At 37.4% G+C, this 72,089-nt stretch overlaps 2 protein-coding genes across 2 annotated transcripts in view; both read left to right on the top strand.

Annotated features, from left to right (window-relative positions):
- The window catches only part of SPATS1 (spermatogenesis associated serine rich 1), a 25,581-nt gene extending 21,470 nt beyond the window's left edge, over positions 1-4,111 (top strand). The window contains exons 6-7 of the mRNA XM_027838270.1: positions 768-830; positions 3,853-4,111. Of these exons, the coding sequence (XP_027694071.1) occupies positions 768-830; positions 3,853-4,006 (217 nt within the window). The 3' untranslated portion in view covers positions 4,007-4,111. The remainder of the gene's footprint in view (positions 1-767; positions 831-3,852) is intronic.
- Positions 4,112-11,567: 7,456 nt separating this feature from the next.
- On the top strand, positions 11,568-63,334 carry CDC5L (cell division cycle 5 like). The gene is made up of 16 exons (XM_027838447.1): positions 11,568-11,762; positions 17,781-17,884; positions 19,602-19,763; positions 25,785-25,912; positions 26,913-27,012; positions 28,362-28,580; positions 31,679-31,823; positions 33,615-33,803; positions 36,335-36,483; positions 37,888-38,050; positions 41,852-42,016; positions 42,741-42,821; positions 44,012-44,257; positions 49,213-49,410; positions 61,969-62,181; positions 62,929-63,334. The coding sequence occupies exons 1-16, from the start codon at positions 11,718-11,720 to the stop codon at positions 63,031-63,033; spliced, it is 2,412 nt and encodes an 803-aa protein (XP_027694248.1). The 5' UTR covers positions 11,568-11,717; the 3' UTR covers positions 63,034-63,334.
- The last annotated feature ends 8,755 nt before the right edge of the window (positions 63,335-72,089 follow it).

Below are 72,089 nucleotides of genomic sequence, written 5' to 3'. Positions count from 1 at the left end.
TGCTCTCCTCAAAGTGGGGACATCAGACTAGAATTATACCTTTCTACTCCCTTAAATATGGTTAGTCTAGGGGGAATTGATTTAAGTTTAAGTTGTTTTTCTGGTCGCTATCCCTTAATGGGGAGAGGACTGTACAAAGGCTTGGCTGTCTTTATGCCAAATGGTAGTTACAAGAAGACCATCACAAATGGTGAGTAGTGAATTTATACAAGTAGACTGCAAACAGCAATCAGAGAAGTTATACAGATTAGAATATATCAGACAGTGTAGAGTGAATGAGGAGTAAGATGTGTGTGTGTGTGTGTGTGTGTGTGTGTGTGTGTGTGTGTGTGTGTATGAGAGAGAGAGAGAAGGGGGGGGGGGAGAGAATATCCTACTTCATCCAAGGGGAAATTTTCAGCAATTTTTAGTCTAGCAAGCTGGAAATCAGGGACATATTGAGATCCAGGCTCCTCTACATATCTCCTTCCCAAAGTCTCTCCACCTCCTTGAAGACAGCCTAGAACCACCTTGTGTGCTAGAAGCAAGAAGAAATCTCTTTTCTCCCAAGCCCCTCAAGAAACACTGAGCACCAAACAATTAGTCTCTCCATCAAGATTGTCTTACGTAAATGTACCAGGCTGGAACCCTGGGTTACATTTATAAAAATACAACAAAGTAACACCTATAACAGAATAAAAGGAATTTCTATTTCAGTGAAAACAAATGTTGATCTGGGTGCAGTGCCAATCTTTGCTAATTTTATGGCTGCCTTTCATTGTTTTCAGAGTCCCATATGTAAAGGAAGTAGATACATTTATTCCTCTGGAACCTCTGTCAAAACAATATCAGTGAGTATTGTTACATTATTTTATATTATTTATGTAGGTAGATCAGGATGCATGCCCAGAATCTGCCCAATGGATTTTTATTTTTTCAATCTTTGTTGCGAAGGCAGAGGGGTATAATGAAAGAAGTGTTAAATTTTAAGTTAGATGATCTGTTTTTTATTTTTTAAATTCTAGTTCTTCCATTCTGTGTGACCTTAAGTAAATCATTTCACTTCTCAAGGATTCAATTTTCTCATCTGTAAAATATGGGGAATGGACCAAATGATCTATAAGATCTCTTTCAGCTCATATTTAATGCTCCTGTGATTCATCAAGCTTTGGTTGGGTAAAACATAATATTATTAGTAAGGCTTTATCATCAATTCCACATTCACCTGCTAAATCTTCAGTTAAACTTTGGGGATGATACTTTTCCAAATGACTGAATCTTAGTGATGAGATATAGTTTGGTAGATTAAAAACTGATTTTAAAGATTGATAAGATTACGTTATAACACTTTATCAATTAGGATCCTAGATTTAAAACTGGGAAGGACCATAAAGGTCATCTAGTCCTGGTATAAATGAGAAAACCAAGGCCCAGAAAGGTTGTGATTTTCTCGAGGTCCCACAAGGTGACAGCTGTGACAACTGTGACAGCTAGTGACACGTAGGTGGCCCGGTGGATAGAGGGCTAGCCCTGGAGTCAGGACTGAGTACAAATCTGGCCTCAGAAACTTACTAGCTGTGTCACCCTGGACAACTCACTTCACTTGGTTTGCCTCAGTTTCCTCAGCTGTAAAATGAGATGGAGGGGGGCAGCTAGGTGGCGCAGTGGATCGAGCACCAACCCTGGATTCAGGAGGACCTGGGTTCAAATCCAGACTGAGACACATAACACTTACTAGCTGTGTGACCCTGGGCAAGTCACTTAACCCCATTGCCTAGCCCCCCCCCCCAAAATAAAAAGAACAAAATGAAATGGAGGAGGAATAACAAACCACATCAGTAGCTTTGCCAAGAAAACCCCAAATGGGGACACAAAGAGTTGGGCATGACTGAACAACAACAAGGTGACATGAATCCAACTCCAAACATAATATTCTTTCCATTGTACTACACTGCCTAGAGAGGAAGAACAGTCAAAGATGCTTCAGAGGTTTTGATTCTAGGTCACTAGAAGTGTCTTTAATTAAAAATATAAAATTCAGGAGAAGTAGTATTTTTGAAGACAAGTGGAAGCTAGGTGATACAATGGATAAACTGCTGAACCTAGAATCAGGAAGACCTGAATTCAACTCCTGCCTTCTTAGACAATTATTAGTTGTGTGACTGTAGACGAGTCCCTTAATCACTGCCTGCCTCAGTTTCTTCATCTGTAAAGTGGGGATCATAATAGCACTTATCTCCCAGGATAGTTGTGAGCATCAAGTGAGATATTATTTGTAAAGTGCTTTGCAAGCCTTAAAGTGCTATATAAATAATAGCTGTTGTTATTATTACATGAATTATTATTGCATGAATTACATTATTACACAGCATCATAGCTGTAGAGATGGAAAGGATCTTAAAGGTTATTTAATCCAACCACTCCCCCATTTGACAGATGAGGAAACTGAGGATGGGAGAGGTTTAATGACTTCTTGAAGGTCACACAGCTGGCTGAGTTGCGATGTGATCCTCTGACCCTAAGGTCAGTGTTCTTTAGAACTGAGATTAGAACTCAGATCCCATGAGAGGATAGGAGATGGTGGGCAAGATGCTGCTAAGTTCAGTTTTGGACATGTTGAGTAGGAATTCTTGTGTAATGTATGTGTGGGGATTTACAGAAGATAGTTGGAAATTCTGGCTTGGTGCTTTCAGAGAGAGTTTGGATACTGAGGATAAAGACTCAATTCAATTTAGCAAACATCTATCAATTGTATGTTATATGTGAGGCATATGCTGAAGGTACAGAGGTAAAAAGGAGTTAGTCCCTGCCCTTAAAGAGCTGACTTTTTTTTTCCCCTCGGTAATTGGGGTTAAGTGACTTGCCCAGGGTCACACAGCTAATAAGTGCCTGAGGTCACATTAAACTTAAGTCCTTCTGAGTCCAGGCATGGTGCTCTATCCACTACACCACCTAGTTGCTTTTTTTTTTTTTTACATTCTTTTATGGTGACTCTATGAAAAATACAATTTAGATGATTGTACAGTTACATGAATTCAGAACTGCTTGAATGTTGACTTAATGAGATATTCCTAAATGCAGATTTCTGTCACAAAAAAATAGGAAAAAACAAGAGGAGGAGCTTTTTTTGGGGGGAGGGAAGGAGGTAGAAATGGAGGAAGGGAAAAATGGGTCAGTTTTTAAGACACAGGTATCTTTTTTTTAAGGTTGCGGTGTCAGCATGACACCCAAGAAGAAGTGACTGGCAGGCAGTCTGGAAATATGGTGATTTGGGGGCTTACAGATTTGAGATTCATCTATTCAGTATTCATTAAGCAAGCATGGTATGCAAGGCCATGTACTAGTCACTGGGAACATAAAGCTTTGAAAAAAAAAACCCAGTCCTTGCCCTCTGAGTACTTACATTCTATTGGGGGTGGTGGTGGTGCAGAATGTGAAGTGTACACAGAAGTGTAATATAGGGCTGGGTCTGATAAGGAACAGAGTTGACATCTAGAAGCTGACTCCATGAAACTGTATGTATGGGATGGTGAGGGTACCTATTCAAAGAGGACCCAAGCAGTAGCAGCCAGCCCTGCTCCAATAGTGCGAATTCAAGTTCATGGGACCACTTTAGGGGGTTGATCATTTGCACTGATCAGCAACCTGACTGTAGTCCAAGTATTACCAGCCCCATTTCATAGGTGTGGAAACTGAGGTTCTAAGAGGTGAAAATGACTTGCTCAGAGTCACAATCACTAGTAAGTAGCAAAGCTGGAACTCAGACTCAAGTCTTCTGATTTCCAGGGCTCTCTCCCCATCATCATGATGCCTCCCTGTAGTTGTACAGGTAAATTGTGCTGTCATACAACATGCGACCTGTTCTTCCTGCAGCTTGCCTTTTTCTGAAAAGGACAAGAAAAAGCAACAAATGAATGAAATAATGGAAGTGAAAGAACTTGATGATTGGAAGCCAGCAGTTCCTCTAATGGTTTGGTTGTTCCCTGCTGTGCCACTGACAAAACCTTTAAAAGTGGTAACAATTTGAGAAGCATTGGACCCCGTAAGGATAAAGCTTGTTGGGTGGTTATGTAAATAAAATGGCAGACTATACTCTTGTTGCTTGCTTGTTATGGCCAGGTTGTCTTTTTTTAATAACATGAATTTTATTTTTAAAAATCATTAAAGTATTCTTGATAATCTTTGGTTTCTACTCCACAGTCATTTATCATTTATTCTCTCCTTTTCCTCTTTTTCCCCACCCCTTTCCACTCCACCACAGTTGATCATCTGCTCCATTCCAAAGTCCCCTACCTCTTTACCAAGAGGAGGAAAGTATTTTTAATCACCTGTTTTGGAGATTGGTTATTACAAGGAATCAGAGCTCAGCCACATTTTAGTGTTGTTTTTATTTACGTTACTGTAGACATTATTATATATTTTTCTCTGTTCTGCCAATTTCATTTTCACTTTCCTGGTTTGCCAAGAGGAGAATCCATGGTGGACAAAGGGAGGGAGCTAGAGGTATCAGGGAAGTGTGGTATCCTCTAGAGGAGCAGAGTATTTGAGACAGAGCCAATCCACATCTACCTTCCTCTCTCTGTCTCTGTCTCTGTCTTTGTCTCTTTCTCTCATCCATTTTTCTGTGTTAGGATTTTAATAGTAAGGCAGTACTACTTTTTTGGACTTGAGTGAGAAACCAGGAGTAGGTGGTGAACTAGGCAGTGAGCCAAGTTGATGAGTTAGCCAATTTGGGAGGCAGAAGCTTCAGTACAATAAAAATTATCTAAGGGTCAATTGATTAGGGGTACTGCTGTCAGTCAAATCAACCAAATCAACTACACAGAGATAGTTCAGTTCTATAGTTGTGGTCTGCTCAGAGTACAGAGTAGTCTATGCTACTTCAGAGTAGGGACTGTTTCATTCTTCATATTTGTATCCTTGGGGCCTAGCACAGTACTTAGCACTTTTCAGATGCTTAATTAATGTTTGTGGATTGATTGATGGGTTCCTGAATTTGTTCTACCTAGACACATTGGCTCTCCTGTTGCAGTGATGTTAAAGGTTAAAACATACAAGCCTCAGACTGAAAAATTCTTGTAACAAAGTAAAGTGACCTCCACACCATATAGAGGCAATATTTCCTGTAAAGATGGGGCAACTACATCTCCGTGGTTCTGATTGTAGTCACGCCCTGCTATCTCTGTTGTAAATTGTATTGGTCACTCCCTTTTGTGTTGGCAGAGAAAAGTTTGTGGTTGGTTGAGTAGGTAAATGAAAGTGAATGTCTTTTACCTTTCTTTGTATCTCCAGGGCTTAGCACAGTGCCCCAAACATAGTAGGCACTTAACAAATGTTTACTGACTAAATGACTTGAATTTTGTTTTACTCTACTTTTATAAATCAGATTAAATGTTCCTTCTAACTCTGTATGGGAGGCTTGAGTAATTAGGAAAAGGACATTGTCCAGAAAAGAAGAGGACTGGTCAGTTGTTGAGGGCAGAGGCAAGACAGTGATTGACTTATATACCTTTCAATGTCATAAGGATCTAGGAGACATAATGTAGGTAGCAGAGCCAGTGGGTGAATGGCAATCCACAGGGCAGGATTGCTGATATCTTTAGAGGACCAGGTCAGTCTGTATGTTCCTAGTGTGCCACCTAGTGGTCACAGAAAATGTTTTTCTCTTAAAGTTGTAGTTCTTGTGAATCTATTTAGTTTAAAGAGTTTCTTTTTTGCTGAACATTTTCATCTTCACCATCATCCCCATCCCCATCACCACCACCACCACCTTCACTTTCTTCTTCTTCTCCTTCTCCTCCTCCTCCTCCTCCTTTTCTTCCTCTTTCTTTTCCTCATCTTCCTCCTCTTCCTCCTCCTCCTTCCTCTCTTCTTCAACATTTTTCAGGCAGGGGCTGACCTAGACCCTGAAGATCCACACCAACAAATATCATCACTGTCTCTATTCTTTTCTCATTACTCACCATCATCTTAATTCAGACGCTCATCACCTCTTGTCTGGACTACTGCCATGACTTCTTAATTTCTAGTCTCTCTCCACCTCAATCCATCTACCACACGGCTGACGTGATTTTCCTTATGTAAAGATCTGGCCATGTCAGTCCCCTTCTCAAGATATTCAAGTGGCTCCCCAGGATCACATACATATAGGATCACATACAAACTGCCTACTTTGGCTTTTAAAGCACTTCACGACCTGGTCCTAACCTATCTTTCCAGTCTCATTTTACATGACTGAACTTTCTAAATTCTACAATACAGCCAAAATGGTCTTCCCTTTGTTACTCATATATAGTACGTCATCTCCCATTTTTAAGACTTTGTACTGGCTGCCTTCTATGCCTGGCCTTCTTTACCTTCAGTTCATAGGATTTTTCATTTCCTTCAAAACTCAGCTCAGGTACCATCTTCTATATGAAGCCTTGCCTGATTTCCCCTAGAAGGTCATAGTGCCCTTTCATTTTGTACTTATTGACTCTACTTAGACATGTACATATTTTCTACCTTACTAGAATGCAAACTCCTTCTGAGCAAAGGCTTTTATTTTTATGTTCTTATATCCCTAGGATGTAGCATAATGCCTGGAACATAATAGGTGCTTAATAAATACTTGTTGATTGGTTCCTGGATTTGTTCTACCTGGACACATAGGTGCTCAAATAGAAGTGATTATAAAGGTTAAAGGTATAGAATGTCTTGCTATGCTGGAAAATTTGCCATAAAAGGAAAAAGAGGGACATAGTTATGGTAAGGGGAACATGCTCCCCTACCTTGATGACAATTCCAGGCAAGAGTCATATAGGCAGCCAATTGAATGGACAGAATGTCACAGCCAGGCTTAGAATTTTAGCCAGGTGGGAAAATTTTTCATTCAAGAGAAAATGTCATACTGAGGAAATTAAGTCAGGAGAGTCCTACCTCTGGGACAGCTAAGTGGTGTAGTAGATAAAGTACTGGGCCTGAAGTCAGGAAGAGCTGAGTTCAAATCTGGCTTTATACACTTACTAGCTGTGTGAGTCTGGACAAGTCACTTAACTCTGTTTGCCTCAGTTTCCTCATCTGAAAAATGAGCTGGAGAAGGAAATGCCAAACCCCTCCAGTATCTTTGCCAAGAGAACCCCAAGTGGGATCTGAAGTGTCAGACACAACTGAACAACAAACCTCTGCCCATGCCAAAAGTCACTCTCTCCACTTTTCCCTGAGACAAAGCTCCACCTTAGCTCAGATATGTCAACCCTATAGGGCTGCTGGCATTATGGATCTTTGGTTTAATGGCATTCCCCAACAATTATACCTGGAATAATATTGAAATAATATCAATTACAGTCCCATAAGATTTGATTTTAAACACCAAGTTTAGGGCTGGATTCAGTTATTATCATTCATATTGCTGAGAATAAGTATTGTAGACGGACCTCTTTTTTTTTTTTTTTTTGGAGGCAATTGGGGTTAAGTGATTTGCCCAGGGTCACACAGCTTAGGAAGTTGTCTGAAGCTTGATTTGAGCTTGGGTGATACTTACTTCAAGGCCTGTGCTCTATCCTCTGCGCCACCTACCTGCCTGTAGATTGACCTCTTCATTAAGTCTCTAAGACCGGAGCCTTCTAAGATTGGTTGACTCAAGATGTAACTTCAAAATATAGCATCTCAGGTATAACTATAAATTTCATAATAATAAATCACCCATAAACCACTACTATAATATAAACTTAGTAAAGAAGTATTAGGCATCCCATTCTCTCAGTAACCACATTCTGGAGTTTTCCAAGATAAGGGGCCTGGTAGCAGCAGTCATCCCAGGCAAGAGCAGTAAATTATGGGATGGGTTAAAATGCTGGGTTAAAATCCCTGAGGTCACCCTTCCCCTCTATTCTTATAATGAAAACCTTGTTAATGCCAGTATAGCTGAAAGGCACATTTAAAATTCACGTAGTGGACATACCCATAATTCTAGAAGATGAAAGAATTTGCTACCAAATTAAGATGTAGCTTTAATACAGCTAAACAAATTTAGGTGGAACTTAAGTGCTTCATGAAAGCTGATTTGTAAACTTTCCCATTCTAGGTAGGTGTGAAACTAGCCCTTTCACCTCTTTCACCTCTGAATCTCAAAGCTTTCAGATTTCAGCATTATAGAACTTATACCATATCACCAGCAGAGCTGAAATAAATTTATAACAGTGTCAAATAATAAGTGTCAAATATATCATCCCATAAAACAAGGAAGAAAAGTTTTGAAACCATTATTATAATCCTACTGAAATAAAACACTCAACAAAAATGGTAGTTTTTAGGCAACTCTTTAACAACTCAGTTTATAAAATAACAACCTAACAGTATGCAAATTACAAGAGAAGTAATTTTTCTAACTATGTTGGTATTACCAAATTTCACAACATAAGCATGCACTTAATTTTATGTTAACAGTACTAGGAAATACATATATAGCTCTACCAGCTTCGATTCACAACTGTTATTATTAAGTTAGCTCAAAGTATGCTGGGCCAAATATTGTAAGTCATCGCTGTTAACATTTTTCACCCTAAGATTCTGGGTAGAGGGCTGATTTTTGGTCCAGGCAAAAAGCCCTAAGGAGTTTGATCTGATGCTGGCAGGCATGACCCACTGAAGTCCTAGACAGTTCTCACAGAACACAAAGAGAATTAATACAATGATTTTACAATAATACAACAATAATGAAAAAAGTTTGGAATATTGCAAGAATTACAACAATGTGACAAAGTGAGCATGTACTATTGGAAAAATGGCACAGACAGACTTGCTTGACACAGGGTTGCCACAAATCTCCAGTTTGTAAAAAATGCAGTATCTTTGAAGCACAATAAAATTAGGGATGCCTATATAAGGTAGAGGATGGAGCTAGGGGATGACAGACACCAATATATACCTGGGTCCTCCTTACTGCTTCTATGGATCAGGTAATTAGTTGTATACTCCCATAGAGCTCCCTACTTGACTACTTTATACTTACACTCTTTGTATCAGTTCATACAACTTTTCTCATACTTTTCTGAATTCCTCCTATTTATATCTTCTTACAGTTCAATAGCATTCCATTGCATTCATATTCCATGACCAGTTCAGTTTTTCTTTAGTCAATGGGCATCCATTTTCTAGTTACTGATTTTTTTGCTACCACAAAAAGAGCTGCCATGAATATTTTGGTATATATGGGACCTTTCTTTCTGTCTTTGACTCCTTGGGGGTAAGTACCTAACCACAGTGGGATTCCTGGGGCAAAAGTAGAAACCCTGGGGCAAAAGTAGAAACAGTTTCATGACTTTTTTGTTGTTGTTGTTGTTGTTGTTGTTATATTAGTGTGACAGTGTTCCTGCATTGCCTCCAGCATTGACTATTTCCATCTTATGTACTTTTTGTCACTTTGAGGGGGTGTAAAGGAAGGTTCAGAGTTATTTAATTTGTGTTTCTCATTATTAGTTACTTGGATCATTTTTTCATGATTCTTGACAGTTTGCATTTCTTCTTTTGTTTTTATCCTTTGCCCCCTCATCTCTTGGGTAATAGCTCTTGGTAGTATATTTTGGGTTCATTCTCTACATATCTTGGGTTTAACAATTTTTTTTTTGCCTTTTTTTTTTAGTGAGGCAATTGGGGTTAAGTGACTTGCCCAAGGTCACACAGCTAATACATGTCAAGTGTTTGGTCTGAGGCTGGATTTGAACTCAGGTCCTCCTGACTTCAGGGCCGGTGCTCTATCCACTGCACCACCTAGCTGCCCCTTTTTTTGCTTTTTTGATGAGCAATTGGGGTTAAGTGACTTGCCTAAGGTCACACAGCTAGTAAGTGTCAAGTGTCTTGAGGCCTGATTTGAACTCAGGTCCTCTTGACTCCAAGGCTGGAGCTCTATCCACTTTGCCACCTAGCTGCCCCTTAACAACTTTATTGTAAATATTTGATGCAGAATTTTTTCTCCCTCTTGATAATTTTTCATCTTATTCCACCTGTATTAATTTTGTTTCTGCAAAAGCTTTTTAATTTTAAATAATTTAAATGATCTGCTTTATGATCACTTCTATTCCTTGTTTGGTTAAGACAAAGGTATTTCCTTCCATTCTCCTCTAATGTTTAATAATGGCACTTGGGATGTATCATATCTGGACCAGCTACTATTCCCAGCTTTTTATTTTGAAGTTCCACTTAGCTTCTTCAAGTGGCATTTCGAGGACTGAAGACATAGGGTTGGAATTCATCAGTGCCTTTGTCAATGATGATGAAAATAGATTTGTAGAGAAATGCTGACAAATTTGTCCTCTTTTTTGGCTGTTTTCCTCCAGCCAGTTGTATTTATGGATGCCCTTGGCATGACATAGCTCAGTTCCATTTCATGCTAAGCTTTCTGTATAGTTAGCATCTGGCCTCCATGTCACCTTGAAAGATCCTCATGCAAGGTTAAAAGAACTATGTTCTTGGAAACCAGCCCCAATCCAGTGCGGATTTTTATCTTTTACAGAAAGCCTTTCCTAACTCCTCTTAGTTTTTGTGTCTTCTCTCTTTTAATTATTTCCTACTTTCCCTGTATATAGTTTGTTTGTACATATTTGCTTCCTTGTCTTCATTAGATTGTGAGCTCCTTGAGGGGCAGAAACTGCCTTTTGCCTCTTTTTTTGTATTTTATAAATACTAAATATTCTATAATAATATTTATTAAAATAAGTAACATACAACAATAAATAATTATCCTATACAGTCATAAGAATAAATATTTGTATTCTATAAACAAGCAATGTTTTTGACTGACAGATTCCACTCATGGACCAGGCAAAACATCAGAAATAAAATAATAAAGCAGTTAATTGAGACATATGAACAAAATGTAACAGGGGAAAAAAAAACTTGCAACAAAATTCTTAGCGTCTCGTAAAGCAACAGAAAATAGTTCTGCCCCACCCCACACTCCCTATACTCAATGCCAACTTGGTCAAGACAATGAATCCTTTAGTGGGGGGTGTTGTGGATGGGAGGAGAGGGATGTGTGGGAATCAGGGCTTGGACTAGATGGCCTCTAAAGTCCCTTCCAGTTCTCAGTCTACGGTCCTATGAGCCATACCTGGCTGTCTACACCTGCTTTATAATATCTACTTATTAGCTGCGTTTCCCCAAGAGACTATACAAGGTCCTTGAGGGCAGGGATGATGCCTTCATTTTTCTTTTCTTTTAGTTTCTTTTCTTTTTGTCTTTGAATTTCTAGCCTTGCCCAGTCATTCACATAACCAGGAGCCTAATAAATATTTATTGAATTGAATGGAATCGAATCTTCCAAAGCTTTAACCTAGGAATATTCGTCCATGCGTCGGGCAAGAAAACACACCGCAGTACAGCTAATGTTCCCTCGTGTGACGCACCTCCTGCGTCAGGTGGCGCTATGGACCCCATTCCTGTCTATCCCCGCCCCCCCCAATCGACGCAACTGCAGATCGACCAGGAACGAAGATGCTTCTTCCAGCTTTTTATGCGCCTGCGTGCTAACAAGCGCCGGCGGGCGCTTTGACCGGGAATCTGTCTACCTTGTTTGGGTTACTCCCCGCGACCCGGTAATCTCGCGTGTCTAACCTCGTCTTTGCGCCTGCGCAGAGCATTCTGAAGCCGAAGGTCGTTCTGGGAAGAAGGGTCGGCTTTGGGTTCGGGGGCCGCTACGCCATTTCAGTGTTTGCCCGGTCGCCTCGGCTAATTGCCGAATCGCTCACCCTTCCGCCAAGATGCCTCGGATTATGATCAAGGGGGGCGTATGGAGGAATACGGAGGTGAGTGTCGTCTTCCTGTCACTCTCCCAGGCCCCTTGCGGTGGTGTGTGCGCATGCGCCGTCTGATGTTAGAGCAGTGATGGGGGCGGGGAGTAGGTGGTTAGAATCTTAAGAGTATGTAAAGTTGGAAAAGACCTTGGGGGTCACACAGTCCAGCCCCATCTGAAAGGACCCCCATGTGCTTTTCCTCTGCTTCCACCTACCTTTTATATTTTGGCGCCACCCCACCTTTCCAGGATTGTCTCATTATTTCCACGCACTCAGTGATCCAGGCAAGACTGGACAAGTGGACAGCGCTCCATGCAGAACATCTTGCATCCATACTCCCACCCCAGTGCCATTGCTCCTACTGTCCCTTGCCCCTGGAATGCCCTCCCTACCCACCCTATAATGTTAAATTTCTCTTTATCCTCTAAAGCCCAATTTAGATGACACCTTCTCTTTACAGAATCATAGCATCTCAAGAGTTGGAAGGGGATCTCAGTGCCACTCTTTCTCTACGAATGACCTGAAAAAAAGAATTCCCACAGCAACCTAGGCCATAGATTTTAGAGCTGGAAGGGATTCTAGAGGTCTTGGAATCCAGCTCTTTGTCATCTTACAGATGAGAAAACCATGTCTTAGACTTGAAAAGTGCCCATCCAGCCTTTGCTCAGATAGAACTCGTTGCTTCCCCGGCTCTAATTTCTACGGAGTTTTTCCTTGTATCAAACTGAAATTTGTCTTCTGCCAACTCAATAATAATAATAATAATAATATTAATAATAGCTAGCATTTATATACTTTTGTAGGGTTTGCAAAATGCTGTATGTATCTCATTTGATCCTCACTACCATCCTGGGAGGAAGGTACTGTTATTATTTCCGTTTAACAGATGAGGAAACTTGAGGCAGACAGAGTGATTTGCCCAGGGTCTCACTGGTATTAAATGTCCCAGGCAGGTTTTGAATTTAGGTCTTCCTGACTTTAAGTGCAGCATTCTATGTGTTGTACTACCTACCTGCTTCTTGTACTTCCACTAATTGTACTTGATTCTGTTTTCTGAACAAATCTAATCCTTCCAAATGATGGCTTTTCTTTTAGTGCTTTAGTAATTTTTATTTTTTCATTACTCTGAACTTTACAAATACCAATAAATATGACCATTTCTGTGCTCAACAAATAGAATAAAGATTATGTATAAAAATGCAAATATTACTTATAGCTTGTATTTAAAAGAATATAATAAATTCAGTTTGTTAGTTTCAAAGCTGTCGTGCTTTGTGTTTATGTCTAGCCTCTAAACCTTCTGGAGAGGGTTCTCTGTACTTTTTTAGTTCTTTGATGACTTCCCTCCTTCCTTCCTTCTTTCCTTTCTTTTTTTCTTTCCTTTGTTCCTCTCTTCTTTCCTTTCTTCCTTCCTTTATTGCTATCACCCTCCCTTGTAGCAGATAAACATAGTCAAGCAAAACAGATCTACATGTTGGCCATGACAGAAAATGGCTCACTTTGTGCACCTCTTGTCCATTACTTCTCTGCAAGTGGCAGCCTTTCAGTTTCAAATAGATTGAGGACCAGGGTTCACATTTGAAGCTTACTATCTTTATGACATTGGGCCCAGTCACTTAATATTTCTGGGTTTCAGTTTTCTCATCTCTAAAACAAAGGGTTGTATTATACTGCCCTTGATGTCTCCCCATGCTACAGTAGATCTGTGTTCTTGTGCAGTATTTGTAGACAGCTTTCATGCCCTGATGAACTTTTTCTTCTTCAGGCTGACTATTCCCAATCCTTCAGTGTCTCTTTTCTGGTGCCCCAGTTGGTAATAGGAGTGAAATTTCAAGCACATTTTCAGCTGGAGTGATTAGGGAATAGTGTAGAGGAAAGTGTGCCTGAGCTGAGCCCTGAAGAAAAGTAAAGATTCTGAAAGGTTGGTTGTAGGAGGGAGTTCCTCCAGGTATTCCAGGTATGGAGGATAGCCTGAGCAAATACAGATGGAGGTGAGTATTATTCTGAGTAGTCCAGATTTCTGGAAAACAGAGTGTATGAAGGGATATGTGAGATAATATTGAAAAAGTGTTGTTCATTTATACCCCAATGTTGAAGCCAGGTTGTGGGAGGTTGTTCAAGATTAAGGAGTTTGCATTTATAAGCATTTGGCAAGGTTGTTTGAGCAGGGAGTGATTTGGTTAGATCTTTGCCTTGGGAAGATCATCTTGGTAGTTTTCTGCAGAATTGTACAGAGGAGAAACTATAGGAGGAAGTCTAGGTTGAAGGCTGTTATCATAGTCCACACAAGACATGTGTACTTGGCTTATTAGGGTAGAAATGGTTACATCTTGGAGAGCTGAAGTTCAGAACATCTGGGTTCATTTCGGAGAGTTGGGATTCTGGAGTGAGAGCCAGTGGGTAGGGTGGGTGGGATAGCATAGGAAAGCTGCCCATTCAACAGTTCTTGTGTGTTAACTCTGTGTAAAACTTTGTTAGATGTTGGGGATGATAAAAGAAGTTGAAATAAAAAAGCGTCCCTGTCAGAGAGCTTATAGTCTCTAGGGGTAGAATGGTGGAGGAGAGTTTAATATATTTTTTCTTTTTTTTTTCATTAATTAATTTATTTTGATTTATCAACAATCACTTCCATATGCTTTTGAGTTTAAAATTTTTCTCCATCTTCTTCCCCACTAACCTCCCCAAGATGGCGCACAATCTGATTTAGGCTATACGTATACATTCCTACTAAACATATTTTCACATTAGTGATGTTGTAAGTAAGAGTTAGAACCAATAGGAGGACCCACTAGAAAGAGGAAACAAAACTCAACAGAAGAAAAAAAAATAGCCAATAGTATGCTTTGATCTGCATTCAAACTCCATAGTTCTTTCTTTGAATGTGGATAGCATTTTCCATCACGAGGCCTTTGGAGATGTTTTAGATCCTTGTATTGCTTGGAAGGGTTAAGTTTATCAATATTAGTCATCATCGCACAACATGGCTGTTATTGTGTACAATGTTCTCCTGGTTCTGTTCACTTCACTCAGCATCAGACCATACAAGTCTTTCCAGGTTTTTCTGAAGTCAGCCTGTTCATCATTTCTTATAGCACAATAGTATTCCATTACATTTATGTATCACAACTTGTTCAGCCATTCCCCAATTGATGAGCATCCTCTCAATTTCCAGTTCTTTGCCACCACAAAAAGAGCTGCTATGAATATTTTTGTACATGTGGGTCCTTTTCCCATTTGTATGATCTCTTTGGGATATAGCCCTAGAAGTGCTATTGCTGGGTCAAAGGGAGTTTAATACACTTTTGAGCAATTTCTGGCATTTGTTGAATTCTTTTAAATCTAACTTTTGTTTGTCATTAGTGCAGAATGATACTGCACTAGAGAAGCAGGGTGGCATAATGGATAAGAGAGCTGGCTTCAGAGTCAGGAAAACTTGTGTGCAAGTTGCCTCTGACACATATTTATGTTATCCTGTGCAAGCCATTTAACTTTTCAGTGCTCTAGGTAACTTCTGACACTATAAGTTGTATAAACTGCAAAGCAAGTGCTGATTTGCATTAGCCATCTCCTAAGTGTGTGAGAGAGATCCTTCACTAAGTCCTTTGTCTCTCAGTTAGGAGTTGGGCAGCATGTTTCATCATCAGTCTTTTGGAATTACGATTAGTTATTATGCTGATCAGAGTTCCTAATTCTTTCAGAGATGTTTGTCTTTACTATATTGTTGTCATTGTATAAATTGTTTTGGTTCTGTTCATTTCACTGTGCATCAGTTCATCTCAATCTTCCCAGATTTCTATGAAATGATCCCTTTCATCATTTCTTACAGCACAGTAGTGTTCCATTGCATTCATAGACCAAAGCTTGTTCATTCATACCCCAATTTATGGCCACACTCTCAGATTCCCATTCTTTGCCACCTAAAAAGAGCTAGAAATATTTTGTACATCCTTAAAGTTTGTTTGCTTAGGACTAATCCCCCGCCTTTGCCCCAATCTACCTTTCCTCTAATTTCCTCTCTCTGCTTCTCCCCTTTCCCTCCTATTTCCCTGTCGAATAAAAGATATTTTTGTACCCAAGGGGTGTGTGTGTGTGTGTGTGTGTGTGTGTGTGTGTGTGTGTGTGTGTGTTCCTCCCTCTTTTGACAAAATCAAATGACAGCAAGGTTCAAGTATCAGTTGCTCCCCCCAGAAGGAGGAGGCTTCTCCTTGTTAATTTAAATGTCTGCTTGTCCATCCTTATTAAGTGAGAGAACCCCCCCCCCCAAATTCTTCTTTCCTTTTTTTTCTGTTCTTTTCTTAAGATCATCAAGACATAACAGAACCACTCCCATATCTTGTCTAATTGGGCTCCCTCTATGACTCCTGATAATGATTGGGCTCAGAGGGGACACATATTATCTCCAAATAATAGTATGTAAGCAGTGTATCCTTATTTAGTCCCTTATGGTTATTCATTTGTGTTTACCCTTTTATGTTTCTCTTAACTCCTGTGTTTGAACTGAAAAATTTCTATACAACTCTGGTCTTTTCATCAAGGAAGACAAGTTATAAGGGGACAGGAAGGATAGGAAGGATCCAAGTTACCAAAAACTTTAAATACCAAACAAATGAGTTAATATTTGATCATGGAGGTAATGGAGAGCTACTGGAACTTATTGAGCAGGGGTGTGACAAGATCCTAATATACTTTAGAAAAATTACCTCAGCTGCTTAGTAGGTTATGATTTGGAGTGAGGAAAGAGTAGCAGCTGGAAGACCAATTAGAAGGCTATGCAATAGTCCAGTTGAGATATAATGAGGGCCTGACCTAAGTTTGTGTTTGTGTGAATGGAAAGAATGGGTTCTCTACAAGAGATGGGAAGGTAGAAGCAACAAGACTTGGTGATGGATTCCTTTGTGGGCTGAGAGTGAGGAGTCCAGACTGATACTGAAGTTGCCCGCTGGGGTGACTGGTGGATCCCTTGACAGTAATAGGGTGGCTGGGAAGAGGGAGGGACTTGAGGAGTAAAGATAATGAGTTCTGTTTTGGATGTGTTGAGTTTGAGGTACTTATGGGACATCGAGTTTGATCTATCCAAAAGGGTGGGTCTGGCATGTCATTTCCCTACTTTGGTACACATAAGTGACTCCCTATTTACTCTAGAATCAGGTATTATTAAATCTTTATCTTCCTTCTGAAATGTCTATTTTTCTGTAAATTTTATAAAGCATGTGAGTATTAGCATAGTAGTACACATACATAACTTAAAAATAAATTTGCATTTTAGGGGTGCTTATTTAAACATTTTTGACAATTAATGTACTGTCAACACTGTTTGGAGATATACCAGTGCCCTAGATCTACCCGTGAAGTTCCAGGTTCAGGACTGCTATAGAGATATTAAGCCACTGTAATGATAGCAATATGTAAACTTTATGTGATGTTTTAAAGTTTGCAAAGTGGTTTACATATATATTTGCTCATCTGTGAGGTGGGTACTATATTAGTTATCCCTGTTTTGCTGATGAAGAACATGAAGTGTAGAGAGGTCAAGTTTTTTGTCGACATTTAACACAATGAGTGAATGTCAGTGGTAGAATTCAAACCTAAACCTTCTGGACTACACGTCCAGCTTTCTGTACACAGTGGTATAGTGGAAAAGGACTAGATGGAAGAGTCAGACGAGTTAGTACCAGATCTGCCAGGTGTCAGCCAGGTGACTTTGGGAATCACCTTACTTCTGTTGTCTTCATTTTCCTCATTGGTAGAATGAAACCATTGAATCACACGATTGTTTTTTTTTTTAATTTTTAATTTTTAGACAGTTGGGGTAAAGTGACTTGCACAGGGTCACACAGCTAGACATGATTGTTTTAAGGTCTCTTCCAGCTCCGCAATTCCCCATCTTCCTTTTTTGCAGGGAGAGGGGAAGGGGTGTTCCCTAACCTTGCTTGGAAGACTACAGAAACCTTGTCAGAACTAAGTTAAATTGATTCTTTCTAGTGAAAAATAATTATAATTGTTTAATCCTTTTCTTGTTCATTTCTTTAGGATGAAATTCTCAAAGCGGCGGTAATGAAATATGGGAAGAACCAATGGTCTCGGATTGCTTCACTGTTGCATAGGAAATCAGCAAAGCAGTGCAAGGCCAGATGGTATGTGCAAGTCACTGAGGGGAATCTTGGAAAAACTTAATGTGTACTTAATGGTAATGGAGGAAACATAGCTGTTCTTTGAATTTAATTAAGGGAAGAGCAGGGATTAAGAGTGAAAGAGTAAAGATCTGAGAGTCAGAAAAACTAGATCCTAGTCCTGGTTCTCTCACGAACTTGTTTGACTTTGGGCCAGTCACTTCACACATTTGGGTCTCGGTTTCCCAGCAAATTGGAATAAGCATACTTGCCCTATGTCACAGAACTGTGAGGGTGGAAGGAATGCATCAAGACTTGGAAAACTCTAAAGCTTATGCTTTATGGAAGTTAACAAGTTGCTTAGGAATATGTTTTGAACTAAAAGTTTATGTTTGACATTTTGGAAAATACCCTCTTCATTCCCACTATTCCAGTGAAAAATAGGGTGTTTAGTGGAAAGAACGGGGGATTTCGAGTCAAGTAAGACCTGAATTTGAAATACAAGCTCTGTGACTATGGTCAAGTCCCTTAACCTTTGTGAGCTTCAGTTTCCTCATCCATAAAATAGGGATGATAATATTTGTTGTGCCTATGGTTGACGAATATTGAATTACATGTATATATAGAGAGCGCTTTGCATGCCTTGAAATAAATGATCAGAAATAAATATTTACAATTATTATCATTATCATCATTACTAAAGTTAGAGAGGTAGTATGGTGTAGTGGATAAAGTGTTGGATGTGGTTCTTGAAAATAGGTGTGGTTTCATTCATTGTATTTGTATCCCCAGCACCTAGTACAGTGCCTGATGTGTAGTACATGCTTAATAATAACAATTATAATAGCAATAATAATAATTATTATAGATTAGTAATGTATAACGCCTTAAGGTTGACAGAGTCTTTCACATATATTATCTTGTGATCCTCACAACAACCCTGTGAAATAGGTTATATTATCCTCATTTTACAGATGAGGAAACTAATGATAAGAGAGATTATGTGGTTTGCCATGAGTCATGTAACTAGTAAGAGACTGAGATAGGATTCTGTCTCAGGTCTTAATAAACATTTGATTGATGCAAATCTTGTTTCTTATACTTGTAAGCTATATGATTATGGGTAATTTACCCAGCGTTTCTAGTCTTCAGGCAACTTTCTGAGAGGATAAGTTATTGATAGAGTATTTTAAAGGAAGTTGCCTTCCAGGCCCTTGATATATTTGATGTATTATGGTTATACTCCCAGACCACAAAAATTGATTTTACCTAGTTTTTAATAGAAGTACCTCTTGTTTGTATTAGGAAATAGCAAAAAATTAAAAAAAAAAACGCAAACTGTGGAGTTACCTTTATCTATTTAATGTCATATAATATGTTTAAATACATAAAATGAATTTTAAACCAGAATAGCCCATAATATCATCCTAAACACATCTGGGAGTGTTTATGAATGGGGAAACCTGACCCTAAATGGAGATGGATCTTATGGGCAGAGTGGCTTCAGTAGTGATAGTGGGAAGGGGAGAGGAAAACTTACTCGGGATACTAGGCAGATAGGGAGTGATCAGAGGCACTATCATGACATTAAGAAAGAGGATGAAGGTAACCTTGAAAGAAAGGAACAAGATAGTCTGCAGCATGCTTTTAGGACAAAAAACTTAGAAAGGGTTCATGAAGGATACAAAAGAATCAATTCATGTTACCACTTATGGGATAAAACACTGTTTCTTTGTTACAGGTATGAATGGCTGGACCCAAGCATTAAAAAAACAGAATGGTCTAGGGAGGAGGAAGAAAAGCTTTTGCACCTGGCCAAATTGATGCCAACCCAGTGGAGAACCATTGCCCCAATCATCGGGCGGACAGCTGCACAGTGCTTGGAGCACTATGAATTTCTCCTGTGAGTGAGTCTTTGGGAAAAACAAAAAAAACAAAAAACATTCAAATTGTACACAGTTAATGTTGAAGAAAACTTTGGATTACTTCTTTTGATTTTAAATGATTGTAGATCTGAATAAAAGTAAAGGAGCTAATTTAAAAGAAAATTCTTTAATGGTTAAAATCAATGTTACTAGCCTTATGTTGTTTAGGTTTAAACCTGCCATCTACTAACATGAATTGATCAGGAGTGTGAATTTTCTCAAATTTCAATTAAATTGAAGAAAGATTTAACAGGAAAAAATAGCATGTAAAATAAAGTGTGTTTTCCATTAGTTCTTAGACTAATAGGCACAGTTCTTTGAAATTCTTTGTTATTTGCTTTATTAGTTGAACTCCAACTTGATTTCTGTAGTAGCATACACAGTCTGTTCAAATCTCTTAACTCCTCTCCAAGTGACATCTCAAAGATCTACTAAATTTTCTTAGGATGAGGTTTTAAAAGCTATGGTTACTCTTAACATGAAGTATTTTTTAAGCACGTGAACAGAAATCAGTTTCTCCTCAAAATTTCTTGGGGATAGTAGGATTCTATACATTAAATAAATTTTTTTTGATGTCTACATTCTACTCTAATTCTTATTTTAAGAGTCTTTTAACTGTGTATGAACACCTTGGAGTCACAGTGATAGGCTTTGTTTAGGGAAGAAGAAACGATATGTAACAAAATCATTAACTTTGCAGCTAAACTTTAGGCTATGACAGTGTTCTGGGTCTCCATTCACAATCCTTTTTTTCTACTGCTTTTTAAAAATGTGACCTTGGCTAAGTTAACTCATTTCTTCATGATTTATCTATCTGTGGAACGGGGCTAAGTGGCCTTTTAAATGATTTGAAGCGTCTGACAGTATATCCTTGATCTTCTTGAAAGAGGGTTACCGTTTCTACAGAAGGATTTTACTTTAAAAACTAATGGCACAGAGAAAGAAAACTATAGACTAATCTCACCAATGAGTATTGATGCAAACATTTTAAATAAAATCCTTATAAGGAGACTAAAGAAATATGTCCAGAAAGTAATTCATTGTGAACAGTTTGGATTCATACTGAGGATGCAAGAATGATTCAACATTAGGAAAACAGTGAGCATAATTCATTATCTAAACAATAAAGATAACAGAAGCCATGTGGTTATTTTAGTAGATGCAGAGAAAGCCTTTGACGAAATATGGCATTCATCTTAAAAACCCTAAAAGACATAGCTGTGAAAAAGCATTTTTTAAATATGAAAAAAATGTATATTTTTAGGATTTCTAAGGTAGTAGATGAGGGGAATGCTTTGGATATGGGTTATCTAGACTTCAGCAAAGATTTGATAAAACATCTCATGCTATTCTTATAGGAAAGATGGAGAGATATGGATTAGATGTTCATATAATTAGATCTAGGATTCAGAACTAGTTGAATGGCTGGACTTAAAGAATAATTGTTAATGATTCATTATCAGCATGGCAGGAGGAGTGAAGTATTCTTGGGATGTGTTTTTGACTCTGTCCTGTTCAGTCATTATCACTGATTTGGAAAAAAGGATAGATGTATGGTCATCAAATTTGTAGTTGACACAAAGTTGTTGGGGAATAGCTCACACACAAGATGATAAAATCAGATTTCAATGAATCTAGTAAAATAAAATTTATTAGGAACAAATGTAAAGTCTTCCATTTGGGTACACAAAAGTCAGCTTTGCAAGTCCAAGGTGGTAAAGGCATGGCTAAACAGCAGTTCTGAAAAAGATCTGGACATTTTAAGGGACTGAAAGCTCAATGTGAGTCAGCAGAGTAATGTGGCAGCCAGAAAAGATTGTGTGATCTTGGCTTCATAGAGAAAGACAAAGCTTCCAAGAAATAGAAGTGATAGTTCCAGTGTACTCTGCCTTTGTTAAACCTCATCTGGAGTATTGTAACCAGTTGTGGATGCCTAGAGAAGATGAGACTTGGGGATGTGATTGCTAAAGGGCCATTACATGGAAGAGGGTTAGATTTGTTCTATTTGGCCATGGAAGGCAGAACTTGGAGTAGAAGGTGGAAGTTGCAAAGAAGACATTTTTAAACTTGATCTCGAGTAAAATTGCCTCATAATTAGAGCTGTCCCTAAATAGAATGGTCTCCCTTAAGAGGTGGTGGTTTCCCTCCTTTGGAAGTCTTCAGGATGGGTGAGATGACCAATCATCATTTGTATTATAGGTTGGGCTAGGTGGCTGTTGATATCCTTTCCAACATTCACATTCTCCGATTCTGTGATTTCATCTTTCTCAGAACTAGAAGGTTTCCAGATACCAGCAGGAGTAAAGCAAGTATGCTCCACTTTCTCCACTCTTATTCAACATAATTCTAGAAGGGCTAGCTATACAACGAGATAAGACAATAAAGTCAAAGGCATAAAGGCATTGGCAAAGAAGAGTCACGCTGTCTCTTTGTAGATGACATCATGGTTATGTAGAAAACCTCAGAGAATCAGTGAAAAAACTATCAGGATAAAAAAGTTCACAAACTCAATAACATTTCTATACAGTATTAAGAAAAACCAAGAAATGATAATCCTATCTAAAAGCTAATAAGAGCTAATAGCTAACCTAGTGCTTTAAGGTTTACAGAATGCTTTACATAGAAATTTGTTCAAAATTACTACAAACAACAGTATGGAGTAGTCGTTAGTGAGCTGTCCTTGGAGTGCAGGAAAACCTGGGTTCAAGTCCTGTCTCACACAGTCTGTCCATGCTTGTCCATTCTTGTCCTTGTTCTTCCAAAAGTTTACCTTAAGGGATCTACCTAACATGCTAGAAACCTTCCTCGTTTTGTCCTGACATTGCCAAGGTACCAGTGGGGCCCTCTGGCTGCCCACCTCTAATCCCTCTTTCTTGCTATGTGACCAACTCATCTTCATTTTCTGTCATACTTTGTCTTTTTTCTCCAGAGTTCGTAATTGATTATGGGCAGTAGCCTGCTCACATGCACCCTGTGCCTTTCCATTGACCTCTGTGATTTTTTTAGTTCTCATTTTTAATGCTTCAAATGCAGTTGTAATCTGTCCTGCTATTAAATAGCAACACCAGTTGAATACTAATATTGAAAAGATTGGCCTTTGCTTTCATAAAACTCCTTGGTCAGTAAAAGAACTTTGCCACTTTTTGAAAGCAATCCAGCCTGCTCTCCTTTTCCTGTTTAACTCTGGGCCTAACTAGTTCATCTGTATTGTCTGTCCAAGATATACATACCATTGGACCACTTCTCTGGCGTGCCCATCCTGATGTTTGTTGAAATCTTGTTGAAATCCTGGCAATTGGTCTTTCCTGTGTGGATGGACAGGCCAAATTTCATTAAGGGATTACAGTTCTCTTCTTGGGAGGCTCTGCAGGATCTGGGGCTTAATATAATCTGCTCAATGTCTTCTGCAAACAGGAACATCTGCAGGACCTTACCATCCACAAGTAATCCTTTTTTGACAAGGACTTTGTGCTGAATCTCCATCATCACTGTGGTGAATACCTTTGGAGAACATAAGTCTCCCTTTTTTATGCCTTGCCTGATGTTTATAATTGAAAGTTATCATACAGGGTGATTTCCCTTATATCTTCTAATGAATTTTGAATGTTTTTGACATATAGATGGGAGACATGTAAAAGAGTCTGTAAGGTGGTATTTTGTCTTACTGAATCAAAAAGCATTTTCATAATTGACAAACAGTGAAATCATATTCTCTACATCTTTCAGTTAGTTTCGAAATGGTAAATCTATGGTCCGTTGTTTAAGATCGCTCACAAAAGCCTGCTTATTCCTTCATCAAGGATGTCCTTGATTCATATATAGATGATTCTCATAAAGATTTTACATAGATGAAAGGAATTGGTATGTAGGTCTGTAATTATTGATATTTTCTCAGTTGCTCTTTTTTTTTGGTATAAGGTCTGAGATTTTTTCCATGCCTTTTACATATTTCTCTCACTCAAATCCCGTGTATATTATTTCCTCAATGCATTCTCAATTGTATTGCCTCCACCACAGATGGACATTTCTCTTACTCATTCTCACTTACAGCTACTATCCTTGATGGAGAGAGAATACTTTGTTAAAATGGCTTTTGTAATTTTCCATTTTTCTAATGTTTCTTGTTCTCCTTCCACTTTAATTCTTGAATGACTTTGGGATGACTTGGCTTATTTAGATGTCTTGCCAAGCTTTCTTTGAACTGGTTTTACTCTTTACTAATTCATGAGATTATTCTGTTTATAATTGTCCATCATTCAATTTTGTAAGCTTTTACCTATTTATATTCTTACCTACTGTTGCTTTTGGCAGCCATCTTTCTGTTTGGCAAATAAGTCAGATTTCCTGTCTAAAGTAATTTCTAGGCTTTTTTTTTTGTTTTTTTATTGTGACAATTAATTTACATTGGGTTGAACTTGTTTCAGATAATTAGATTTGTTTTTTATATAATTTCTGTTGCCCTTTTCCTATTTTTTCATGTTAAATAACTTGTTTAAAGAAATTCCAGAGTTAAGTTGTTTTCAGTCATATGATACAGTTTTCATTACTTGATTTTTTTTTTAAAACTAATTTTTATCTTAACTGGCAAGTTTATGGTCTGATTGGAAAGATAGATGATTCAGCTATGATGGGAGCAGATTCATATCTACAACACTTTTTTTCTGTTAAAAATATAATTTATTTTGTTCTTTATGGTGTGATTTGATACTCACCAAATCCAATGCCTGCTGATTCATTTTTTGAAGAGCGTATTCATAGGATAGAGGTGTGAGACTTTTCTCTAAATTTTGTCTTTGGCTTCTCTTATTTCTCTTCTTGAACCATGCTTTCCTATAGATTTATCCCATCTTTTCCTTTTCCCACACTTATATTTAAATTACCAAGTGTCAGAGTATATGTTGATTTGATTCAGAGAATCTTATAAAGTTCTTTGTAGAGTTTGTCTACCACTGAATCTCAGCAACCAGTGTTAGAGCATAAGCTGCAGTTATTTTTGTGGTGGTCTTTCTGCAAATGCTTATTGGTTTTGCAATAATTGATGACCAAATATGCCAGGAAATAACGTTTCTTGTTGCTCGTAGGTACATGTTAAAAAGTTACTCTGCCAGCTTCTTTCTTTGCCATCTGTCTATTTAGCTGCAAATTCCTTTTTTATAGCAGAAATTCCAAGATTGATATGATTCAGCTCCTCTAGGAATATGTCATTTGGTTTGATCACTGAACAAGGATCTCACATTTAGGATATAGGCAGAGTTTAATGATGGTCTAAAAATTGTGTTATTCTTAGCATCTTCTCTGCTTGGTTTCCTGCCCCTCTGCCACCATCCCTGCAAGAGTGGAAGAGGCATGCCCAGGACCGAGGGCCATTTGTATAAATACTCCTGCAAGACACTTTTGACAAAAAGAAAAGGAAACTGCCACTAGTTCAAAATGAACATAGGACCACAATATAAAAGGACACAGCATGAAAATGTAAGAGGAGAATGAGATCAGGGATCATTCACAACTATGGGTAAGGGGAGATTTTCATCTAAACAAAGGAAGATAGAACATAAAAAATAAACTAGAAAATTTTGATATGATAAAATTTAAAAAGCCTTTTCATACATAAAATCAATGAAGACAGGATTAGAAGAGAAACAGCAGAGTACAGAAAATACTTGTATCCTTAGAAATCTGATAACCACAATAATACAGAGACTTGACATTTCTGGAGTAAATGTGGCAGAGTGGTGGTAAAGGGGACAGAAGATGCTAAGTGTCACAGTTTTTAAACTAAACATTAACTGTGAAGTAAAATGTTTTATATAACAATTTTTTTTCTACCAGCTTTTATTTAGTAAAGGCAGTAAGAAACTAGTAAAGGGAGATGATTTCTTTTTTTGTTTTTCCTCTTAGGAATTTTAATTTTGGCTGTTTAATAGATATAAGCCTAAAGCTGGGGGAAATGTGCATTTCTTAGAATTAATAGCATAAGTAACCTGATGCCCTCTTTCCAGGGATAAAGCTGCCCAAAGAGACAATGAAGAGGAGACAGCCGATGATCCACGAAAACTTAAACCTGGAGAGATTGATCCAAATCCAGAAACGAAACCAGCCAGACCTGATCCAATTGATATGGATGAGGGCAAGTGTTTTCCCATGAGGAAACCGTTTTAACTTTAAATTGCTCAGATGTTTCTTTATCTTACCTCTTTGGGGTTTCTTCTTAACTTTTGGAAACCTTTTGGCAATTACTCTTTCTCTTTCTTCCTTAATACTTTCTCTCTCTTCAGTGGTTTCCATTTTTTTTTTGTTTCCTTTCACAAATAAACTGTTCTTTTAACCAATGGCTTGTTTATCTAGTTGTCTTCTAAGTGAACAGTGCTAAGTACCTATATAGTTACTGTGGGGAAGAGGTTAAGGTGGGGAGCCAGGACGTCTGAATCTTGCTCCTAATTCTACTATGAGTGACTTAGGTTACCTTGGGGAGGTTGAGTGTCTCTGAGCCTCAGTTTGCAAATGCATTTGATGACAAGAATAGCTCATTTACTCCAGGGTTATTGTGAAGATCAGATGAGATAACATTTGTAAAGCCTTTAACACAGTGCTTGGCACATAGTAGGTCCTCTATAAATTCTAGCTATTATTTTTACCTCACAAGGTTATTGTGAGGGTCAATGAGATGATAGATATGAGAATACTTTGGAAAAGTTTAAAATGCTATATAGCACTCAATTCTACACAAACATATAAATGCTCAAATTGATATAATAATGACTCATGTTAGTAATGCTGTTTTACTGTGAGGGCAAACCTATAAAGGGGAATAATGTTAAAGAGAAATATACTTGAGGGAAAAAAAAAATTGGAATATGAACAATTTCCCCCTATAGTAGGTACTTGATTTCCCTAGTGATACTGAATTGATGATGAAACTTAAAAGATTAGTTTTTTTGGATCTCTACATGAGTCTTGGGTGTTTAATTTCAGTTTTTTTAAAAAAAAGTTTATTTAAAAAAGGGCTAATCACATAAGAAAGTTCAGTAAGTTTCATGTCAAGAGGAAAGAATAATTTATACTACATAGATTCATAGTATCTTCCTTTTTCTGAGGGAGAGGCATTAAGTTTTTTTTCCCCCCCACAGATGAACTTGAAATGCTCTCAGAAGCTCGAGCCCGTCTGGCAAACACACAGGGAAAGAAGGCCAAGAGGAAAGCGAGAGAGAAACAGCTGGAAGAAGCAAGGTCAGGTTTTCTTCACTTTCATGAGAGTCGTTTGTTAACCAAAGCAGTCATAAACCCAATGAGAGTATTGTACTTCTTTTCACTATTTTGTGAATATAAAAGAATTGTTCATCTTTTCTTATTGTTAGTTTGCTAATCTCATTGTCCTAATACTTTGAAGGTATCTTAGTTTTTTTCCTATTAAACATCATAGTTACAGAAATGGTGGGTTTTTGAAGTCATAGCAGAAATAATGCTTTTCTGTTGCTTGGAATTTACTTTTTAGTAGTTGTTAATATGATATCCTAACATTGTTTCATAAACAAAGAGGATAATTTATAACTCATAGTTTTATACTATAAGATCATTGATACCCTATGTTTTGGCATGACTGCTAATTAATTGATTAGTATGAGGCACTATTGACATACCGGGAACTCTTTCTGACTAAACAGAGAGTCCTCTCTAATGAAATTTAAAATTTTTCCTTAAACTTTATGGAAATGATTCTAGAAAGAAAATTTGTTCTTTATTTTTTTTGTTAGAGACCAGGTGAGTATTTGAGATTATATCCCAGTAAGTCTTCTCTTTTTCTCCTATTTTCATTGCTTTCTCTTCTTAGTGGATTTCTTTTGCTTAGTTGTCTAGTCACCTAAGACAAAGTATTTAGTTGTTGTACAGGTTTTGCCCTCTCTGGGCTCAGATGGTTGAATAATCTTCCTGACTTATATAGCTGTCCTTAATGGTCCCAAATTTAAGAGTGTCTAAAGCTTCCTGTCCTGGTTACTAGAGCTGTTATGGTTGGTTTTCTACTTTTTAATTGCTACTTTCCATATAGTTTCAGTACATACCGTATCAGGGCCTAGTTTGTAGTCTCTTTCAAGTCTCATAATTCAGTTTTACCAGGGCAGTTTATCTGTCTAGACCTGAAAAGGCTGCCTGATTTTTTGTCATATTGTTGGGGTAGTGGCAGGATCAGGAAGGCATATTTTCTGCTCCATCCCACCTACGTCTCTTTCCTCACTTCTATATGTGGGGAAAGGTGATATGAATAAAGTATGATCAAAGAATTAGTCTCTCATCTGTGTCTCTGTCTCTGACTCCAACTTCACAAATACTTATAGCTCTGCATTTAGAATCTGGCAGATGGACCTGAGAATCCCTTATCATGACTAATATTAGTGTTTCAAAATTGAGACTTTAAAGATTCTTAAATTTTTGTTTAAGAAAAGGCAGAATAGCTCCACTAAAATAGTATTTATCCATTTAGATTGCCTGATGTAAACGTAAACAGTAAGCCGGCTACTTTACTTTATGAAGTTACAGATCACTTTTCTTTTTCTAATTTTAATCATTTTCTCATTCTTCAGGCGCCTGGCTGCCCTCCAAAAGAGAAGAGAACTTCGAGCAGCTGGCATAGAAATTCAGAAGAAAAGGAAAAAGAAGAGAGGAGTAGATTATAATGCAGAAATTCCATTTGAAAAAAAGCCTGCTCCAGGTTTTTATGACACATCTGAAGAAAATTATCAGGCACTTGATGCTGACTTTAAGAAGTTACGACAACAAGATCTTGATGGGGAGTTAAGATCGTGAGTAGCCTTTCTAAATTTTTTTTGAAATTTTCGTTTTATAAAGTACACCATCACAAAAGACAGATATAAGGAGTAAAACCTTATACAAAACCCTTAACCATTTAACGGAATAGAACCAAAGGAATTGAACAACAAACAAGAAAGCATTCTTTCTGTGTCCTTCCCAAGTTTAATTGTTCATGTTTGAAAGCATATGTAACATTCTATATCCATAATTACATACGTCTACATTTTTAAAAAAAATTTTTAATTATCTTTTGTTATCATTTACAAACATATCTCTCCTCCCCCCAATCCATCCAGTCATTTTTTGTAACAAAAAATAAAAGAAAGGACTACAAAAGAAGTTTAGCAAAACTAATCAACACATCACCTGTGCCCAACTACACAGGTAGTATTCTGTATCCTCCTCTGCAAAGAAGAGAGGGACATGCATTCACTTCTCTACTTTGGTCACTAAAATTACACAACATTTAATTTCATTTTTTTGGTCTTTCCATTTACATTGTTGTACTGGTATATATTGTTTTCCTGGTTCTGCTACTTCACTAAGTTTTTCCATTCTTCTCTGAATTCTTCACAGTGATCATTTCTTATGCTCCAACATTATTCCATTGTATTCATGTACCACAGTTTGTTTAACCATTCCCCAGTTTATGGTTTCCCACTTTATTGCCATTATTTTTTAGCACAGAAATGCTGTTCTTCATATGTGGGTGTTTATGGATCCTTTCTTTTTATCATTGATGACCTTGAAATATATGCCTAGCAGTAGGATCTCTGTGTCAAGGACGCAGGCATTTTATTCACCTTATTTTTGTTTTCTAAATTGTTATCTAGAATGTTTGTACTAGTTTATAGCTACACGAATAGTACATCAGTGTGCCTCTTTCTGCAGCCTTCTGGCACCATTTTAATCTTTTGTCATCTTTGTCAGTTTACCAGGTGTGAGGTGAAATCTCACAGTTGTTTTAATGTGCATTTCAGTCAGGAAGTTAGTCAGCAGGTACTTACCGTGTGCCAAGTGTTGGTTGTACAAAGAAAGGCAAAAATATGTTTCTGACCCCAAGGGGATCACTCTGTAATGGGAGAGATAATATGCAAATAACTATATATGTTCAAGATACATGCAGTGTAAATGGAAGATAACCTTAGGGGATAGTCATTAGTAGTAGGGGGAAGTCTCACTGACATCGACCTCCTACAGAAAATGGGATTTCAGCGGAGTCTTGAAGGAAACCAGCAAAGTCAGGAGGCACTTGGTGGGAAGGAAAGCATTCTGTGCACGGGGGACAGCCAGTGAGAAGGCTCACGTCTGGGGGGTGGAGTGACTTCTCTGAGGAGCAGCAGATAGGTCACTGGAGCTGGATCATAGACTACATGGAGGAGAGTGAAGTATAAGAAGACTGGCAAGGTAGAAAGCTGCCAGGTTGTGAATGGCTCTAAATGCCACATTGAGCATTTCATATTTAATCGTGGAGATAATAGGGTGCCACTGGGCTTTAGGGGTGACATGGTCAGATCTGTGCTTTAGAAAGATCACTGAGGCAGTTGTTTAGAGGATGGATTGAAGAGGGGAGAGACTTGAGGCAGGAAGACCAACCAGATTATTGGAATAGTCTTAAGTTCTCATTATTGGTAATTTGACTCAGTCTTTGATATGGTTGTTAATAATTTTCAGTTCTTTTGAGAACTGTTTGTTCATATCCTACTATTTATCAACTGGGGTTGGTTCTTATTCTTTTATATTTGTGATATTCCGAAATATATCTATGTATATGGATATGTGTATCTATACTGTTAACTATGTATCTTGGATGTTAGACCTTCCTCAGAGATATTTGATGCAAAAAGTTTTCTCCTTTTCAAGTTTTTTGACACTGTTCCTTATATCTTTGCTGTTCTGATTTTGTTCCTGCAAAAGCATTTCAATTTCATGTAATTGGAGTTCTCTCTTTTATCTTTTGTGATCTCCTGTATCCCTAGCTGGGGCAGCTAGGTGGTGCCATAGTGCATGGAGCACTGGGCCTGAAGTCAGAAAGACTCATCTTCCTGAGTTCAAATCTGGCCTCAGACAGTTACTAATTGTGTGACCTTGGGCAAGCGACTTCACCCTGTAGACCTCAGTTTCATCATCTGTAATATGAGCCAGAGAAGGAAATGGCAAACCGCTCCAGTATCTTTGCCAAGAAAACCCCAAATGGGGCCACGAAGAGTCAGACACAACTGAGATGACTGAGCAACAATACATCCCTAGCCTTCCGATCTTTTTTGTTTTTTAAAGTATCTCTTCGTTCTAGCTTGATTTCTTCGGTCTTTTTTTTTCACGCATTATTTTTAATTGGTCTTGTGAGTTTCTTGACAGCATTAATTCTTGCTAAAATGACACATTTAGAGAAATTATCAAGAGAGACAATATTGCATAATGGCTAGAAAGCTGGCCTTGGAGTCAAGAAGACATAAGTTCAAGTCCCACTTCTGACATTTGTTGTCCCTGTGACTCTGGGAGAGTCACTTATCTTTTTGGTGTCTGGGCAAGCCTCTAAGACTGTATGTTACAGAATCATTGTTGAATTGCATTGGTAAATGGAATTTCCTCCTCAGGAATTGCCTTCACCAATTAAATCATAACTCTAATCCCTCCTGCTACCTAAAAAAAATCCATTTGAGAGTATATTATGGGAATATTCTTGCCTTGTGACATTTTAGCGTTTTCAGTTCCTTTGTGCTATTAAAAATTTTTTTGGTGGCAAATTTTTTTGTTGTGCTCATTTTCTGTTTTGCTTGATTTTTGTTTTCTTAAATAAATATAGAGGACTATTCTTTTCTGGATTAGACTATGAGCTCCTTGAAAGCAGGGACTGTTTTTTGCCTTTGTAGCTCCAGCTCTTAGCACAGTGCCTGGCAAGTAGTAGGTGCTTAAGAAATGCTTGTTGACTTGATTTGACTCGGTGTTTGAGAACAATGCATTTTAGGATGGAAAAGTTGTTCGTGACTTTTTTGACTTTTGGCAGGCAACCTTTTGGTATCACCATTCACTTGGGAAATTATGTAACTCCTTTTCTTTTTTTTTCCTCCCCTATGCTTCATGACAGTGAAAAGGAAAGTAGAGATAGGAAGAAAGACAAACAACATTTGAAAAGAAAGAAGGAGTCTGATTTGCCATCGGCTATTCTTCAGACCAGTGGAGTATCAGAATTTACTAAAAAGAGAAGCAAATTAGTACTTCCTGCACCTCAGGTAAATTGCAAAATGATTTTTTTCACTATGTTAACCATTGGCCATATGCAGCCTTTATGATAGATATCCAAAGTGCAAGCTCCCTGAATTTTACCCATTTTTCTTTACTTATTGGTTGTCTTATTAAATTTGGAGGCTCCTGGAAAAGAATTCCTATGATATGCTACAATACAATCTTGTGGTGTCTGATGAGCACTAAAAACATATTTACTTGTTTCTAGCTAAGATCCCTAGAAAGACTAGTGTCTGTTCTGGCTTCAGATACTTCCACACACTGGACCTGGGAGATCCATGGAGCCTGGCTAATGCTGTGACTGCCTTAGACCATGGTTGAATCCTTGGAAAAGTGTTTTGCCTTTCTTTTGCTTTCTTCTGAGAAGGAAACTGAATATGTTATGTTATTTTGTTGGGATATGAACCTGCTAGCTCTATTGACTTCTCCCATATTCTTCTTGCCTCTAGTTGAGGTATTTCATCTGAGGGATGGTTGGTTAGAAATGCAGCCTAACACCAAGGAAAATCCTGTTTTGTTCAGAATAACAGCCCCCATATAGCTGTCTTCCAGCCTCATAAAATTTTTTCTTTGCGTAGTCAGTTTAGAATGAGGCAGAGGGGCCAGGAGCTTTTCAGCTTAACTGTGATTGGTGAAGCTAGAGTAAATGGATCAACAGAAGCCTGAGTACTTCAGAGTAATCTGAAATGGTGGAAAGAGAACTAAAGTACTATTCATTTGCCAGTGCAGAATTTTAAAAAAAATCTTGAGAACCAAGTGGAAAAAAAATATACATAGAATACCAGGGAACATTGAGTTTTTTGGGCTGGCTGTAGGAACATGAATTAGCTTTGTCATATTTTAGTGTGATGCATTGGAAAGAGTGCTGTCTTTGGCATCAGAGGAAATGCGTTTGAATAGGGATGCTACTTCTTAATATCTAGACAATATGGGGCAAATCACTTCACCTTTCAGTACTTCTTATACCAAATGACTTTTAAGGTTCTGTCTACTCTAAAGCTATGATCCTGTGCTCCTTCTTAAAGCAGTAGACAGAATGAATTACTATTACTACTGTTATTCATTATAATGAAGCTTTACCTGTAGTACTTTTCTTAGAATTCATTAGAATTTTAGTTTTGATGAAATGACTTTGTAATTGCTGTTAATGAAAAATAGACCTCTATTTCTGATGATTCTTTAACCCAGTTTGCCCTGGTCTTATGTAAATTTTTTTACTTGATTCTCAGGATTTAAAAAAAAGTCCTGTATTGGCAAATTAATAATACTTTAATTCTATTTCCATCATTTCAGACTTCTTTGCAGTACTCAGACTAATTATAAAGACCCCTAGGTTTTAGTACTGTCTTTACCATGAACTAGTTGGGTGATTGGCCAAGTCATCTTATTTTTGTCAGCCTTAGTTTCCCCATTTATGAAATGAAAGAGCTGGTGCATTAGATAACCTTAAAACTTTATGTATGAGTCTAAATATATTAATGTATTAAGCATTTTTTTAGGGGGTTATCATTTAAAAACTTTTATAGCCAAACTTAAAAAAAAAACTTATTGTAAGTTTAGGAACCATCAATAAAATTTATATTCAAATAAAATAAAAATCTGCATAAACCCATAAATTCCAAATTATTTACAATTTTTTAGAAAGGTATAATGATAAAATAATAACAAAATATGGTGTTTGCTTCCATGTTCCCTTCTAGAACTAATCCTTGTAAATTTCAAGCTGTGTTAGTTTGGGGATTAGAATATTACTTAGATTGTTGATTACTTCCTTTCAGATTTCAGATGCAGAACTTCAAGAAGTTGTAAAAGTTGGCCAAGCAAGTGAAATTGCTCGTCAAACAGCAGAGGAATCTGGCATAATGAATTCTGCTTCCAGTACTCTTTTGTCTGAATATAATGTCACCAACAATAGTATTGCTCTGAGGACACCCAAAACTCCAGCTGCCCAAGATCGAATTCTGCAGGTGAGTACATTTACCCTGTACTGTACAATGTAATAATACAAGATATATAGTTTTATATTATGAAATAGAACATGATATTTTGGTGTTTTTTTTTTAAATAAATCTGTCTTTTAGGGCAGGTAGCTTGAGGTTAGGTTTTTGAGATCACAGTTTAATAGACATTTACCTCTTGTCTAATTCAAGCTAAGAATTAGAAGACTACTTATTTGAAGATTACTTATTTTTAATTAAAATGTTAATTTTAATTAATTTTAAAAGATTAATTATTTTAATTTCAACTTTACTTTCTAAAAGAGAAACACCTTTTTGATTGCCATTACTTTAATCCATTTTACTTAAAGTATATGAACCAAAGCCTTCATTTACTCAGTCTTTTGAATGATTACACTTATTTTAATACTTTAAAAATATCCATACTAATAGTTTTTATCTAGTAATATTGGCCGACTATTTGCAGAGTTTGTGGCTTTGCTAAGGAGGGGCAGTAGAGTATTGGGAATATGGGCCAGAAGACATGAGCCCTAGATTCAAATCTCTGGCTACTTTTTTTTTTTTTTTTTGTTAGCAGGATGACCTCTACAAAGTTAATTAGCCATTTTGAATTTTAGAAGAATTTGTAAAGTTGGGGGTAAAATTTCTTTTAGTTATTGTGATGAAATGGTATGTATATGTTTTGAGTATATCTCTGATGAAAACATGAGAAGAAAAAAGTCATTGTTTCGTAGATGATACTTTATAGCAGATCGTAGCTAGTCATATAGTTGAATGAGAGGTATAGAGAATAAAAGATTCTCTTGTTTTTAAAAAATTATTATTATTACAAATAAGCATTTAACTGAGAACAAGACTTAGTGGAACAGATTCCATCCTTAGAGGCCCTCCTGCAGCCACTTGGCTGACATGTGCATGCTATGATCATGTTCTCCTTTGCAGATGATTTTGTGCTGATTTCGTTGAACTCTGAATACTGCATTGAATTTTTTTGTTTTTGTTTTTTGTTTTGTTTTACAAGGCAATTGGGGTTAAGTGACTTGCCCAGGGTCACACAGCTAGTAAGTGTCAAGTGTCTGGTCTGAGACTGGATTTGAACTCAGGTCCTCCTGACTCCAGGGCAGGTGCTCTGTCCACTGCACCACCTAGCTGCCCCCTACATTGAATTTTTAATGAGATTCATGACCACTCAAAAAGAGATTGTTTTAATGATCAACGTAGGAAAAGCTCAAGTGGAGCAAGAATGTATATTGCCTACATTATGGTAACTGTCAATGGGCAACCTGTTCAAGTTTTGGTTATTTTTACAAAATGAAAAGTGCAGTGATCAGTCTAGGGATTCTAGTTTGCAAACCTCGTAGACTCTTGAACTTCCCCTAAAACTTAGCCCAAGTACAGCCCAAGGAAGCCCTTCTCAATCCCCGTTTGCTAGTGCTCAGACATTACTTTGTACATTTTTTGTATTTAATTTTCTGTGTGTGTTGTTTCCTCTAATAGAAAGCAAACTTCTTAAGTGCAGGCACAGTTTCATTTTTGTTTCTGTTATCTGTAGACAGCAAATGCTTTTTGGTTTGAATTGAATTGATTAAGCAATTTACTCAGATTGCAGTTGAAATCCAGCATGGTTATCTGTAAAGTGAGGATGGTGGAAAAATATCAGGCTCGTCAAAATTCTTAAAAATTTATTAATCCACCAGCATTTATTAAATGTCTACTATATGCCTGTCACTGATAAGTGCAGAAATACAAATACAGAAATGATACGATCCTTCTTCTCAAGGAGCTGACATCCTGTTGGGGAGACATGTCCATAAGTGTATGAAGAATCTATACAAAGTAAGCAGAAATTAATTTTGGGAGAGAGGGAACTAATTGCTGGAAGATTCAGGAATGGCTTCATGCTTAGGGTGGTCTTGAAGGAAACAAGGGATTCTGAGAGGTAGAGAAGATTAGGAAGTGCCCTCCAGGAAGGAGGAACAGCCGGCACAGAGGCTTCTGTTTTGGAGATGGGGTGTTGAGGAACAGCCAGGAGACCACTTTGACTGGGCTCCAGTAAATATATCACCTGTTCGATAGTGGTCAAAGAAGAGTGGTAAAATAAACAAAGCCAGAATGCGGAATAAAATGTGGGTCTTCTGATTTTTCGAATTCAGGAGAACACTTGATTTCTTAACATGTTTACATCTTTACAGAGTGGTCTGGCAGCTAGTAAAGGTTTTGGCTTGTAGTTATTATAGGTTAGGACACAAAGGCATGACTTGAAAGATAAAACATTTTTGCAAAATTTCTGATGTGGTATGTGGCAGATTGAAAGAAAATACTGAGATACTAAATACTGTCACATTCCAGGATTCTTAATTTCTTTTTGTTTTAGGTGAGAGGATTTTGATGGAATTGTTCATTTCAATGAACAATTGAATATTGTTCAAGCAATATTAATATGGTGGTATGCATCACATAAATATATCTCTTCTAAAGGGTCTTCATATCGCCTAAAATGTCTATTTGAAACGTGCTTATTTAAGCTTTTTGTTAAATAGGAAGCACAGAACTTAATGGCTCTCACCAATGTGGACACCCCACTGAAAGGTGGTCTTAATACCCCATTGCACGAGAGTGACTTTTCTGGTGTGACTCCTCAACGACAGATCATCCAGACGCCAAACACAGTCTTGTCTACCCCATTCAGGTACAGTAAGCACATCATAGGGTCAGTTTGTAATAAAAAAAAACAAAACAAAACCCAAAACTCTGAATCCTCAGTATTAGGCAATTTGTTTGTTTTATTGAGATGGACACAGAATAAAGACAACGCAATTTAGCTTTCATCTTCCCTATTTCTGTACCCACCTGAATGCATAAATAACCCACCAGAATTTAGTTTTAGAGTGTTTTATCTTATTCTTGTAGCCGCTTTCTTTTTCTAAAGTGGAAGAGTTGTTTGGTGAATTACCAGAAGAAGCTTATACATCTCTGGTGCATTACAGTGGATAAACTGCTTCCCTTGCAACAGCTGGGAGGTGGGTAGCACAAGCATCATTGCTTCCATTCTACAGATTGGGAATTCTGAAGCTCAGAGGGGTAAGTGACCTGTCCAGGATCATCCAGGGATTATTATTAGAGGAGGCAGCACTTTTCTGAGAGCATGGGTTGTTACCATCTTTTAAGGGAGAAAAAATTCATTGAAAGATTGTAGAGCTAAGTGTGTGTTGTTTTAAAAGGAATTTGAATTTGTGGTTCATTAGAATCGTTTTTGAGATTTAGTTTGACCAATTTAGGTCTATACTATTGGCTACTTGACAAGGAATATGTTTCCATTTATTGCAACTTAGTAAGATGATAATTTTGCAAACACACAGACAGTTGCATCCTTACCAGGGTTAAGGATCAGACCTATGATCTCATTAATCAGGGAGCTCCTAGATGAGGAAACTTCTTCCAGCAATTAAAACCAGCATCTTTTCTGCAATATGTAGTCTTAGATTGCTGCTTAGAGCACTGAGAGTTTAAGTGACTTGGCCTGGTCATGCAGTCCATAGGTGGCAGAAGTGATACTTGAACTCAGTTCTTTTGTAATGGCTCCAAGGCCAGCTCTCTATCAGCTATTCTCTGTTGCCTCTTAGATAACTGGCGTCGACCTTTTGTGAAAGGTTTTGTAAGAGTTGTTACTTTCCCTTTTCATATGTGGATCTTTTGTCTTCCCAACTAAAGATTGTAAGGCAGTGAATAATATTCTTCAGTGAATAATTTCCTCATTTTCAGAGAATGTAAGGTTTGCTGCCAGAGATTTATAACATGTTACATTTTTTGGGTGCCAGTATAAATCTTCCTTTCTTTTTGTTTTAAGAACTTTCCTTAAATTGTTAATCAAAATTTAAAGATGCAGACAGCAATTTTAATTATATAACCTAGCCTTTATTCCTTTTATTTTCTTGTAGGTCTGGTTTCACACTGAGAAGGGAAACTTGAATTTTGTACATACTGATTTTTCTGTCTTCTCTTCTTTTTCCTACAAAATAATATATGGGAAAGAAGTTTGAAAGCACTACCAACGTGAGGTTGTGGCATAACTTGTGTTTTTTAATTTTGCCAGGACTCCTTCTCATGGAGCTGAAGGGTTGACTCCTCGAGGTGGAATGACTCCTAAACCAGTTGTTGGCACTACCCCAGGCAGAACCCCTTTAAGGGACAAACTAAACATAAATCCTGAAGAGGGATTGGCAGATTACAATGACCCCTCGTATGTGAAGCAGATGGTAAGAAACAAACATAGTTTCCATTTTCATCTTTTTTATTTTCATCTTCTTTTGTCTTTCATCTTCTTTCATCATTTAGTGCTTATGAGTAGTGAGTTTTGGATAAACTTGTAAAATGGGACTTCTTTCTCTTTCTCAAATCTTGTTAAATATATTTCAAAATCTACACTTAGAAAACAGAGAGGAAAAATGTTTTGAAGGAATTGGAATAGGAGCATCCTCATCTTTTTTTTTTTTTTTAAATATTCAGTAGTACAACAAATGCTTATGGATAATGGTATGTCCTCTTCTTGGATTGGATCTCACTTTATCTTTTGTCCATTATATTCTTGACTGCTCTGTTTTCTTTAAACTTGTTCGAAAGTCTTCTTGTTTGTTATATTGCATAGTTGTCTTTTTTCTCGGTTTCTGCATTTAATAATTTTAAGAAGAGGCCCAATCTGACATAATTTTAGTTCAAATGATGGGTTTTATTGTCTTAATATTTACTGATGAGATCTGTGATATCTTTTTGTGACATGATGTGCAGAAATTTTAAAAGCTAGAGGCTCTGTTTCTGGGATGCAAAATAACACACATACAAAGTCTTCTTTTGTGCCCCTTGTTCCATTATTACCAACTTACCTTGCCATGCCTTATCCTTGGATCACTCTCACCATCTTCTTCCTTCACTCCTCCACATGTGTTGCTGAATAAAGCTGGAGAAAATCATGAAACCATGCTGACAGTGTCCACTACAGTTTATGTTACATGACTTCAACTGGGCATTCACTGTGGCTAGGTAATCTTTTTATACCTCCCTAATTAACTTACTATCCATTCATTACAGAAGCTCTTTCAAACCTTTTCATCCCTTGTCAGATCTCTCCATGGTTCCCCTCCTCCTTCCCTCTCAGCTGAGAGCCTTATCTTATATTTTATTTGAGGCCATCTGCCAAGAGCTCCCTCTTCTCCCTTTGTCTCATTTCACATCATTCCGATGTCTTCTGTCACTGACTTCTCATTCACCCCTATGTCACATGAAGAAGTGGCCCTTCTCCTTGCCAAGACAAACTCCTTTACATGCACCAATGATTCCATTCCATTCCATCCCATCTTCTCCAGCAGATCGCCTCCTCCATCATCCCCTCTCTCTCACTTACCTTCAATCTCTCCCTGTCTATTGGCTGCTCCCCTGCTGCCTACCGACATGCCCGTGTCTCTCTTATGCTCAAAAATCCCTCACTTGATCCATCCATCCCCACTAACTATTATCCATATTTCCCCTACCTTTTGTGGTTAGATTTCTTGGGAAACCCTTCTTCACTTCTCTTCTTCTCACTCTCTTCTTAATGATCTATAGTTTGGATTCTGATCTCGTCGTTTAACTGAAACTATTTCCCAGTTGACCCAGACAGAGCTGAGCGTGGCAGAGCAGTGACTCGGGGTCTGGGCTGTTGTCCCATATCTCTTCTGCTATCCATAGGTTTATGGATAACCTATTTGAGAAGACCATCTACAATAAGTGCTTCCATTTCCTCTCCTCTCACTGTCTTTTTAACTCTACAATCTGGCTTCTGTTCTCATCATTCAACTGAAACTGTTTTCTTTGTCCATAGTTTCTAATGATCTTTTAATTGTCAGATATAATTGTCTCTGTAGCCTTTCACATTGTTGGTCACTCATTTCTTGATACTCTCTTTTCTCTAGATTTTTAGGACACCACTCTCTCCTGCTTCTTTTCCTACTATCTGATCATTCCTTCTTGGTCTTCTTTGCTGGATCTTCAGCCAGGTCAGAACTGCTAACTGTGGGCGTTCCACAGGCTGCTGCCCTGGACCCTTTTCGCCCTCTTTTTATTTCACTTGGAGCTTTTATCAACTCCTGTGGATCCAATGATCGTTTCTATGTTGTTGATTCTCAACTCCACTTATCCAGTCCTAACTTCTCTGCTGACTTCCAGTCTCACATCTTTTACTGCATATTGGACACCTTGAACTGAATGTCCTGTAGACAAGTTAAACTCATAATGTCCAAAACTGAACTCCCCTTTTCTTCCAAAGCCTCCCCTCTTCCCAAATTGCTGATTACTGTTGGAGGTACCACTATGCTCCCAGTTGCCCAGGCTTACAGCCTAAGCATCATCCTTGATTCTCTTTCACCTCTCATTCAATCTGTGCCTAAGGCCTGTCAACTTTTACCTTTGAAACACCTCTCAAATATGCCCCCTTCTCTTTTCTCACACTGCCACTATTGTGGTACAGGCCCTCATTACCTCACACTGGGACTGTTGCAGTAGCTTGCTAGTGGATCTGCCTGCCGCATCTCTCCTCTCCCTTGTCCATCCACTCAGATGTCACAGTGATCTTCCTAAAGTTCAGATTTGACCATGTCATGTAATAAATTCCCAGAATCAAATATAAAATCCTCTGTTTGGCATTCAGAGCCCTTCGTAACCTGGTGTGCCTCCCAACCCCCCACCTTCCTTATACTTTACTTCCTCCCCATTCATCCTCTAACCCCATGCAGTAATCCCATGACACTAAAATCTTACCTTCTACAGGAAGCCTTTCCTGATCCCCCTTAATTCATTCTATCAATTATTTCCAACTTATCCTGTATATAGCATTTTTTTGTATGTAGTTGTTTGCATGTTGTCTCCCTTGTTAGATTGTAAATTACTTGAGGGCAGGGACTGTCTTTTGCCTCTCTTTGTATCCTCAGTGCTTGGTGTGTAATAGGTGATTAATAAATGTTTATTGAGTCTTACACATACACAGTTTCCATCTCTGTCTTCCAGGTTCACTTGATTATTTCTTTAGTTGGGTCCCCTTTGCAGTCTGTTATAGCTTACTTGTACTTGCATATCAGGTAATTACTTCTGATTCGACAGAATGAATTTAGAAATGTAGTAATATTGGTGTACTTTAGGAGACCATTTGTTAATTTACCCATAATCTTGATTGCATTGATTTATCAATGTAGTTTTCCTTTTGTGTCTCTGCTTTGTCTTAAGTGCTATGAGACTTTTAAAAATTATAATCTTACCATGCCTTAGCTGTACTCTTGTTGAATTCTTTTCATCTAAGAAACATGAAGTAGTTTCCTTTTTTTTTAAAATTTATTTTTTATTTATTTATTTTTTTAGGCATTTGGGGTTAAGTGAGTTGCCCAGGGTCACACAGCCAGTAAGTGTTAAATGTTTGGTGCGGGATTTGAACTCAGGTCCTCCTGACTTCAAAGCCGGTGCTCTATCTACTACACCATCTAGCTGCCCCCCTTTTTTAATATAATTCATTAGTTTTGTACTGTGAATAACCCAGTAATACCAGATTTTCAATGGAAATTCAGATGTGTTTCACATTTGCCTGTAGCCATTCATAGCATGGTAGTACTGTAAGAGGGTATTGTTCCATGGTATTCTTTGCACTCTATGCCAGGGCTTCTTAAACTTTTTTCACTAGCGACCCCTTCAACGCTTCTTAAACTGTGGGTCACAAACCAGTATGGTGCTGCTGTGCTGCATCTGAACTGTGATTGTCCTCCAAGGTTGTCCTGGACTCTAGCCTTTCCTATCTCTTTCCCTCTCTCCTCTCTCTCCACAGTTTTTACTTGGTGACCTCATCAGCTCCTATGGCTTCCATTATCATCTCTTTATAGATGACATCCAGGATGTTCTAACTAAGGACATCCTTAAGAGGTTGGAAATCCCTGTTCATCAAGTAAACATTGAGTTAGTAATTCTGTTTGGAGAAACTCACACTGAATCTGATTATTTACTAATGCATGTGTGACTTCAAAAGCTTCATTTATTTTCAACAGGAGAGAGAATCTCGTGAGCATCTCCGTTTAGGGTTGATGGGCCTTCCTGCTCCTAAGAATGACTTTGAGATTGTTCTACCAGAAAATGCTGAGAAGGAGCTAGAAGACCGTGAGATTGATGAAACTTATGTAGAAGATGCTGCTGATGTAGATGCTCGAAAGCAGGTAACATTTTTGTAAGAAAATAAAGTTTGTGGCCTACATTCCCCAGGTTAGGAAGTCCCTTGACTCTCATGTTGGATAAATGGGATTTAGCTTTTTCCTCAGGGAGTTTGAATGGGATTGAAAATAATAGATAATCATATCTTTAATCTTTTATTATCTCTATTTTATGAAATTTTGGATAGTTTAGTTTTATGGTGAATGTCCCTGTCTACTTTGATGTATATTCTCTCATTTTAGAAACTGTAATGAATCTTTATGAGTGGTATTTTGCTCACATTTTATCTGTTAAGCAATGGCTTGATTCATATGACTTTGTTGTCTCAAGAATTTTTTTAAGGTGAAAGAGAAGAGGACAGTGGAAATTATTAAGTCTCTTTCCTGAAAGATTAGAATTTTGTTATTGTTGTTGTTGAAGAAAGGAAAGAATGTTTAATGGATGGGAGACTCAGTATGGTTTGGGAAATGTTCTCAGCAATGGAAGCACATCCTTAGTCTCAGAAATGTGGAAAATATATGGAAATGTAGTTTGCTATCTATGGCTTTATTGTCTCAAGAGAAAATGGTAGAAATTTCCTTACTTCAAACCTAGAATGCTTTCTATAGCTTTAGAGATTGGAAGCTAAGTAAGTATATCTCTTAACAGGTGATTCTTTTCAATTTACATTTATTAGGAAATGTCAGATTATGGTGTATTTGAATTAATGGGTATTTTTAAATGTTCTAGGCTATCCGAGATGCAGAACGTGTAAAGGAATTGAAACGAATGCACAAAGCTGTTCAGAAGGATCTGCCAAGACCTTCAGAGGTAAAAATTTGAAAATATCTCAATCTTTCTCTTTTCTTAACTTAAATTGTTTCTTTTCAGGGTACCACCATCTTTTGAGTCATTCTGGTTCTCAACCTTGGAGTCGTCTTTGATTCTTTTTCCCTCCCTCACATCTCCTGGCTAGTGAGTCTCCAAGTTGTAATTCTATTTCTCCATCATATCTTACGTCTGTCCCCTTCCCTCCTCTCGAACTGGAACCACCTTAGATCAAGCCTTCATCACCTCTCCTGAACTATTGTGGGAGCCTCCTAATTAGTCTCCCTGAATCCATTCTCTCTCCTTTCTAGTCCTTCCTCTCCACAACTACCGAATACATATTCTTTAAGCCCAGGCTACTCCAGTGGTTCCCCCTTGTCTCTGGGATCGAATACAGACTCTCCTTCACAGTCTGACTCCAGCCTGCCTCTCCAGGCTTGTTGCACAGTGCTTTCGTTATGTGTCAGCCAGACTGGCTCAGGTGCTGTTCCTTGTGCTCAGCCTTCCAACTCTCATCTCTTTGCCTTTGCACAGATTGACCCCCTCACCCGTGCTTTGTAGCATTCCTGCTTCTTTCAAAGCTCATTTCTGGTGTTGCCTTTCATAGGATCGCTGCAACTGCTACTTTCTGTCTCCCCTTGGAAATTACTTGATATTTAGTTTGAATATATTTTATCATAAGTTTTCTTTATGAGTATTATTTTCTCCCAAGGGAATATAAGCTCTGGAAATTACTTGGTATTTATTTTATATCTATTTTGTGTTAAACGTTCCATATACATGTTGTTTTCTCCTAAGAGACTATAAGCTCCTTGAGGGAAGGAAAATATTTCACTTTATGTCTTTGTAATCCCAGTGCTTACTCAGTGTTTGGTGGATAGGAAGTCCTTAATGCTTGTTGAATGAATTAATAAGTCTTTTAATGTAACTATCCACCCTTTTCATATGATTGATACTTTTACTTGGTCCATTTAATTTTATCTGCTTTCATATACATTATTGCATTTTTGTATTATAGGTTTAAGAAATTTTGACAGTACTTATCAACTTAGTCTATTAATATATTTCTTATACAAGTAAAGAAATGCTTGATTTACACTAGAGCAATAGCAGTATTAATATTCCTTTATAAACTTGCATTGTCCTTGGTATTTGACTTTGTTTAGTCAATTCCTTTATTTTTAAAATTTTAGGTAAATGAAACTATCCTAAGACCCTTAAATGTAGAACCACCACTAACAGACCTACAGAAAAGTGAAGAACTAATTAAAAAAGAGATGATCACAATGCTTCATTATGATCTTCTGCATCATCCTTATGGAGAACAAGCTGGAAATAAAAAAGGGAAAACTCTAGGATTTGGAAGTAATAGTACTGAGCATATAACTTACCTGGAACACAACCCCTATGAGAAATTCTCCAAAGATGAACTGAAGAAGGTATGGTTTAACTGGAATATTTTTATATCAGGGATATAAATTGCATCCTGTGTCTTACGGATGAATTTTGATCATTTTCGCACACTGACCAACAACTGAAAAATTCATTCAGAACCCATGTGTTCTTTTAAGCATAAAGAGAAAGTTGTTTTATGATGTAGACTGCTTGTTATTATCACATTTAGGAGCCTTTTTTGGTTCATTTGTTATTGTCTTACCCCTTGTTAGAATAAAGGAAGACTACAAAATTGGGCCTGTGAGTTTCTTAAAACTTTTTTTAAACTAGGTGCTCTTGGCCAAGAAGATGAGAAAACTTATGTTCTCACAAAATATAAGAAAATTTACTGTCCTTGAGAGTAGCAGTTTTACCAAATAAAATAATGACTTTGTTGGCATGAATTTCAAATTCTGGGCCTTGTTAGTGGGGTGGGTGATAAAAGATCACCATGATGATATAGTTGTGTTCTTAATCACGGCTGCCATTGGTTACTAGGCTTTAATGGTGCAGCTACTTTGCTTTCAATAAAATGTTACAAATTCAGAGTGATGGAGAAGGTAAGCACATAGAGATACTCTTTTGCACGTTCGTCACTAATTCAGAGGTTTTGTAATTTTCTTACTTAATTTCTTCTCTCCACTTTGAAGAGAAAATTTAAAAAATTAACCACACTCTTCCTTGTATAAAGCTTTTCTATTCCTTCCTTTCCCTTTCTTACCCCCTTCCCCCAATCATGGTTTTTTCCTTAGTTGTTTTTCCTGATTTGACATAATAGCCATTGTTAGAAGTTGCAACTTCTCAGAGTGCCCAAGAAGATCTAGTCAGTTTCACGTTGGAGAAGGAGATACTAGCTGGAAAACATTTTCCCTAATGTTTGTTGTTTAATGGTAGTTTACTGATTAGTAGAGGTAGTTGCCTTTGGGAATGCTCCCCAGCTCTGTGGTGAAGCGGTGGACTATTTAGTTGATACTGCATTTACACCTGAACCTTTTTTCCCTGGTCCCAAAGTATTTAAGCTTTAGGTACTGTTTGCAACTTTGAAAGAAATTCTAAATTTTAAGCACTTCCTTTCACTCACCCTGCAGATAATCTTTCTTTTCTTCTCTCTTCAGTTGGAAATATCCTGTCACAGATTTATAATTACTTAAAATGGAAAGGTTTAAGTTGCATTCTAAGCATAGATTTGGACCAAAGAAGGGAGAAATTTTATGAGAAATAGATTCCAGTTAATTTTGCTCTGAATCATTGTTTTGTAATAAATGGGTATGAGACTTGGATCAGGAATCCAGTATTTATTTAATTACCCCCTTTTAGAATAAAGATCATAAAGGGGGAAGATGGGAAAGTGAGGAGAAGAAATGAATTATGTAGACTAATACAATTTTGGCTAATAGTGTTGACTAGTAGAGGTTCTTGGGGGGAAGGGTTATATTTTACATACATTTTCAATAGTGTAATTTAGTTGTAATACAGTGAACATAGAATATTAAAATTGGAAGGGATCTTTGGGACTGTCTAGTCCAACCTACCAATTTTCGAGGTAAGGAAACTGAAGTTTAGAAAGGTTGTGACTTTCTTAAGGTCACGAAACTTATTGGTGGTACAGTAGGAATGAGAACTTGCTACTATTCTGAATTGACTCATTCTAATTACTTGGAATCCTTTGTGGTTTTTTTTTTGTTGTTGCCATTACCACTTCACTAGAGTTTCTGAAACCATTTGTTTTCAAATTAGATGAAATAATTTCTCTTTGCTTACATTTCTTTAGTAAACTTATTCTTTATTGATTACGTAGTGGTCAATTTGAGCCTCTGCTCTAGTTATCAGAAAAGCTTAATTATGAGTTTTTACCACATATGATATTGAATACAATTGTAATATGAGGTTATGGAATCTTAGGCACCTCGTAGGATACCTCGTGCATCCTGAACCAGGAATCCTCATGACAACATCAGTCATTAAGCTTGTTCACTCTTGTTCAGTTTCCTGTTGGTCAAAGTGTATTTTCCTCCCACCCGTACCTCTCCATTTTGTCCACAGGGATTTCATGAGACTTTCCAGTGTCTGTAGCAATTCCATTATTCACTAGTATAGTAACACTGAAAAACAAAGGAAAAAACACTTCTCTTGGCCACTTTGATCTCTGCCATTTCTGAACTCCTTTTTTATTTACGTCATACAACTTAGCCCTTGGATATAAACTGCATTGTTTCTTTATCTAATTTAGTTAAATTCAGCAAATATTTATTTAGCATCTGCTATGTATAAGCCATTATACTAGGTGGAGTGGGGAATAGTGATGAATTAGATAGTTTGTGCAGTTGTGAAGATGTAAGATGTAATTAGGTGAAAAAGACGTATCATAGATTAAGAGCTCAAGGGGGCCTCAGAGGTCGTTTAGTCTAACCTTCCCCCAACATATCTCCATACCTTTATTTTACAGATGAGGAAACTGGGTCTCAGGGGAAACTGGGATTTGTCCAAAGTCATGTAATAGGTGTGATCAGGGGTGTGATTTGTATTCAGCTCCTCTGACTCCAGAGCTGGGGCTCTTTCCACCGTACCATGAGCACAGATAACTGCAGCGCAAAATGTGAGAAAGTTTTATTCATAAGAGGGTTGTATAAAGTGCAGAGTAATTCAAAGAAGAGAATAATGACTGATCTGGAGGATCAGGGGAGCCTTTTGGCAGAGATAGGGGTTGAGCAGGGCTTTAAGAGAATGGGCAAGGATTCAGTGGTGAGAGCTGGGGAAGGAAACGGTGTGAGTAGGATCAAGTCTGGGTAAATAGCGGGTAGTAGTGAGGTGGGAGTTGGCGGGGGGAGAAGACACTGGACCTGGAGTTGGAAAACGTGAGTGTGAGTCCTGGCTCCGCTCCTCATTATTTGTGTGATCTTGGGCAAGCCATGTCACTCTTGACTTTAGCTTCCTCTTAAATAAAATGAGAGTTTGGGATTAGATGCTCTCTAAAGGTCTTTCTAGCTTAACCTCTTAAGACTCCTTATCACATCATTATAAAACAGTTAAACCTGAAAGAACCTTTTAAAAGTGAAATAATTTTTTCTTTTTGTGTCTTTTTTTTGACAGTTAAATTTTTTTTTTCCATGGTGAAAAAATTGGCTCCTCTGTCTCATTGAAAAAAGAAAAAACAGAACCAAACCCTTGTAACAGATATGCATAGTCAAGCAAAACAGCTTCCCTTACCCTATGTCCATCACCTCTCTCTCTCAGGAGGGTGAGTGGCATGTTTCAGCATCAGTTCTCTGAAGTCATGGCTAGTCATTGTGTTGATCAGAGTTCCTAAGTCTTTCAAAGTTGTTTATTTTTAGAGTGCTGATGTGATTGCATAAATTATCTTTGTTCTTCTCAATTCACTCAGTATCAGTTCGCAAAGTCTTCCCAGATTTCACCAAAACCATCCCTTTCGTCATTTTTTAGGGCATAGTAATATTCTATTTCATTCATATACCATACTTTGTGCAGTCAGTCCTCCCCCAACTCATGAATACTGCCCCCTAGTTTCTAGTTTTCTGCTACTACAAAAATGGCTGCTGTGAATATTTTTGAATATATTGGTTCTTCTTTCATTAATTTTTTTTGGTTTTGGCCTAGTGGTGATATTTCTGGATTAAAGGGAATTCACTATTGAGTAACATTTTGGGCATAATTCCAAATTGTTTTCAGAATGGACTGGATTAATTCACAGTCTTACCAACTGTGCATTAATGTGCTTGCTTTCCCACAGCACTTCCAACATTTGTCATTTTCCATTTTTGTTAACTTGGCCAGTTTGATGGGTATGAAGTGGAACCTCAAAGTTGCTTATTTGCGTTTTTCTAATTATTAGTCATTTGAAGCATTTTTTATATGGCTGTTGATAGCTTAGATTCTTCCTTTGAAAACTGTCTCTTCTTATCCTTGAACCATTTATCAGTTGGGGAATGATTCTTATTCTTAAATTTAAATCAGTTCCTTATGTATCTGGGAAATGGCCTTTCTCAGAGGTTCTTGCTGCAAAGATTTCCCCCTACTTAGCTGTTTAATCTTATTTTTAGCTGCATGTATTTTTAAACCTGGAAGCCTTTAAGATCATTGAATCCAGGTCTCTTCCCTTACTTTCCAAATGAGGAAAATTGACCAAGCCCAGAGAGTCTCACCATATAAAATGTGGTGGCAAAATTTTCAGCTAGTGTAATCAGGAGAATGAGAAAATGTAGGCTTTTAGAAAAATTAAATAGGCCATGTTTTATAATAATGACATATTCTGAATATGTTCTGTTATTTTGCTTTAAATATGAATTTTATATGATGGTCACTGCCTTGATCCAAAATCTTTTTGGCTTGTAGTTATTTTCCTACATTACCAGCAATATTTAAAGCCTATTACAATATTCAGAGGATAGTTGCCAGTTTATTATCAGCAATATGTCATGCTGGCAAAAGGCCACGAGGCAAAGGTAGACTTTAACATATCAGTCTGGACTGCTTTTTTGACAGTGCACCGTGATGAAGTTGGGCAGATTTCCCCAGTCTTTCTGAACAGTTGATAAGAGAGCCTGAGCTTACTAAAATTTGTCCTATGTCCCTGACTCCATGCTCTGATAGGCTAGAGGGTATTCCTAAAGAAGGGAATCTGCTTCAGTAACAAAAACCCTACCATTTGGCTCTGATTCACGGTATTTGTTAGAGTCTGTGAGGCATAAATGAAGGGAAAGGGTTTGGGAGATAGGAGAAGGAAAGGGAACATGGATAGTATTTGCCATTTGACTAAGCTTTTTTGATCACTGATCTATATGACCTCATAGACCTCTTAGTTCATTTTGTCTAGCTATATAGTTTCTTCTACCAAGTTTTGCCTTACCTTAGAAACCTAATCCTTATTAAAGTTTTCATTATAAACTTGGTGATGGCAGGTATTCACGGCATTCTTACTTATTTAAATTATTACCATAAACAGGCTCAAGACCTTCTGACACAGGAGATGGAAGTAGTAAAGCAAGGAATGAGCCACGGCGAGCTGTCAAATGAAGCTTATAACCAGGTGTGGGAAGAATGTTATAGTCAAGTTTTATATCTACCTGGGCAGAGCCGATACACAAGAGCCAACTTGGCTAGCAAAAAGGACAGAATTGAATCACTTGAAAAGAGACTTGAGGTTGGTATCATTTTTCTCTTCTTACTTAAATGTGACTTCTTTATGATACTGATTCCCTAGTAAGCCAAATCTTACTGTTACTGAAAGAGTCAGAATAAGAGAACATTAGTTATGCCTTAAATTTAGAATAGGTTATTGTGCCCATACACTAATAGTTGCCAAAGAGAAATAAGCAGAATAGTTTCCTAATCCTCCTTGGGCTTATTTAGTAATTAAACACAGAAATTGATGGGACCTCAGGGTATTACTATTACCCAGGTCCATTATAAGTCTGTAGCATTTAGGTTTGAGAAGAATTAACTCTGGACAGTCTCTGGGCCAACATAAAGCCCTCCTCTAGGATCAAGGATCATGCATTTCCTCTTACAGGAAATGTCTGTGCTTAGGGGCTTGCTTCCCAGTGCCAACAGAGCAAAATTGAAAAACTGCTGCCTTTGCTTGCTAGTAGTATACACAAACTCTAGGGTATAGTGGTAGGGCAGAGACGCTTTACCTGGGTTATGGCTTAATGATTTTACATGTCTGTGAAATAAGTTGGAATGTATCAACTGGAATTTCACAGCATGTGGTTTCTTTATATAAGCTGAATGTTTTGAATTCCGGAAGCTGTGTAGGCTTTTTGCCAGTGGTGTGCCAACTGTGGGACAGCAGACTGGCTGCTTGTGAGGTTCGTGATGGTGGGCTTTCCTGAGACCTCAGAGTCAGAGACTGCTCACAGGAAAGGATAAGTGTTCCATAATTAGAATGCCAAGATTTACTTCTTTGGGCTGAGATGATTATTATTTTTTCCACTGGGCGAGTTTAACAATTTTATTTCTTGGGAGTAAAATCACACCAATATATGTTTAATTTGAAAACTGTCCTGAGTCTTAAATGATCTGTTTTCCATAAAAGCATGTATATTGACTCCTGTTTGGTGTTGCCTGTTCAACCACCAAACTTAAAAATTAGAGAGCTCTGCTCCAACAGGGTGGGTATGGGGGTGGGGTAGGTATGAGTTTGGTTTCCTCATGTAGGAATCCTCTTCAGAGCAAACTTCTGAGGTCTTCATTGCTTATGTTTAACAGAATCCTTAAGCTGTACTTAATATCTTCCAGTAGGGTGTACTGTTGCTCTGTGTTTGTTTCCATTTTCTAGTGAGAGGGATAGGAAAATGTTGGTTGATCTGTGAACTGTATTTTCTATTGTGTGTACTTCATTTTTAAAAAAAATAAGTTGTTATGGATAGCTTTTGTTTTTTACATCATCATAGTTACCCCCAGTATTCCTCCCTGGTCTTGTTCCCCTCCCCAAAAGCCATCCCATATAACAAATAGTATCTTTTTAAAGAAGAAAAAAAATCACAACTGATCAATACATTGAAAAAGTCTGAAAATATGTGTGATGTTTAATACCTGTGGACCTTCCACCTCCACAGAGGGGTGGATTGGGGGTAACCCCTCATATCTCTTCATTTGTATCCTACTTAATCTTTATAATTTTGCTACATTTACTTTTGATTTTTAGTGTGTAGTAGTTCTTTCCGTTTACATTGCTGTAGTCACTGTGTATATTGTTTTCTTGTCTCTACTTCACTTTGCATCAGTTCATATAGATCTTTCCATGCTTTTCTGTATTCATTACATCCATAATTTCTTATAGCACTGTAATGTTTCATAATATTCATATGCCACAATTTGTTTATCCATTCCCCAATTGATGAGCATCAACATAATTTCCAATTCTTTGCTGCTACAAAAAGTGCTGCAATAAAAATTTCGGTATATATGGGGACTTTCTTTTTATCAATGGCATCCTTGAGGTATAAGCACAGTAATGGATTCTCTGGTTCATAGGGTCTGGACATTTTAGTCACTTTATATGTATAATTCCAAATTGCTTTCCGAAATGATTGTAGCATTTCACAGCTTACCAATAATGTGTTAGTGTGCCTGTCATTCCACAACCTCTTCAACATTAACTATTACTATTTTTTGGTCATTTTTGCCAGTTTTCATGGTGTGAGGTAAAACCTCAGGGTTTATTTGCATTTCTCTTATAGTGGTTTAGAACATTCTTTCATGTGCTTGTGAATATTTTGCAATTCTTTTGAGTACTGTTTATCCATATCCTTTGACTACTTTGAAGAATAGCTATTAGTCTTACATATACTTATTGATTATTTACATATACCAAACCAAACCAAACCCTTATCAGAGAAGTTCGATACAAAGTTTTCCCCTTCTTATCTAGGATGCATTGATGTTGTCTGTGCAGAAGTTTTCAGCTTCATATAACCAAAGTTATCCTTTTTATTTTTTGTAATTGCCGCTATCTCTTGGTTGGTTAAGACACATCTCCACCCTATAGCTAGGAGAGATATATTATCTTTTTCACTTTTGATTTTTTTGTAGTGTGATCTCTAATAGGAAGTTCACTTATCCATTTAGAATGTATTGTGAAATATTGTGTAAATGTGGGGCTAAGCCTAATTTCACCTAGTCTATTTTCCAGTTTTCCCAGCAGTTTTTATCAAAATAAGGAGATTCTTAGGTAATTTTTGTTTTCTGCTTTATCAAATACTGAGTTATTGAGTTCCACTGTTTCTTCCTTATCTAGTCTGTTCCATTATCCTTCTCTCCATTCTTTAACCAACAACACATGGTTTTGATCTCTGCTGCTTTATAATATGGTTTGAGGTCTGGAAATACTATTCCCCCTTCATCCCTATTTCTTTTCAATCATTTCCCTGCATATTCTAGATCTTTTGTTTTTCCAAATGAATTTTGTTATTTTATCAAGTTCTATAAAATATCCCCTTGGTAATTAGACTGGTATAGCATTAAAAGTATAATTTAATTTTGATACTATTGTCTTTTTATATATTGGTACAGCCTAGTCATGAACACTCAATATTCCTCCAACTATTTAAGTTCTTTATTTCTTTAAAGAGCACTCTGTAATTGAATCTATACAAGTCAGCCTTTTATGGTCTATGGTAGGTTGGTCTGCAGATATTTTATGCATTTTGTAGTTATTTGGAATTAGATTTCATTTTCAATTTTTGTTTTTTGTTGTCATTATATAGAAATGCTGTTGACTTTTGAGGATTTATTTTGTTGCCTGCCACTTTGCTGAAGCTGTTGTCTTAATTAGTATCTTTGCTGATTACCTAGATTTCCACATATACCATCGTATAATCAGCAGATGGGGATAGTTTTATGTCCTCTTATTTTTATGCCTTTTATTTCTTCTTGCCTAGCTGTTGCTAGCATTTCTAGAATTTTGGCAAATAATAGGCAGAATGCACATCTTTGTCTCATTCACATAGTTATTGGAAAAGTTTCTGGTGTGTTCCTGTGGACTTCATTTTGCTGTTAATTTGGGTGCATTAAGGTAGTTTATGTTGAGTTTTAGGGGTGCTGGCACCCCAAAATCACAACATGTGAGTCCTGCCCAAATAAATTTGACCCAAGCATTTTTCCAAAGACAAGGTTTATTAGAACATCGATCGGGGCTGGGTGAGATTTAAAGAATCTGCCATTACTGGCCAGACTCTTAAGGAATCTGAACATTTCTGAGCTATTGGCTAGATTATAGGAATCTGATCATTGGCTAGACTTTAAGAATCTCAGCACCTTAATGGAGACAAGATGGACCTTATATACAGAAAGACTGTGGGAAGGATTGAGGTGACTAGAGGAGGAGTCAGGGAGAAGGAGTATCTTGATGGGAGTGACTGGGATGTAGAATGGGGTCTAGGTAGGATCAAGGGTGGGAAGTGGAGGAGAGGGAGTGCCATCTGGAGATAATAAGACAGTGGAGGGCTAGGCTAGGTTAAGGGTAAGGGAGCCTTGGGAGATTGGGTGTAGTCTGTAGTGAAAGGCCAGTTGATAGGGTTATAGCCTCAGGCAAACACTAGAGATTTCCTTGATCAAGTAAGAGAATTCAAGGACAGTCCAAGGATTTTCTGGGCCAGCAGACTAATGGGATCCAATTTCTTTTTGAGGTGAGGGGCTGTACCCCATCAGTTTACATGTAAGCTTGGCAGTGGGTACAATCATTTAGCTACTGTGTAACTTTTTTAACAGACCCTGATGCCTCTCTGTGTCTTAATTGCTGTGGTTTTATGAATTGTAAAATACGAATTGTAAAAGTAATTTTGTGATGCACGAGCAGATAGCTGAGTATTTTTTGTCTTATTTGTTAAGACACTAACTTCAAGTGTTGATGAGTCGTGAAATTTTAAATATAAGCAATTTTACTTCCATATGACTGCGATCTTGAAAGGAAGATACAGAGAATTGCCAAGGTTGATATGATGGCTGTTTGTGGGTAATCCTAAAAGGTAGATATTTCCAGGAGCTAAAATTTTCCATTGCTTTACTATTAATAGTAATTTTGGAAGAATATTCTGTATAAAACATTCCCAGGAAAAGACCTTTTCTTAATTTTTGAATAATTTCTATTTTCCCTACCAGATATCTTTAAAATTAAATTCTTTGATCTAATAAAACAATTTACTTTTAAATCTTATTTTGATATTCAGTATTGACATTGATTTCTAAATGTATACTTGCTCCATTCTTCCTGATAAACCAATTATCTCTTCTTGCCATGGTTAAAAAAAAGTTTTTTTGTAAGGGAAAAAATGCAGTTCAACAAAAACAACCGAGCACAGCAGTATGTGCAATCACTGTTTGTGTTATTTGACTGCCTTTTAGGGCTGTTTTTATTCATTTACTTTGTTGTAGGCATTGTATATATTGTTATTTTAGCTCTTTTCTTTATGCTGCATTTCTTCATTTAGGTTTTCCCTTGTTTCTCTGGAATATTCACATTCATTGTCTTTTACAGTATAGTAGTACAATTTTGTTATGCTGCTATGAGCCTTTGTTGCTTTCATTATGGGATCTCATCACTATGGTAAGCTCTTTGGGTCCGAGGATATGAATTACCTAGCAGCTTTTGTTAAATAATTCCAAATTGTCTTCCAGGACAATTGAATCAATTCTTAGGTCCTTCCGCAGTGAGTGTTGCCTTTTTTTCTGTAGTCCTACCTATACAAATTTTTTCTAGCTTTGATAATTTGATAAGTGTCAGGTGATAACTTAAGAGTTGTCAAATTGCATTTCTCTAATTATTAGTGATTTTGTACAGTTTTACACATGGTAGTGCATAGTTTATATTTTGTTTTTTTGAAAACTGCTTATTTGTCACTTTCCACTTTTATATTTTATCCATTGTTATAAAAATAAATGGCTCTTTTGCCATTTTCTGTTGGGGAATCTTATAGGTTGTTAATTTCCTGTAGACTTTGGATGTTATGTTTTTATCTGAGATGTTTAATGCCTATATAAACACATTTTTAAAGGTTTTCTGCCAAATGGCATTTACCTTAGTAAATGCTTCAGTTATCTGGAAAATATTTTCACATTGAACACCTCAGTTATAATGGATAAAATGTTACCTTATTTGAAAGGGAATTGGAATTGGAATTGGATCAGTTTCAGTCAGAAGCAAGTTCACTTTAAGTGAAAGTGCGACTCTAAGTGTCATTGAACATAATCATTTTCAGTGAAATAATTTCTAATGTATGCTAAATTGAGATTAATAGTCAGAATTTAGTTCTAGCCCTTAAATTTAATAGGACTTGAAAGAGTATCTAAATTGCTGTTTGAGGAAGTTTGGCTGAAAAGTAAATTTTGTCATGTTAATTATAAAAATGGAAAGTCATTCCTTAGAGGTGGGAAATAGGTCCAGAAGTGATCCCTCTCCCAGAATTTTACTGGCAAGATCAATTTATAGAAGACATGTTATGTAGCATTGAGTTCTTAGAAAAAGAGTTTGACCTTAAGACCTCAGATAATGCAGGGAGCAATCCATTGTGATGTCTTTGAATTGTATGGGCACTTCTTGCTTTATGCAATTTCTCTAGCAAAATTAGCTGCACAAAGAATACAAAGAATCCTGTTTCTCTTCTGGCTTCCATTATAAAGTCAGAAACGTTCTCTGAGAAAAAAGTTCTACTAACAGTTGAAAATTAGGGAAAGTGTTTTAGATGGTTGTTAGCATCATGGTATGCTGGGTGGGGCCATTCTTGCAAGGACCACTTGCCACTTGTGTAATCTCTTAAGACTTGGTACACTGATATACTAAGTATATCAGTATACTAAGATATACTGAAGTACAGCACTGATACAGTAAATGTCTTAATGTAGTTTGTGTCATGTAACATATTTAGCAAAGATGAGTTTCTTGAATTTTTTCTCTGTATTGCTTTTCATTATGACATGATCTTCCATATAGTGGGTTGGGTATTACATAGAAAATACAAATACCCCATGGTTCTCTAGAATTTTTTATTTTAATAAAATTGGACGAATAGGAAGATAATGAAAAAACTTTTGAAATTGCCTCTTAAAGACAATTTGCTCTTCCTTCCTTGTATTTGACCATTTTAGTTGTCTACTCTTTATTTTTTCCTTCCTTTTAAAATTTATCTTCTAAAAATTATTTTTGTAGTTTCTTGGAACCCATAGCCCAGTGTTTTCAGCCAAAGATTTTTACAAAGCTCAAGCTAAATTAGGTGTAATTTTTGGCATTAAATGGATGCTAGTAGTTTAGAAATTATTATAATCATTGGTAATTTGGGGATTGTTAAATGACTCAACAGTATGAGGTGAGTTAACTCTTATAGGTAGAAGTTACCAGAATATAAAAAGCTGCCCTAAGTACTCATGAACAGTTATTGAGCATGAGGGTTATCCTTAACATTATTTAGTAAGCCCCAAGTTTTCCTCTTGTGTGAATGGGTCAGTGTGATATTTCCTGCGCTCAGTGCTCATGGAAACTGCTGTGCCAAGAGGTCCCAACAACCTCCTTCCTATGGATCCCATTCCTGACAGGTTGGAAGAGTAAGTAGGAGGACGTGTATAAAGGACCCCCTACTGAGGTCCAGTAATGTGGGCATGCATATACACTCTCCTTCCCTTCCTCCTTCTTCCTTTCTTCCTCCCATCTCCTTCCCTTCCACCTCTCCCCCTCCCTCTCAATGCAGAAATAATGATAAACTTGCAAGCACATCATCATTGAATTTGGCATTTAATGAATCTGCATGTTAAGTGTGTAAGGTGATGATGGCTCTGAATAGGATGGAATTGTACAGTTCATGAGAATTGATTTACTATGAAACATCATAATACAATCAATCCAGAAGTTACATATTTGATTTTAGAATGTTTATTTGTATTATGAATATAAGTAAAGTAACATATAAATATTTTGGAAGTAATATGTAAGCATTTCAAATATGCTTATGATTCACAGTGCAGGTTTACTTGCAGATTAAGGAAACTCCATGGGGCACCCAATTTGAGGTGTAGATCATTGGTGTCAAATTCAAATAGAAACAGATCCCTGCAGCTGCATGTTGACTTAGAAGAATACAAATTGGCATCATGTTGTATCCTATTTTTATTTATCTTGTTAAACATTTCCCAGTTTTTTTTTTAAGGCAGTTGGGATTAAGTGACTTGCCTAGGGTCACACAGCTAATAAGTGTTGTGTGTCTGAGGCTGGATTTGAACCCAGGTCCTCCTGAATCCAGGGCCGGTGCTCTATCCACTGCGGAACCTAGCTGCCCCATATGACTTATTCAAAGTCTTTTTTTTGTGTGTGAGGAAATCAGGGTTAAGTGACTTGCCCAAGGTCACACAGCTAGTGAGTGTTATGTGTCTGAGGCCGGATTTGAACTCAGGTCCTCCTGACTCCAAGACCAAGAGCTGTATCCACTGTGCCACCTAGCTTCCCTTCCCCCCCTGCCTCCCCCCCTCCCCGTTTTAATCTGATTCTTGCACTGAAGAGTTTTGCAGCCAAATGGTAAGTTTGACATGTCCAGTGTAGCCTCATAACTGGACATAAAGAATGAGTACTTCATCAGAAATCATGCTTCTGAGTTAGAGGAACTATTAATGAAATGGGACTCTGTTGTGACTTTAGAATCTCTTTAGACAGGTGAGGAAAAGAAGACTGTATGCTCAGACTCTTTTCTTCCTCTAACCCCCTCTAATTTAAAAAAGAAATTGTGTGTGCACATTAATGTTATTATTGTTATTATTATTATGGTAGGTGAGTTAAAGGTTTTGTTTTTGGAGGTTGAGACTTTGACTTGGGAAAATTGGTGATTGCCTCTTAGTGGCAGAATAAAAACCATGCAGTGCCAACAGCAGGCTTCTACTTTTTCTGCTGACTGACAAGGCGTGCTGATAGCAGATGGGAGTCGGGGAGACTTCCAAAAGCAGGCACAAGATCCCCTGAAGCACAGCAGCTTGAGCCTGTCGGATTGGAGTGCAGATAGTCCCAGGTGGTACAGCACAGTCTAACAGTTGGTCTTCATAGTGATTACCCCTTAGTCGCTGAAGAATAATGAAATTCTCTTTTTACAAAGGCATACCTACACCAAATATTTGTTGGTTGTGGGAGAACAGGTTGGGGCACATCAATGTAGATTATAAGATACATTTAGAGCCCAGATGCACCTTAGAGACCATCTAGTGCAACCACCTTGTTTTACAAATGAAGATACATAGGAAGCAGCTAATTATCATAGGAAAGACTGCATGTAGGGCACTTTGCTGAATACCACAGGGAGGCTTTTCTGATTTCTTCTTGCTGGTGGTAGGTAGCATTTTCTCTGGTTCTGAGCACCCAGTCAATCTATCTATTATCGTTATTTTTAAAAATCCCCTCTGGAATGTTTCTTGCTCATCAGAACTTATTCTTGCTTAGAACTGGGGTTTGTTTCCTGGTGTTTTTGTTTTATTTTTATTTTTGCCAAGTGTAGAGCATTAGGAATTTATTCTATACAACTTCCCCCGAGCTGTACGACATTCAAGGTCTAGCCAGCAGGCCCGTTGTGGTGAGGTTTGGTGATAATATAGTGAATATTTTTGCAAAATGACATTAGTTAAGGATATAGGGGAGTGCTGTTTGGATTATATGGGTAGCTAGGTGGCCCACTGGATAGAGTACTAGGCCAGGAGTCAGGAAGACCTGAGTTCAAATCACGCCTCAGACACTAACTAGTTGTGTGACCCTGGGCAAGTCACTTCACCCTGTTTGCCTCAGTTTCCTCATCTGTAAAATGAGCTGGAGAAGGAGGTGGCAAACCACCTCCAGTATCTTTGCCAAGAAAACCTCAGATGGGGTCTTAAAGAATCAGACATGACTGAAATGACTGAGCAACCAAAAAATAACATTTTCAGACTCAGACCTGAAACAGTTGAAATAAAATAAAAATGTTTTGGTTTGTAAAAGGTCAACTTCCTCAGCTATTTGGAAAACTTAGCTATCTAAGATGACCAGATTTTTTAAGTTTCTGGTTATTTAAAGTCTACTTGTATGTTCATTATCTGAAATAAGTTCTCTTTTAACTCGAAGAATTTTGCATTTGCCTTATGTTATAACTTCAGAAGCAATTAAGTAATTAGAAGCAATTTTTTTTAGCCTACTACAGAAGTAAAGTATAAATATGCAATATGTAAAACACATTTTAAATTTTGGTTTACCCATTGAAACCAAATGATGATGATCCATATGTTTTTAAATGGATACATCTTTCTTTCAGTGCAATACACAGTTCACAAAACTGCTAAAGTGAGAGAGTTGTTGACGGGGACTATAGAAAGCATTTGGATGGTATTAGTTGTTTAGAAAATTTGTTGTAACTTAACTGTGGGCCATCCTGAATAGTTTCAGAATACAGAGCCCTTTTGTCATGGTATTCACTTTAAAAAAAAAGAGTTTACCTGTTTTGCAGGTGGAATAATTGAGGCACATTATGAATATCTGATGCAGGTCTTGCTAAGCAACCCATTCCCACTCCCCTTTCCAGTCATCAGTTTTCATATACATATATCATTCTGCAAACTTACCTGTAATAACCTCTCCCTGATCTGCCTGTAAGTTACGTAACATTGTCTGTTCTGGGATGGAAAATGGGTAGAGGGTGAAAGAAATCAGAAAAAAAAAACAATTGAATATGAGTTTTTATAGTTTCTTATCCAAAATAATAGTTCTCTCATTGAGTTACATTTGGACCCTTTAAGTGGCATCAAAAATAGAATAGCTTATGTGTTCTCCGCTGTTTTAGGCTAGCTGCCAAATTGATATTCATAAAGGCAAGGTCTGACTGTACCGCTCTCTTGCTCAAGAAGTTTCAACAGATCACCACTGCCTCCAAAATAAAATGCAAACTCCTATTTGTGTGTGTATGTGTTGCCCCTGTTTATAGAACACACACATACATACATTTATTTGTGTACATGTGTTACTGAGTGTTAGCAAATGATGAATTCTGTAAATGTAGCATGGGTGAAAGTCAGAACATGTTTTGCTTTAACAATTTAGGCATCGATAGCTATGCCTCAAAGGCCAAGACTTTCACTTACTACTGCTGTTTCTAGGAGTGGCTTTTGTTTGGCTGGGATAGGCTCTCAAAATTATCCATTAAATAACTTCAAAATGCTTAAAGTTTTAAAGGTATAGGCAGTCCTAAATGTCTAAGTATTTTTTCATCTGTTTACTATCCTTTATTTATAAAATTCATCGTTTGCTAATATATTTAGTAATTTTTTTTGGCAGACATGATCTTTTTCTTAAAAACCTTTATCTTTTGAAGCTTAAAATATTTTACCTAAATAGATTAAGTGATAATGTAGAGGAAAATCTAGCCCACTTTACAAATTTAGCTCTTAGGTAGTAACACAGCACTCCCTTGTCCTTAGCAAACCAAGCACTAGTTTTAGTAGATGTTTGTACTTTTGCTTGATTAAGCACTTGATTACTCAAAAGAAAATACACCCTACTGGTGTCTAACTGTTCTAAAATGGAGGTGGCAATGGTTGTAATTGAGCACCACTGAGTTGTCTTGGCAGCTATACTGACGCATTTATTCCTGGCTCTCCAACTTCTAATATACCTTTAGTATTGAAAAGCCAGATTCTGGGGAGGTGAACTTTTACCCTTTATTTAATTTGGCTTCTGTTGTGCTATGCTCTCTGAGAAAACACTCCTTGACATTTTCCATGAAAATAGCCTAAAACAACAAGCAAATCCATATATGTCCACTAAAACAGATACATCAACATGTTAAATGCTACACCTTTTTAAGTCATAGGATATCTAAGAATAAGGAATTTTTTTAAAAGCATAATTCAGTTTTGTTGTCATCATATTGCAGTGGTTTGGGGATCAGGGTGGCCTGAATTGGACTTACTGATCATAATTTTCTGGTTTTGACTTCTAGTATTACAAAAATAAGCAGATTCCCTTTGCTGCCTTATTTCATGTTGTACTAAAGGAAAAGAGTAAGAAGAAAGCCTCTTCTGTGGGCTCAAATATTGAAAAGAATTTTTCCAGGGGCATTTCATGGTGTTGAACATAGGTCAGTCAAATTGTACAGTCAACACCTGCAATCTCTTGATGTCAGTCAAAACCCTGAAAGGAAACATTTTGGTTCTACCCCTTTAGTGACTCTAGCCAAATTAATATTTCTTGAGTAGCTTCCTAATTGGTCTTCCTGCATCTAGCTGTGCTCTCTTTCCACTCCATCTTCCACAGCTGCCAAATTGAGGTCTGACTGTGCTGTTCTCTTGCTCAGGAAGCTTCAGTGTCTCACTGTTGCTGCTGGAATAAAATACAAACTTCACTGACAGTTTGGTTCTAGAAATGAAATCCACCCTCAGATATGCCATTAATGATGATCTTCAAAATCGTATACTGTAGGCTCTGAAAGTAATTCCAGAAAAAAGAGTTTCAAAATGTTTTGAATTATGATAGTTTTATTGGAATAAGTAAATGGAACTTTGAAGTGGACAACATTTATCTGGGTGTGTAAAAATTTTGGTGTGCCAGAAATTGTTTTCATTATTTTTATATTCACATCTTGATTATTTGATCATCACAGTAAGCCTATGATGTAAGAAAGGCAGATTTTTTTGGTGAAAAAAATTCACTTTAAAATAATTTCAGTGAGCAGTGTGTCTCTGTCTTTTACCATTTTCTCCCAAGTCAAGGAATAACAAATTTCGTAATGTTAACAATTGACAGGTGGTTTTCAGCTTAGCTGTTGTTTGTGAGGTTGTTGATGATATTTTTAATACCCATACCTGTTGGTTACTCTTATCAGCAGCGAAGACAGTTATCCTAGAACCCTTGAAACCTGGTTATGAAGTAAGAACGTCTTGAATAAATCCGTAGTTCAGAGTACTCATTAGAGATGGGTGTCTTGAGTAGATAACTGTCAGCCACATAGGTTTTAGAATATCAGCAGAACGGTCTTTTTAGAATGGGATTGTTACCCATCTGTCCAAGAGAATTTTCATGAATGCTGAATCTCCTAAAACTCTTTGCATTATCCATGTCATGGTAAATGGTAAGGTCATAACAAGGTTATTTAAAACTTATGTATAAACTTCCATGGGTGATATGAAATCTAGGATGGACCGAAGACTGAGTGATCTCAAGAATCTTCCTACTCTGTCATTTTCAGATGTTGATGTGATGGTCTCTTTTCAGATAAATAGGGGTCACATGACCACAGAAGCTAAGAGAGCCGCAAAAATGGAAAAGAAGATGAAAATTTTGCTTGGTGGCTACCAGTCTCGAGCTATGGGACTAATGAAACAGTTGAATGATTTATGGGACCAAATCGAGCAAGCTCACCTGGAGCTTCGTACTTTTGAGGAGCTAAAGAAACATGAGGATTCAGCAATTCCAAGGAGGCTGGAGGTAATAATGTTCTGCCCATCGGCCATTTCGTTATTATTACTTTAATATTAAAGAGTGATGAAGCAAATTAAACTTGTGTTATGGCTATCTACATTTGAGTAAATGAATTTCAGCCCATAAAATTTCCTTAATAGCCAGGCATTCTGAGGCTCTGTCAGCGTTCCTTGCCTGTTTATTTCTGGTCACTTTTCCTTTTATGTGGTTGTGGTTAAAGTGTCTTCTGTTCTGATTCTGCTTATTTGGCTTTGTACTATTTCTTAGATGTCTTCCCAAATTTCTCTATATCATTCACATCTCTTATGGTATTCTGTTATATTAACGTACCACAATTTATCTGGCCATTCTCTTACTGGACATTGGGTTATTTCCAGTTTTGGCAGTCATAAATAATACTGCTATAAAAATCTTTGAGAAATTAACATTTTCTCCTCCTCCATCTTTCTTGTCTTCCCCTTTTTCCCTTTCTTTTTCTCCCTTCTTACATTTTGTGGGTAAGAGATAGTGCCTTAAAGACATTTGAAGAAACAAGAACTTAAATAAATGACTGAAGTTGAAGTTCAGAGGAGGATGAATTTCTTTGATTATTAGTGAGGCTGAGCATTTTAACAAGTGATTATTAATTTGGGTTTCTTCCTTTGTAAATTGTTCAACTGTATTAACTATGATTTTATATTGGGTGGTACTTTTTAATATTTCACAGGATAGTTTAAATCTTAAACAATAATTTCATGTTTTTGTTTTCCCAAGTGTCTAAAAGAAGATGTCCAGCGACAGCAAGAAAGAGAAAAGGAACTTCAGCAAAGATATGCAGATTTGCTCCTGGAGAAAGAGACTTTAAAGTCAAAATACTGAAACATGGTTAGCATTTTGTTATAGAAACAGTTAGATGCTGGTTTCCATCCTCTGGAAGAGTGAAGCTGATGTTTTATGTTCATCAAACCATTTGCTTGTTATCTATGACTTTTCATTTGTTGTTTGTTTTGAATGGATTCCATCATCTAGATTCTCTATGTATAAACTCTGGCTCCACAAGAATTTTTAGAAGTTAATTTATTAAGAGAATCATCATTCTTTTAGTAATGTCATCTTTGCTAATTTTTTTTAGTTTTGACCTTTAAAAATCATATTTTTTAGTTTTAAAGTGTTCTCAAATGTGTTGCCTGTGAGTAAATTCTTGAATAAAAATTAACTGTAAAATTTTTGAGAATTATTATGGCTTCAGTATTGGCAGATATTCATTAATTTTTAAAAATCATGTTTATTAAACACTCTTTGCCATTCTACTTGCTTGGGGTTGATGTGAGGGGAGGCTACAGAGAAAAGGGTAATGGATGGGAGAGAGGAGTTGTGGAAGTAGATCAATAAGACTTGGATATTGGGTGGTTGTGAGAGAGAGGGAGGTCGAGGGGGATTCCAAAGTTACAAACCTGGGACCGACAGAAATGGGAAGAAGGAGGTGTAAGGGGGAATGATGATGAGTTCTGGTTTGTTTTTTGTTTTGTTTTGTTTTGTTTTTGGCTAGGCAATGGGGTTAAGTGACTTGCCCAGAGTCACACAGCTGCTAGCTTACTAAGTGTCAAGTGTCTGAGGATGAATTTGAATTCAGGTCCTCCTGACTCCAGGGCCAGTGTTCTATCTACTGCACCACTTAGCTGCCCCGAGTTCTGTTTTTGACATACTAAACTTGAGATGCCAATGTGACATCCAGGTGGAGAGGCCCAGAAGGCAGTTGGTAATGTAGAGTTGGAGTTTAGGGTAGAGATTAGACCTGGATTCATAGAAGTGGCTGTCATCTGGGCAGAAATGATAATTCCATGGGGGTTGATGAGATTTCCAAGGGAGAATGGAGAATGAGAAAAAGATTGAGGACAAGACCCATTCCCCAGTAGATTAAAGCAATTAAAGTAGCTCTGTGGTTTTACCTCACACCCATCAGATTGGCAAAGATGACAGAAAAAGTGAAAATAGCAAATGTCAGAGAGCTTATGGTGAGGCAGGAACACCAGTACACCATGCGGGTGTTTGAGTTGGTCCAGTTGTTCTGGGAAACAATTTGGATTTTAAAGCCCTCCAACCTTATACTTCACTCTTCTTCCATGTATTCTGTGATCCAGTGTCTCTGGCCTCCTTGCTGTTCCTCAAGTACTACACTATCTCCTGATTCCATTCATTTTCAACTGTCGGTTCACTATGCCTGGAATTTTTTTCTCTTATCTCTACCCTTTGACTTCTCTGGCTTCCTTCAAATCTCAGGTAAAATCACCTTCTGCAAAAAGCCTTTCCCAGTGCCCCTTATTGCTAATGTTAGATTAGATGATGCAAATTAGACTGTGAGCTCATTAAGAACAGGGACTGTCTTACCTTTCTTTGTGTCTGCAAGCCTTCGTACAGTGCTTATAGTATAGCACCTAGCACATAGTAGGTACTTAATAAGTGCTAGTTGACTAGTGTTTTTCCTCTGTGATTACTCCCAATTTATCCTGTGTGTCTTGTTGGTATGTAGTTGCTTTTATTTTGTCTCCCCCAGTTAGATTGTGAGCACCTTGAGGGCAGGCACAATTTTTTCCTCTCTTTGTGTCCTCAGCACTTAGCACAATGCTTGGCACATTGTGGTGCTTAATAAATACTTGTTGACTTGAAAACAATTTGGAAATATACTAGAAAAGTTACTGAGCTGTAGATAATAATTTATTCCACTATTGAGCATATACCTCAAGGTCAGGGAATGAGGGAAATATTCTAGATATACACAAATATTTATGTAAGCACTTTTTGTATCAACAAAAAATTGGAAGCAAGCATGTGCCCATTGATTAGAGAGTTGGATAAATTCTGGTATATGAATGCAGTGGAACATTGTGTTATTTAAGAAATGAGGAATAGAAACTTGGAATGACTTGTATGAACTGATGCACAGCAAAAGAAGCAAATCTAGTAATACACGATGACCATGGTGTAATGGAAAACAGCATTGAAATATGTCCAAATTCTGATCAGTACAGTGATCATAGGATCACAGGACCATTGGTCCTCTTTCTGAAACGGACCTTTTTCCTCTATCTGATGGATACGGACTGAGCCATACATTGTCAAGCCTGGCCATTGTGTTGATTTGCTTTGTTTAAATATACTTTATGTGTAGGGTGATGTTTCAGTTGTCTTAGTGTATATGGAAGAGGGAAGTGATAGGAAGGTAAAATACATAGTTTTAAATATTGAGGACAGAGCCTGGAAGTATACTTCACATAAGGGCAAAAGATAGATGGCAGTTTAACAAACCGAGAAGCAATCAAATGAAAACCAGGATGAAGAGTGCTTTGAAGGAGATGTGTCTGACGGTTAAAAAGCATCCTGGAGGAAACTGAGAAAAGGCTTTTAGATTCAGCAATTGAGAAATTGTTGGCAGCCTTCGAGTGCAATTTCAAATTAAGAGGTGGGGTCCAAGGCCAGTTACATGTTTGAGGAAACTAAAAGCAGCAGCTTTAGGGCATTACCATGAGAGCTGGCATAAGGTGAAAATCTAAATAGGTTGAAGGAATTTACTTCCCAAATTGATTGGTTTTTTGAAAGGAAAATGTGAAAAATGATGCACTTTTATCAGCTGGAGACGTATCTGATACCTTCTAGGCTTCAAGAGAAGGCTGAGAACCTGGGCAACAGCATCCGAAGAAGATACTTAGGAGAGGGATTTCTATCAGCCTTTTCTGTAGCAATGGTAAGGATGACACCAAGGTTGAGAAGCAAAGGCAATGACGGGGATGATGGGAATAGGGAAGTGCTAATGATGAAGCTAAGAAACTGGGTAACAGCAAGTTAAGACTTGACAGAGAGATCTCATGCATTCAAGATGCAGAATGAGACATTTTTGGACATGGACAACTTGAGAATTTGATTTACTTGACTATGTATGTTACGTAGTAGTGTTTTGTTTTTAGCTGCGGGGGGGAGGGGCGGGGAAGAGACAAAATGAGTGCTTATTGAGAAAAATAAGGAGTAATGAGGATGTCCAAAAGGGCAGTGGTTTTGGGGAAAAGACAATGGATTCATTTTTATGTTGAGTCTCCCAGAGATACCAGGGCCGACTATGTAGAGCTGGGAGTCATCTCAGGAAAGACTGAGAACAAGGAAAATTGAACCCACGGAAATGGAAGAGATCACTAAATGAGAATATAGACAGAAAAGACAGTTTAGTACTGACCCTTGCGGTAGACTTACAGTTCCATGAGCATGATACAGGTCATGAATTAGCAAAGGAGACTGAGAAAGGGAGGTTGAAGAGCCCAGAGAAGAAAGAGTTTGCAGGAAGAGTGAGTGGTGAACAATATTAAACGCCGGAAAGAAGTCAAGCAGGTGAGGATTGAAAAGAAGCTTTCGATTTGACCATTTGGAGACCATTGTTAACTTTGGAGAGGGTGGTTTCAGTTGCATGATGATGTCTGAGGCTAAATTTCACAGGTTTTAGGTGCTCCCATTATTCACAAGGTGGGGCCCAAAAAGAATAGTCTTTCAATACAACCTAACCTTGAGTAGGGAGAGGTTGGTCCTGGGAGTCCGGGATTGTGTTGGCTGTTGCCAGACGTGGCTTTCCTAAGCTTGAGTTCACAATAGACTCCAGTGGCACCGAGAGCCTTTTACAAGAGGTGAGTGCCTTAGAATGAAGTGGAGCTTGTTTTCCATCCAGGTCGCTCCGTTGCTCTGGGGAAGGCTTGGGGATTAATATTCTGCTCACTGCAGCGCTCTTCCAGCCCCTAACATTGCCACCGAGCTCTTTGCTTTAGACCCCTCATTATATTCACAATTTGTCCGTTTTTTGGAACCAGTGAGACATGTCTTTTCATAGCCTTCCCAGGAGCTGGGGGGGGGGGGCACGTATGATAACTTATTCAAATCAACATGATACTTATTTCATTTCCCTGCATAGTTGACTGCAAAGAGTCTTTTAAAAGCAATTTTCTGAAACCTCTCCGTAGGCCATTTGTTATACCGGAAGCTTTTTTCTCCCCAGAGGGCCTTGTGATTATAACCTGGAATGAGAAAGCACCACTATTAGAAATATTTGGTCCTGGAAAACTTGGGAGAAGTTTGGGGCTGAGGCATGGGGCGGACAAGGGGATTGCCAACCAGCTTGCACAGTTATTCCCTGTTACTGGTCTGACAGAGTGCAATTCATTTGGCATTTTGATGGAGAGGCAGGGAAAAATATTAGCTCTATGCCTCCAAAGACGCGGGGTTTTGTAGTGTGCCAATTAAGAGTCTCAGTACTGCCAGATTCTTCCAAACATAGAAATGCATAGGTATGTATATACACTCACATGTATAATGCAGATGCATATGTATATACACATATATACATGTGTGTATTCTTTTTGAAAAGTTTATTTTATTTTTAATTTATGGAATAAAACAAGCCATTTCCATAACATAGTATAATAAAAAAGATGATTGCACATGAAACTATGCACAAACTTGCTATTCCTTTAAAATATGCAGCAAATTATCATGTAAATTGCTTTTATCCCCTTTTTTTCTCCTCCCAAATGGTCACCATTAGACACAAATAGGTATATATATGTGTATATATATACATATGTATATATGTATATATACATATGTATATATGTAAAATTATTCTGTGCATACTTCTATTTATCAGTTCTTTTTCTGGATGTAGATAGCGTCTTTCTTCATATGTCCTCTGTAGTTAATTTGGGTATTTATAATAGACAAAGTAACTTATTCACTCAAAGTCGTTCTTAAAACAATATTACTGTTGCTATGTACAATGTTCTCTTGGTTTGTTTTGCTGTTCATTGTTTTGTGCAAGTCTTTCCGTGTTTTTTTTTTCTTTTATGTTTTTCCAAAATCATTGAGCTCATCTTTTCTTATAGCACAGTAGTGTTCCATCATAATCACATACCAACACTTTGTTCAGTTATTCCCCAATTGCTAGGCATCCCTACAATTTCCAGTTCTTTGCTACCACAAAGAGCTGCTGTAAACATTTTAGAACATATAGGTTCTTTTCTTTTTTCCCTAATCGTCTTTGGAAATAGATCAAATAGAGATATGTATAGGTCAGGGGTGGGAAACCTTGGGCCTCAAGGCCACATGTGGCCTTCTAGGTCTTTGGGTGTGGCCTTTTGACTGAGTCTAAGTTTTACAGAACAATTTTTTTTTTTATTAAGGGGATTTGCTCAGTGAAGTTTGGATTCAGTCAAAGGGCCGCACTTGAGAACCTACAAGACCACATGTGGCCCCAAGGCTGTAGGTTCCCCACCCTGATATAGATAGTTTATTAACTCTTTGGGCTTAATTCCAGACTGCTTTCCAAAATGGTTGGCTCAGTTCACAATTCCACCAACAATGAATTAGTCAATTTTTCCATATCCTCTCCAACATTTGTCACTTTCCCCTTCTATCATTTCAGCCAATCTGGGAGGTGTAAAATGATAGCTCCCGGTTGTTTTAATATGCATTTGTAATTAATAATGATTTAGAGAATTTTTTTCATATGTCTGTAAATTATTTTGATTTCCTCATTGGAAAACTGCCTAGTCATATTCTTTGACCATTTATCAATTGAGGAATGACTTGTATTCTTATAGACTTGACAAAGTTCTTTATTTTAGATATGATACCTTTATCTGATAAATTGTCTATAATTTTTCCTCAATTTTCTGTTTTCCTTCTGGTCTTGGCTACCTTTGTTTTATTTGTATGAAACCTTTTTAGTAATTAATATTAACCATTTTTATGCATAACTTTGCTCTATCTCGTATTTATTGTTCGCCTCTCTGTAAGTCTGATAAGTATTATATTCCATGTTCTTCTCGTTTTCTTGTAAAATCTCTCTTTATCCCTAGGTCATGTATCCATTTTGACCTTATCTTGGTAAATGGTGTGAGATATTGGTCCAGGCCCAGTTTCTGCCAGACTTCTTTCCAGTTTTCCCAATAATTTTTTACCAAATAATGAATTCTTAATCCCAAAATCTTAAGTATTTATACTTGTCAAATACAAGGTCATTATGTATATTTGCTGCTGTAAATTGTATGTCTATTCTATTCCATTGGTCTACCTTTCTATTTCTTAGCCAGTAATAGATAGTTTTGATAATTTCTGCCTTATAATACAATTTAAGATCTGGTACTACTAAACCTCCTACCTTTACATTTTTTTTTCATTATTTCCTTTGATATTCTTGACTATTTGTTTTTCCAAATGAATTTTGTTATTATTTGTTCTAATTCAGTAAAATAATTTCTCGGTAATTTAATTGGGATGGCATTGAATATATAAATTAGTTTGGGTAAGATTGTCATTTTTATTATATTGGTCCTGCCTACTCATGAACAATTAAATTTTCTCTAATTACTTAAATTTGATTTTATTTGTATAAAAAGTTTTAAAAAATAATTTTGTTTATATAGTTTCTGAGTTTGTTTTGGCAATGTTCCCAGGTATTTTATATTGTCTAAAGTTATTTTGAGTGGGGTATTTTTTTTTCCTATCTCCTTGCAGAATTCTGTTTGTGATATATAGGAATGCTGATGATTTGTGTGGATTTATTTTCTGTCCTGCTACTTTGCTAAAATTACTAATTGTTTCAACTAACTTTTTAGTTGGGTCTTTAGGATTTTCCAAGAATATCATCATATTATCTGCAAAAAGACATAGTTTTATCACCTCATTCCCTATTCTTATTCTTTCAATTTCTTTTTCTTCTCTTATTACTGTTACTAGGAGGGGCAGCTAGGTGGCAGTGGATAGAGCACCGGCCTTGAAGTCAGGAGGACCTGAGTTCAAATCCAGCCCCAGACCAAACACTTGACACTAGCTGTGTGACCTTGGGCAAGTCACTTAACCCCAATTGCCTAAAAAAAAAAAAAGGGAAAAAAAAAGCTAAATTACTATTGCTAGGATTTCCAGTACAATATTAAGTAATAATGGTGGGCATCCTTTCATACCTGATCTTAACTGGGAAGGTGTCTAGTTTATCCCTGTGTGTGTGTATTCTAACCCAGTGGTTTTTATTGGTGTGAGGAATTCCCTCCATGGAAAGTTTCTCAAGCCAGTGTATGTAAGCAACTTCTCTGTAACTTAAGAGTTGCCTGGGGCACAAAGAGATTAATGACTTACCCAGCCTATACGTGTCAAAAACAGGACTTGAATCTAGGTCTTCTGAACTGTAAAACTGGCATTATTGCTTTCCATAATTTTCTCTTCTCCATTCCTTCTTTACCCTCTCTCTCCACCCCTGCACCCCCATTTGAAATCAATCCACTCCTTTTCAAATTTATCTAGAGCACTCTGTCTGGACCCCTCTTTTGCCCATATCACCTTATATTATTCATACTTAAGTTCTTTAGGCACAGGAACTGTGTGATATCTTGTCTCTTTATCTCCAGCACCCAGCATTGTGTCTGGTATACAATGGTTACTTAACAAATATTGAGTTCAACTGAATTATTTACCTAGGCTGTAATAAAACTTGGAGAATTATAAAATAGATCTAAGCCTCAGTTTCCTCATCTGTGAAATGGAAATGCTAATTTTCATCCTTCAGAATATTGGATGTATTGTCTGACTCCATCACTATATCAGGTGTCCTTGTTTCACTTTGTTATACAGGAACGTTCATTTAGGGGATAGGGAGGAAGAGGAGAAAGAGAAAGTTTTCAGAAATGACCAACATAAAACCAAAAAGCAGCAATTAACCTTTTTATTTTTTAAATAAGAGCTCTTAAAAAAAAAAAAACAACAACAGCAACAAAAAACACCTTGTTCTACCAAGCCCATTGTAAGGACACATGGATAATTTGTACAAATTCAGTCAGGAAGCATTTATTAAGCATCTGTTACATACATGATACTCTAGCTATGTAAAGCACTTGGTTACTCTAAAACATGATGTAGATGTGAATGTAGCTGTATGTAGAGTGGGAATGACCCTCTAGGACACTGGCCTGTGTTCTGTGTACATCTATATTCAAATCTATAGCATGTTTTGGAGTAACTAAGTTCTCATAGAAACAGTGCTGTGTGTAAAATACATGCTTAATGAATTCTTTGGCAATAGATAAGCTGGGAGAGATGAGGAAGAAGAAAAGAAGCAAAGATGACTGTTGCCTAGAGGAGCAAACGTAAACTCCTTTGGTTGTCTTTGTTAACTCTTCACAACCTGGGTTTTTCTAGCTTTCCAATTTGCTTAACATTCCTCTCCAATCTGCGCCCTGCAATTTAACCATACTGTCTTGCTCGCTTTTCTGATCACAGGACACTCCATCGTTGGTTTTCGTGGCTTGGTAGGGGCTGTCTCCCATTCCTGTAATGCATTCCCTCCTCATTGGCATTTCTTGAACCCTTAGCTTCCTTCAAGACTCAGCTCAAGTGCCACTTTTTTACATGAAGGCTTCCCTGTTCCCACTAGCTTCTAGTGCCCTCCTTCTAACCACTTAATATTAATTTTTTCTCAGTTTTTATTTTTTGTTCTGAACTTGAATGCCAAAAAAGAGCATTTCTACGCACACAGCAGACCGCACTCAAAAAGATTCTCTAAAAAACATTCAATCTCCATTTCATATTGCTTGCCTTTTACAGGCACAGAGACATAAGCGGTACAGTGGAAAGAGAGCTGGGCCTGGAGGCAGGAAGACCTGCATTCAAATATGGCCTCATGCTTATTGGCTGTGTGACCCTGGGCAAGTCATTTAACCTCTGTCTGCTTTGGTTTCCTCAACTGAAATAATAACCCCTACCTCCAAAGGTTGTTGTGAGGAAAAATGAGATAATATTTATAAAGTGCTTGGCACAGAGAAGGCACTTAATAATGCTTATTTCCTTTCTTCCTTAAAAAAAAGATATATAATAAATTCTATATATTACAATCAAAACTGTCTCACTTGTCT

This window comes from Vombatus ursinus, unplaced genomic scaffold (genome assembly GCF_900497805.2).
Source record: "Vombatus ursinus unplaced genomic scaffold, bare-nosed wombat genome assembly UNPS02014826.1, whole genome shotgun sequence".
NCBI classification, from domain to species: domain Eukaryota; kingdom Metazoa; phylum Chordata; class Mammalia; order Diprotodontia; family Vombatidae; genus Vombatus; species Vombatus ursinus.
This window is presented reverse-complemented; position numbering and strand designations above follow the sequence as displayed.

What these genes read in the sequence shown, in the direction of transcription:
- CDC5L (XM_027838447.1), top strand. Translation starts at nt 11,718, where the DNA reads ATGCCTCGGATTATGATCAAGGGGGGCGTATGGAGGAATACGGAG. An exon ending in GAGCACTATGAATTTCTCCT is followed by an intron (nt 19,764 to 25,784) that starts GTGAGTGAGTCT and finishes CCCTCTTTCCAG; the next exon opens with GGATAAAGCTGCCCAAAGAG. An exon ending in CACTTGAAAAGAGACTTGAG is followed by an intron (nt 49,411 to 61,968) that starts GTTGGTATCATT and finishes GTCTCTTTTCAG; the next exon opens with ATAAATAGGGGTCACATGAC.